The sequence below is a fragment of the Scyliorhinus torazame genome, chromosome 24 (genome assembly GCF_047496885.1).
Source record: "Scyliorhinus torazame isolate Kashiwa2021f chromosome 24, sScyTor2.1, whole genome shotgun sequence".
Classification (NCBI taxonomy): domain Eukaryota; kingdom Metazoa; phylum Chordata; class Chondrichthyes; order Carcharhiniformes; family Scyliorhinidae; genus Scyliorhinus; species Scyliorhinus torazame.
In genome coordinates, this window is record NC_092730.1 from 22959667 (window position 1) to 23029491 (window position 69825).

Here is a 69825-nt window from a genome sequence, read left to right on the forward strand (position 1 = left end):
AGCACAGTGGTTAGCACTGCTGCCTCATGGAGCCGAGGACACGGGCTCGATCCCATCCCTGGGCCACTGTCCGTGTGGAGTTTGCACCACAGCGGACCAGCTCTGCTATCGTGCTGCCTACCACAGCGGACCGGCTCTGCTATCGTGCTGTCCTCCACAGTGGACCAGCTCTGCTAGCGTGCTGCCTACCACAGTGGACCAGCTCTGCTATCATGCTGCCCGGGATAGCAGACCAGCTCTGCTAGCGTGCTGCCTACCACAGTGGACCATCTCTGCTATCGTGCTGCCTCCCACAGCGGACCAGCTCCGCTATCGTGCTGCCTACCACAGCGGACCAGCTCTGCTATCGTGCTGCCTACCGCAGCAGGCCAGCCCTGCTATCGTGCTGCCTAGCGCAGAAGACCAGCTCTGCTATCGTGCTACCCGCCAGAGCAGACCAGCTCTGCTATCGTGCTGCCCGCCAGAGCGGACCCGCTGTGCTGTCGTGCTGCCCGCCAGAGCGGACCCGCTCTGCTGTCGTGCTGCCCGCCAGAGCGGACCCGCTGTGCTGTCGTGCTGCCCGCCACAGTGGACCAGCTCTGCTATCGTGCTGCCTACCACAGCAGACCAGCTCTGCTGTCGTGCTGCATCCCACAGCGGACCAGCTCTGCTATCGTGCTGCCTACCACAGCGGACCAGCTCTGCTATTGTGCTGCCTACCACAGTGGACCAGCTCTGCTATTGTGCTGTCCTCCACAGCGGACCAGCTCTGCTATCGTGCTGCCTACCACAGTAGACCAGCTTTGCTATCGTGCTGCCGACCACAGCGGACCAGCTCTGCTATCGTGCTGCCTACCACAGCGGACCAGCTCTGCTATCGTGCTGTCCTCCACAGCGGACCGGCTCTGCTATCGTGCTGCCTACCACAGCGGACCAGCTCTGCTATCGTGCTGCCTACTACAGCAAACCAGCTCTGCTATCGTGCTGTCCTCCACAGCGGACCAGCTCTGCTATAGTGCTGCCTACCACAGTAGACCAGCTTTGCTATCCTGCTGCCCGCCACAGTGGACCAGCTCTGCTATTGTGCTGTTCTCCACAGCGGACCAGCTCTGCTATCGTGCTGCCCGCCACAGCGGACCAGCTCAGCTATCGTGCTGCCCGCCACAGTGGACCAGCTCAGCTATCGTGCTGTCCAAATTGAATCCCCGAGGACAGCACGGGTGATAACGGCACTGATCGAGTAATTTCACTGCGGGGCAGCACAGTGGTTAGCACTGCTGCCTCATGGAGCCGAGGACACGGGCTCGATCCCATCCCTGGGCCACTGTCCGTGTGGAGTTTGCACCACAGCGGACCAGCTCTGCTATCGTGCTGCCTACCACAGCGGACCGGCTCTGCTATCGTGCTGCCTACTACAGCAAACCGGCTCTGCTATCGTGCTGCCTACTACAGCAAACCAGCTCTGCTATCGTGCTGCCCGCCACAGTGGACCAGTTCTGCTAGCGTGCTGCCTACCACAGCGGACCAGCTCTGCTATCGTGCTGCCTACCACAGCGGACCAGCTCTGCTATCGTGCTGCCTACCACAGCAGACCTGCTCTGCTATCGTGCTGCCCGCCACAGTGAGCTAGCTCTGCTATCGTGCTGCCCGCCACAGCGGACCAGCTCTGCTATCGTGCTGCCCGCCACAGCGGACCAGCTCTGCTATCGTGCTGCCTGCCACAGTGGACCAGCTCTGCTATCGTGCTGCCCGCCACAGCGGACCAGCTCTGCTATCGTGCTGCCCGCCACAGTGGACCAGCTCTGCTATCGTGCTGCCTGCCACAGCGGACCAGCTCTGCTATCGTGCTGTCCTCCACAGCGGACCAGCTCTGCTATCGTGCTGCCCGCCACAGCGGACCAGCTCTGCTATCGTGCTGCCCGCCACCAGCAGACCAGTTCTGCTATCGTGCTGCCCGCCACAGTGGACCAGCTCTGCTATAGTGCTGCCTACCACAGTGGACCAGCTCTGCTAACGTGTTGCCCGCCACAGTGGACCAGCTCTGCTATTGTGCTGTTCTCCACAGCGGACCAGCTCTGCTGTCGTGCTGCCTACCACAGCAGACCAGCTCTGCTGTCGTGCTGCCTACCACAGCGGACCAGCTCTGCTATAGTGCTGCCTACCACAGTGGACCAGCTCTGCTATCGTGCTGCCCGCCACAGTGGACCAGCTCTGCTAGCGTGCTGCCTACCACAGCGGACCAGCTCTGCTATCGTGCTGCATACCACATCAGACCAGCTCTGCTATCATGCTGCCTACCACAGCAGACCAGTTCTGCTATCGTGCTGCCTACCACAGCAGACCAGCTCTGCTATCATGCTGCCCGCCACAGTGAACTAGCTCTGCTATCGTGCTGCCCGCCACCAGCGGACCAGCTCTGCTATCGTGCTGCCCGCCACAGTGGACCAGCTCTGCTATCGTGCTGCCCGCCACAGCAGACCAGTTCTCCTATCGTGCTGCCCGCCACAGCGGACCAGCTCTGCTATCGTGCTGCCTACCACAGCGGACCAGCTCTGCTATCGTGCTGCCCGCCACAGCGGACCAGCTCTGCTATCGTGCTGCCCGCCACCAGCAGACCAGTTCTGCTATCGTGCTGCCCGCCACAGTGGACCAGCTCTGCTATAGTGCTGCCTACCACAGTGGACCAGCTCTGCTAACGTGTTGCCCGCCACAGTGGACCAGCTCTGCTATTGTGCTGTTCTCCACAGCGGACCAGCTCTGCTGTCGTGCTGCCTACCACAGCAGACCAGCTCTGCTGTCGTGCTGCCTACCACAGCGGACCAGCTCTGCTATAGTGCTGCCTACCACAGTGGACCAGCTCTGCTATCGTGCTGCCCGCCACAGTGGACCAGCTCTGCTATCGTGCTGCCTACCACAGCGGACCAGCTCTGCTATCGTGCTGCATACCACATCAGACCAGCTCTGCTATCATGCTGCCTACCACAGCAGACCAGTTCTGCTATCGTGCTGCCTACCACAGCAGACCAGCTCTGCTATCATGCTGCCCGCCACAGTGAACTAGCTCTGCTATCGTGCTGCCCGCCACCAGCGGACCAGCTCTGCTATCGTGCTGCCCGCCACAGTGGACCAGCTCTGCTATCGTGCTGCCCGCCACAGCAGACCAGTTCTCCTATCGTGCTGCCCGCCACAGTGGACCAGCTCTGCTATAGTGCTGCCTACCACAGTGGACCAGCTCTGCTAACGTGCTGCCCGCCACAGTGGACCAGCTCTGCTATTGTGCTGTTCTCCACAGCGGACCAGCTCTGCTAGCCTGCTGCCTACCACAGCGGACCAGCTCTGCTATCGTGCTGCCTACCACAGCAGACCAGCTCTGCTATCGTGCTGCCCGCCACAGTGAACTAGCTCTGCTATCGTGCTGCCCGCCACAGCGGACCAGCTCTACTATCATGCTGCCCGCCACAGCGGACCAGCTCTGCTATCGTGCTGCCCGCCACAGCAGACCAGTTCTGCTATCGTGCTGCCCGCCACAGTGGACCAGCTCTGCTATAGTGCTGCCTACCACAGTGGACCAGCTCTGCTATCGTGCTGCTCGCCACAGTGGACCAGCTCTGCTAGCGTGCTGCCTACCACAGCGGACCAGCTCTGCTATCGTGCTGCCTACCACAGCAGACCAGCTCTGCTATCGTGCTGCCCGCCACAGTGAACTAGCTCTGCTATCGTGCTGCCCGCCACAGCGGACCAGCTCTGCTATTGTGCTGTCCGCCACAGCGGACCAGCTCTGCTATCGTGCTGCCCGCCACAGCAGACCAGTTCTGCTATTGTGCTGCCTGCCACAGTGGACCAGCTCTGCTATAGTGCTGCCTACCACAGTGGACCAGCTCTGCTATCGTGCTGCCCGCCACAGTGGACCAGCTCTGCTATTGTGCTGTTCTCCACAGCGGACCAGCTCTGCTATCCTGCTGCCTACCACAGCGGACCAGCTCTGCTATCGTGCTGTCCTCCACAGCGGACCAGCTCTGCTATCGTGCTGCCCGCCACAGTGGACCAGCTCTGCTATTGTGCTGTTCTCCACAGCGGACCAGCTCTGCTATCGTGCTGCCCGCCACAGTGGACCAGCTCTGCTATCGTGCTGCCCGCCACAGTGGACCAGCTCAGCTATCGTGCTGTCCAAATTGAATCCCCGAGGACAGCACGGGTGATAACGGCACTGATCGAGTAATTTCACTGCGGGGCAGCACAGTGGTTAGCACTGCTGCCTCATGGAGCCGAGGACACGGGCTCGATCCCATCCCTGGGCCACTGTCCGTGTGGAGTTTGCACATTCGCTTTGTGTCTGCGTGAGTGTCACCTCCGCAGCCCAAAGATGTGCCTGGCCGGTTGAATGGCCACGCCAGCTTGCCCCTGGATTGGGTACTCCAAATATATTCTGGAAAAAGTAATTTCACTCTCCGACCCGTCCCATCTAAATAACGGAAAAGAGACCATTCTGCCTGTTGTCTTCTCACCAGCCCTCCGCAAGAACAATCCCATCGCTTCAGCCCTGCAATGTTTTAAGTGAATGATCAGACTCCCTTTCGAAAGCCACACCGTTAGAATCTTCCGATCCTAAGCCACTTGCTGGCTTAAAAATATCCCTCCACCCCTCCATCTCTCACGTTATTCTATCGCTCACATCACCTTAAAATCGGTATCCTCTCGAGGTCTCTGCGCAAGGCACGCTGAAAATCGATGGGGCATTGGTGCTACACCCGTTACGGAAAGGAGTGCATCAGCTTGAGTGGCCTGTGGGTGAGCGAGTTCTCGGCAAGCTCCCCTTCTGACACACCGGTTTCACTTTGAACCCGCAGAAACAAAAGACAGGGGCCGAGATTTGGAACGTCCCCAGTGTGAACTAGTCGGCCGGCTCTGTGACCAGCTGGACAGGTCGAAAGTACTGAAGCCGCCCTCTGCAGCAAGGAGGTCAAAGCAGGCGACGGGCAAGGATTTGACCCCCCGCCCCTCCCCCTGCCAGCTCCCAGGAACAGTCCAACGACGTCTTGCTGTTCTGGAACAGGAGAGAGAGCTTCCCTTTACCACCGGCTGGTGGGGGTTTTCCACTTCGTAGGCACGTCACTGAAATCCCTGCTCCAATCTGCTCTCAGCAGTGACGGCACTGAGAGCTGCCCCCGCCCCATCCGGGTCGGATATCCTGACTCATCCCAGCATGCCGGCCTGATCGGGAAGTTTGAGATCGTAAAACGGATTCATGACTAAGTTCAGGGACAGGTTGCAGAGTAGGTAGCAAGCTGATGACAAAAGGGAGAGAGAGAGAGAGAGAAAAAAGGAGAGAGCAGGGTGTATTAAAGAGAGTTGCTCAGACCCAGCACAATGGTTAGCACCGCTGCCTCCGCGCCAGAGACCTGGGTTCAATTCCGGCCTCCGGTCACTGTCTGTGCAGAGTCTGCACGTTCTCCCCAGTGTCTGCGTGGGTTCCCCCCGGGTGCTCCGGTTCCCTCCCACAGTCCAAAGATGTGCAGGTTAGGTGGATTGGCCGTGCTAAATTGCCCCTTCGTGTCCAAAGATTAGGTGGGTTACGGGGATAGGGTGGGGACGTGGGCCTGGGAAGGGAGGTCTTTCAGAGGGTCAGTGCAGGCCCGATGCACTGTAGTGGTTCTATGGTTGGCAGAGGGTGGGAAATGGTGAACTGGTGCTGGAATCAGGAAACTAAGGAAATTCGGCATGTCCACATTGACTCTTACCAATGTTTACAGATGCACCATAGAAAGCATCCTTTCGGGCTGCATCACAGCCTGGTATGGCAACTGCTCGGCCCAGGACCGCAAGAAACTTCAGAGAGTCGTGAACACCGCCCAGTCCATCACACGAACCCGCCTCCCATCCATTGACTCCATCTACACCTCCCGCTGCCTGGGGAAAGCGGACAGCGTAATCAAAGACCCCTCCCACCCGGCTTACTCACTCTTCCAACTTCTTCCATCGGGCAGGAGATACAGAGGTCTGAGAACACGCACGAACAGACTCAAAAACAGCTTCTTCCCCACTGTCACCAGACTCCTAAACGACCCTCTTATGGACTGATCTGATCTCTTCACACATCTTCTCTATTGAGTCGTGCTACACCGTATGCTTCACCCGATGTCTGTGTCTATGTATTTACATTGCTTATTTATGTTCTATGTTTTTCATGTATGGAGCCATCTCAGAGTGAGGGGGGGGGGGGCTATTTCAGACAGAGATGTGGAGTAATTTCTTCTTTCAGAGGGGGGTGAATCTGTGGAATTCTTTACCGCATAGAGCTGAAGAGGCCGGGTCAGTAAGTACGTTCGAGGCCGAGCGAGTCAGATTTTTAATCAGTGAGGATTGTGGGGATAAGGTGGGAAAGTGGAGTTGAGGATTATCGCATCAGATCAGCCACGATCTCACTGAATGACGGAGCAGGCTCGATGGGCTGAACGGCCCCCTACCGCTCCCATGTCTTATGGTCTAGACTATGATGTGGAGATGCCGGCGTTGGACTGGGGTGAGCACAGTACGAAGTCTTACAACACCAGGTTAAAGTCCAACAGGTTTGTTTCGAATCACTAGCTTTCGGAGCGCTGCTCCATCCTCAGGTGAATGAAGAGGTATGTTCCTCTGTCTATATACATGTTTCTGGAACATACCTCTTCATTCACCCGAGGAAGGAGCAGCGCTCCGAAAGCTAGTGACATCGAAACAAACCTGTTGGACTTTAACCTGGTGTTGTAAGACTTCGTACTGTCTAGACAAGATTATGGGATAGATAGATGGGCCAAAAAGTATTTTTGTGCTTAAAATCAAAGCAATTTAGAAGTCGCTGTCTAAAAGTAAATGGGCGGCCATTTTAGGCAGACATGAGGAAGTGTTATTTTCCCCATCAAGAGGGTGGTGAGATTTTGGGACTCTTCCACAAAAGGTGGTGCGGGCAGAGTCTTTGAATAGTTTTATAATAATCTTTATCATAATCTTTATTAGTGTCACAAGTCAGCTTGCATTAACACTGCAATGAAGTTACTGTGAAAAGCCCCTAGTCGCCACACTCTGGCGCCTGTTCTGGTACACGGAGGGAGAATGCAGAATGTCCAATTCACCTAACCCACGGCTTTCGGGACTGGGAGGAAATCGGAGCACCCGGAAGAAACCCACGCAGACACGGGGGAGGGAGAACGTGCAGACTCCGCACAGGCAGTGACCCAAGCCGGGGAATCAAACCTTGGGCGCTGTGAAGCCACAGTGCTAACCACTGTGTTTTAAGGGGGGAGGCGATAGATTCTTGATAAACAAGGGGAGGGGGTGAAAGTTACGGTGGAGGGGGGATAAGATCAGCCCACGACCTTACTGAAGGTGGGGCAGGCTCAAGGGGCCGTACACTGGCCGCCCGTCCACTATAGATTACAGCTGCTCCATAACACTACTGCACCCAGGGGCGTGCACGCCCGGAGGAACGGGTAGACACGCACAGATGGAATTTAGTGCAGAGAAATGTGAAGTGATTCATTTTGTTCCGAGGAATGCGGACAGTCATGATGAAAACGAAAGGTACAGATCTGAAGCTGGTGCACTGGGACCAGAGGGTGTGTTTTTATAGATATATATGGAGCGATCACTGAAGCTGGTGGTGCAGGCGGAGCGTGGCGGGTTAATAAAGCATACCTGGGCTTTATGAATAGGGGAATGGCGTACAACGGCTGCTACAAAAGGTGGCCCCCTTCTGTGCCGTGACCATCGTATGAAAGTCCCGTTCGCCCATCATGCCAGTGCGCCATGATTAACACGTTGAGGGCAATACAATACTGCAGTCCGTGCTCACATATCTCCACCATGCCATCCCCTCCCCATCGCTGTAGCCTCCTCCAGCCCGACAACAATCCAAGCTGGCCGCACTCCTCGGATTCCAGCCTCTCGGACATAACCGCGGACCCCCCCCCGCCCCGATTTCCAACTCCCCACTATTGGCGGCCGTGCCTTCAGCATCCTGGGGGCTCTCAGCTCCCTAAACCTATCCGTCTGGTGGAACATGGAATCCCGACAATGCAGGAGGCCATTCGGCCCGTCGAGCCTGCACCGACCCTCCGAAAGGGCACCCTACTCGGCCCACAACACCCCCTCCCCACCCCATTCCCGTAACCCCACCTAACAGGGGCTGGTTTAGCACACGGGGCTAAATCGCTGGCTTTGAAAGCAGACCAAGGCCGGCCAGCAGCACGGTTCAATTCCTGTACCAGCCTCCCCGAACAGGCGCCGGAATGTGGCGACTAGGGGCTTTTCACAGTAACTTTGTTTGAAGCCTACTTGTGACAATAAGCGATTTTCATTTTCATTTCAAGCTGCACATCCTTAGACTGTGGGAGGAAACCCACGCAGACACGGGGGAGTACGTGCAGACTCCACACAGACAGTGACCCAGCGGGGAATCGAACCCGGGACCCTGGCGCAGTGAGTCGTTAAAACCTCAACTATTGAGGAAGTACAATAGCTGGCCCTATTCTTATTAAATGCCTGGTAAAGCTTCTGTCAAGTACTAAGTCTGTAAACGGTTGGGGAACCTCCACCTCACCTTGGTCCTTTAATCATCGAGGGTGGACATTTTGACGTTCTCTCTGCTGTCTGACAGAGTGGGCCCTGAGTTTGAGTCCCACTCCAGAGCCCATGATCTAGTGCGAGTGCCGTCTTTTGGATGAGGGGCTAAACAAAGCTCCACCTGGCCTGTCGGCCGCACTGGAAGAGAGCGAGAGCAGTGTGGCGTTCTCCATAAAGCCTAATATTTATCCCTCGACTGACGCCACTCGATTCTGTGGCCAATGATCACATTTCTGTTTGTCGCTGCTACGTAGCTGACATTCCAACAGCGGCGACGCTGTGAAGGTGCTGCGCGAGGCTGGAAAGGGGCTTTTGGGAGGTGCGGAGGCTGTGAAAGCTGCTCTAGAAATCCTTCCTGCAGACTCGCAGACATTCCTGCCATACATGGGCCAATGCCAACAACCGACCTCGGCGGGACCACAAAGGTGATCCTGTCTCAAACCAACACGAGCAAGAAACGCACGCAGTCAGACAGACCCAGGAATGCGAACACAAAAGCCTCTCTCGTGACCCAGCAACGCACAGACTGTCCGTACCGCCCACGGTTCACTAATCCAGCAGGGAGCAGGATGGGTGTCCTGCCGCAGCCAGCTGCACATCGCCGGTTATGTACTTAACCACTGAGCTGCCGGCAATCCCGCCCCTACCCGGCCACTGCAGCCAATTACTCTCGCCGGTCTCTCCCCTCCCCCTCGATCTCTCCCCCTCCCCTCCCCGTCCGTCCCCTCCCCCTCGCTCCACTCTCCCCGTCGCTCCACTCTCCCCGTCGCTCCACTCTCCCCCAGACAAACAGAGGGGGAGCAGAGAGACAGTGGGGGGGGGGGGGGGGGGAGGAGAGACAGGGGGAGGGGGGGGGGGAGCGGAGTGACGGGGGGGGGGGGGGAGGGAGCGGAGAGACGGGGGGGGGAGCGGAGAGACGGGGGGGGGGGGGGGGGGGGAGAGACCAGGGAACGCGGAGAGACGGGGGGGGGGGGGGGGGGGAGAGACCAGGGAACGCGGAGAGACGGGGGGGGGGGGGAGCAGAGAGACCGGGGGGGGGGGGGGGGGGGGCAGAGAGACCCGGGGGGGGGGGGGGAGCGGAGAGACCGGGGGGGGGGGAAGAGAGTGGAGAGACTTGGGGGGGGGGGGGGGGGGGGGGAGAGAGAGAGCGGAGAGGGGGTGGGGGGAGCGAAGAGGGGGGGAATAAACGGAGAGGCAGGCACTGAAGACAAATGCAGTGACCATAGGAACTAACCCACTGCCAAAGCCACGGACTCTGAATGATGAGATACTGACAATGGGGGGGGGGGGGTACTCTAAGTTCGGCAGGGTTTGCCTGCTACGGTTGATTAATCAAAGGCAGAAATCCAGTTGCACACACGAGAGGCAGAAACCTTCCTAACGCACCTTGGACCACTTCATTCAAAGGGGGAGGGGGTTCCATCACTCGGGCACACACGTGGTGGGCCCCAATGTCTACCGGGCGCGCTGTAACATCCCGTGAAAACGTCGGCTCGGCAAGGAGACAGAAGCTGCATTTGTGTAGCACCTTTCGCAACTTCAGGGTGCCTGGAGGGCATCGCAACCAAAATGAACCACTTTGAAGAGCAGCTGGTTTCCACTCAAAGATCCCACACACTAACAAACGAAGTCTCACAACACCAGGTTAAAGTCCAACAGGTTTGTTTCGAATCACTAGCTTTCGGAGCGCTGCTCCTTCCTCAGGTGAATGAAGAGGTCTGTTCCAGAAACACATATATAGACAAATTCAAAGATGCCAAACAATGCTAGGAATGCGAGCATTAGCAGGTGATTAAATCTTTACAGATCCAGAGATGGGGTAACCCCAGGTTAAAGAGGTGTAAATTGTACCAAGCCAGGACAGTTGGTAGGATTTCGCAGGCCAGATGGTGGGGGATGAATGTAATGCGACATGAATCCCAGGTCCCGGTTGAGGCCGCACTCATGTGTGCGGAACTTGGCTATAAGTTTCTGCTCGGCGATTCTGCATCTTGCCAAGGTCATCCCCACACCCCCACTACTTGCCTTCAAACAACCGTGCAACCTCAAACGAACCATTGTTTGCAGCAAACTACCCAGTCTTCAGAACAGTGACCACGACACCACACAACCCTGTCATGCCAATCTCTGCAAGACGTGCCAGATCATTGACATGGATACCACTATTACACGTGAGAACACCACCCACCAGGTACGCGGTACATACTCGTGCGACTCGGCCAGCGTTGTCTACCTCATACGCTGCAGGAAAGGATGTCCCGAAGCGTGGTACATTGGCGAGACCATGCAGACGCTGCGACAACAAATGAACGGACATCGCGCAACAATCACCAGGCAGGAATGTTCCCTTCCAGTCGGGGAACACTTCAGCAGTCAAGGGCATTCAGCCTCTGATCTCCGGGTAAGCGTTCTCCAAGGCGGCCTTCAGGACCCGCGACAACGCAGAATCGCCGAGCAGAAACTTATAGCCAAGTTCCGCACACGAGTGCGGCCTCAACCGGGACCTGGGATTCATGTCGCATTACATTCATCCTCCACCATCTGGCCTGCGAAATCCTACCAACTGTCCTGGCTTGATACAATTTACACCTCTTTAACCTGGGGTTACCCCATCTCTGGATCTGTAAAGATTTAATCACCTGCTAATGCTCGCATTCCTAGCATTGTTTGGCATCTTTGAATCTGTCTATATATATGTTTCTGGAACATACCTCTTCATTCACCTAGGGAAGGAGCAGCGCTCCGAAAGCTAGTGACATCGAAACAAACCTGTTGGACTTTAACCTGGTGTTGTAAGACTTCGTACTGTGCTCACCCCAGTCCAACGCCGGCATCTCCACATCATGACTAACAAACGAGACAAGGGGACAGGGTGAATATTTTTAAGGCGAAGGTGGATTGGCTCCATCGCCCAACGAGAATCTATAGGTTATCGGTGTGATATCTTTGGGTTGTGGGGGCGAAACCTACGCAGACACGGGGAGAATGTGCAAACTCCACACGGACAGTGACGCAGAGCCGGGATCGAACCTGGGACCTCGGCGCCGTGAGGCAGCAGTGCTAACCACTGCGCCACCCTGCTGCCCTTATGCAGAATTTGAAACTCTAACAGATCATCCATAATCATATATGAAATGAAATAGAATAGTAGAGATGGCTTGAGGGGCCGAATGGCCTATTTTGTGGCTTCGCATTGGAAGAACCAGGCCACTCTGTCGGCAGTGCCACAAGGCATTGCTTCCAGCTAGTATGGACAGACTAAAGACTGGGGTGAGCTGAAGGAGGGCTCAAACCTACATCTTCCTGGCCCAGAGGCATCACTAACAGTGTGAATCCAACATGGAGAGTGAGGAAGAGCGCCAGAGAGAGAGCGAGCGCCAGAGAGAGAGCGAGCGCCAGAGAGAGAGAGCGAGCGCCAGAGAGAGAGAGAGAGCGCCAGAGAGAGAGCGCGAGCGCCAGAGAGAGATAGCGCGAGCGCCAGAGAGAGAGAGAGAGAGCGCGAGCGCCAGAGAGAGCGCGGGCGCCAGAGAGAGAGAGAGCGCGAGCGCCAGAGAGAGAGCGAGCGCCAGAGAGAGAGAGAGAGCGCGAGCGCCAGAGAGAGAGAGCGCGAGCGCCAGAGAGAGAGAGAGAGCGCGAGCGCCAGAGAGAGAGATAGAGCGCGAGCGCCAGAGAGAGAGAGAGAGAGCGCGAGCGCCAGAGAGAGAGCGCGAGCGTCAGAGAGAGAGAGAGCGCGAGCGCCAGAGAGAGAGAGAGAGCGCGAGCGCCAGAGAGAGAGAGAGAGCGCGAGCGCCAGAGAGAGAGAGAGAGCGCGAGCGCCAGAGAGAGCGCGAGCGCCAGAGAGAGAGAGCGCGAGCGCCAGAGAGAGAGAGAGAGAGCGCGAGCGCCAGAGAGAGCGCGGGCGCCAGAGAGAGAGAGAGCGCGAGCGCCAGAGAGAGAGCGAGCGCCAGAGAGAGAGAGAGAGCGCGAGCGCCAGAGAGAGAGAGAGAGCGCGAGCGCCAGAGAGAGAGAGAGAGCGCGAGCGCCAGAGAGAGAGAGAGAGCGCGAGCGCCAGAGAGAGAGAGAGAGCGCGAGCGCCAGAGAGAGAGAGAGAGCGCGATCGCCAGAGAGAGAGAGAGAGCGCGAGCGCCAGAGAGAGAGCGCGAGCGTCAGAGAGAGAGAGAGCGCGAGCGCCAGAGAGAGAGAGAGAGCGCGAGCGCCAGAGAGAGAGAGAGAGCGCGAGCGCCAGAGAGAGAGAGAGAGCGCGAGCGCCAGAGAGAGAGAGAGAGCGCGAGCGCCAGAGAGAGAGAGAGCGCGAGCGCCAGAGAGAGAGAGAAAGCGCGAGCGCCAGAGAGAGAGAGAGCGCGAGCGCCAGAGAGAGAGAGAGAGCGCGAGCGCCAGAGAGAGAGAGAGCGCGAGCGCCAGAGAGAGAGAGAGAGCGCGAGCGCCAGAGAGAGAGAGAGAGAGCGCGAGCGCCAGAGAGAGAGAGAGAGAGAGCGCGAGCGCCAGAGAGAGAGAGCGCGAGCGCCAGAGAGAGAGAGAGAGCGCGAGCGCCAGAGAGAGAGAGAGCGCGAGCGCCAGAGAGAGAGAGCGCGAGCGCCAGAGAGAGAGAGCGCGAGCGCGAGAGAGAGAGCGCGCAAGAGAGAGAGAGCGCGCAAGAGAGAGAGAGAGCGCGCAAGAGAGAGAGAGAGCGCGCAAGAGAGAGAGAGAGCGCGCAAGAGAGAGAGAGCGCGCAAGAGAGAGAGAGCGCGCAAGAGAGAGAGAGCGCGCAAGAGAGAGAGAGCGCGCAAGAGAGAGAGAGCGCGCAAGAGAGAGAGAGCGCGCAAGAGAGAGAGAGCGCGCAAGAGAGAGAGAGCGCGCAAGAGAGAGAGAGCGCGCAAGAGAGAGAGAGCGCGCAAGAGAGAGAGAGCGCGCAAGAGAGAGAGAGCGCGCAAGAGAGAGAGAGCGCGCAAGAGAGAGAGAGCGCGCAAGAGAGAGAGAGCGCGCAAGAGAGAGAGAGCGCGCAAGAGAGAGAGAGCGCGCAAGAGAGAGAGAGCGCGCAAGAGAGAGAGAGCGCGCAAGAGAGAGAGAGCGCGCAAGAGAGAGAGAGCGCGCAAGAGAGAGAGAGCGCGCAAGAGAGAGAGAGCGCGCAAGAGAGAGAGAGCGCGCAAGAGAGAGAGAGCGCGCAAGAGAGAGAGAGCGCGCAAGAGAGAGAGAGCGCGCAAGAGAGAGAGAGCGCGCAAGAGAGAGAGAGCGCGCAAGAGAGAGAGAGCGCGCAAGAGAGAGAGAGCGCGCAAGAGAGAGAGAGCGCGCAAGAGAGAGAGAGCGCGCAAGAGAGAGAGAGCGCGCAAGAGAGAGAGAGCGCGCAAGAGAGAGAGAGCGCGCAAGAGAGAGAGAGCGCGCAAGAGAGAGAGAGCGCGCAAGAGAGAGAGAGCGCGCAAGAGAGAGAGAGCGCGCAAGAGAGAGAGAGCGCGCAAGAGAGAGAGAGCGCACAAGAGAGAGAGAGCGCGCAAGAGAGAGAGAGCGCGCAAGAGAGAGAGAGCGCGAGCGCAAGAGAGAGCGAGCGCAAGAGAGAGAGAGAGAGCGCGCGAGAGAGCCCGAGTCAGAGCGAGCGGGTGAGAGAAACTAGTACTTACTTACTTACTTCCCCCGAAACTGCTGTAGCCTAATCAGGCAAACCTCAGGGTAATATGCAGCACTGCTTTCACTCAACAGAAAGATCAGCAAATCTGGTGGAACTGTGATGCAATAACTGAACGATCAGAGTGCCGAATCTTCACAAAACGATAGAATGGGCTCGCACTTCAGTGGCCCTGTTTCGCAAACTTCAGGATATCCCAAAGCACTCCGATGGATCAGAACAAACTCTGGAAGAGCTGCCACCGTGGTGATGTAGGAAGCCGGCAGTCAGTTTGGACCCAGCAAGCTCCCTCGCGCAAAGAACGACCACGTGCTCTGCGCCAAAGCGGCATCAGTGAAGCGGCGTCGCTTGATCCTTTACTTCATGTGTGTGTATGGGATCCTCCTGTGCTCAAATTAGCTCTCTTCAAATTGGTTCATTTGAATGTAAACATCAACCCGCACACCATGCTCCCCTCCCATCCCCGACAAGCTTTTCCTCAAGAGAGCAACACCGCTGCATCTTTTGCATCCATCTCGCAGGGCAGATGGGGGCCTCAGTCGAATTCGAAAGACGGCACCTCTGACTGTGTAATAGGTTCGAGCCCCATGTCCATGTCAGCCATCCCGGCGTCATCACCCGGAGGGTGCAATCCAGCACTCCTCCCCCACCTCCATTGCCCCCACAATAGACAAGGATCCCACAGACAGCGTTCGAAGGAGAGCGGCAGGGTGGCACAGTGAGTTAGCACTGCTGCTTCACAGCACCAGGGACCCTGGTTCGATTCCAACCTTGGGTGACTGTGTGGAGTTTGCATGTTATCCCCATGTCTGCGTGGGTTTCCTCCCAAAGTCCAAGATATGCAGGTTAGGTGGGTTGACCATGCTAAATTGCCCCTTGGTGTCCAAAGATTAGGTGGGGTGCCGAGATAGGGTCGGTGCTGACTCGATTTCCCAAAGGCCTTCTTCTGCACTGTAGGAATTCTTTGAGCAGCGTGGCAGAAACATCCTCCCTCAGGGCGGCACAGTGGCTAGCATTGCTGCCTCACACCGCCCGAGGCCCCGGGATCGATCCCGGCCCATCGCCCGTGTGGAGTTTGCACATTCTCCCCGTGCCTGCGTGGATCTCACCCCCACAGCCCAAAGATGCGCGGGGTAGCTGGACTGGCCACACTAAATCACGCTGGGCCAACATTCCTACCCCCTTCTGCGTCACCGAGAGCAGAGTCGACAGCTGCTGGCTTCCATCACCGATGGAGCGACCTTGCAGCCCATCGGCACGTTTACTGGTGTAACCGTGAATGCGCTTCCAGAGGAAGGGCATCCCGGGATGCCCAAAGGAGTTGGGGGGGGGGGGGGGGGGGGGGACACTGGACTAAGCACCAACGCACCACCCCACACTCCCAGGAGAGGAAAGGCAACGGCCGGCGTGACATGTTGACATAGGAAATTTCCATTGTATAGGAGGGGTCCAGGAGAATTTAGAAGGGGGGGGTGGGATTTGGGGGGGGGGGGTGAAGGGAGGATGTAAAATATATTTTTAAACCTTATTGACAGACAAAAGCTTAAAAAATTGAGGGGGGGGGTCCGGCAATATCATGGTGGAGAGTGTTTAGTCCATATAATCTTAAATCCACCCTTAAACCCAGTTGCTGGTCAAGGAGTGAGCTCTCAACCTAATTTGGAGGGGACACACAGGACCCGCCTCCTCCCGACGCTGATTGGTCGCTTCAAGCGAATGCTGCTCATTGGTTGGATAATGCCACCGCCCATCACGGCTCGACAAGTTTGGTTGCGCCGGAAGCGGCTCCTTCTTTTATTTTGGACCATTTTGATCCGTTCCCTCCGTCCCCACCCCCCCCAGACTTCCCCAAAAGCGAGAAACGGACACTCACCGCAGCCGGGATCCCGATGTCCGAGCGGTCGGAAGCCTCAGGACGGCGCTGGGTCTGGCTGTCGGTGGACGGGGGAAATTTTGGTGAACAGCCTCTCCGGCCCGGCGTCTCGAGCCCGACTGGAGCCGTAGCGTCACCGGCTCCCCTTCGCCCACGTGACTGCCACGTCTCCCCACCCGGCGCAGGCGCGCTGCCGGCCGCCAGCGAGGGGGGCGGGGTTAACACGCACCCCCCCACGCAGAGCGGGCGCGCTGCTTGCCAGTCTCGGCCCCCTCCCCAACCGCCAGCCAGCGAGGGGGCGTGGCAAGATTTAAAGGGGCACTGGCAATCTGTCAATATTTAAAGGGACACTGTCAATCTGTCAATATTTAAAGGTGACATCGAAACAAACCTGTTGGACTGTAACCTGGTGTTGTAAGACTTCGTACTGTGCTCACCCCAGTCCAACGCCGGCATCTCCACATCATAATATTTAAAGGGACACTGTCCATATTTAAAGGCACACTGTCAACATTTAAAGGGACACTCAACATTTAAAGGGACACTCAATATTTAAAGGGTCACTGTCAACATTTAAAGAGGCACTGTCAATATTTAAAGGGACACTGTCAATATTTAAAGGGACACTCTCAAGATTTAAAGGGACGCTCTCAACATTTAAAGGGACATTCAACATTTGAAGGGACACTGGCAAGATTTAAAGGGGCACTGTCAACATTTAAAGGGACACTGTCAATATTTAAAGGGACACTCTCAACATTTAAAGGGATACTGGCAAAATTTAAAGGGACACAGTCAATATTTAAAGGGACACTGTCAAGATTCAAAGGGACACTGTCCATATTTAAAGGGACACTGTCAATATTTAAAGGCACACTGTCAACATTTAAAGGGACACTCAACATTTAAAGGGACACTCAATATTTAAAGGGTCACTGTCAACATTTAAAGAGGCACTGTCAATATTTAAAGGGACACTGTCAATATTTAAAGGGACACTCTCAAGATTTAAAGGGACACTCTCAACATTTAAAGGGACATTCAACATTTGAAGGGACACTGGCAAGATTTAAAGGGGCACTGTCAACATTTAAAGGGACACTGTCACAATTTAAAGGGATACTGTCAACATTTAAAGGGATACTGGCAAAATTTAAAGGGACACAGTCAATATTTAAAGGGACACTCAAGATTCAAAGGGACACTGTCAATATTTAAAGAGACACTGTCAATATTTAAAGGGGCACTGCCATCATTTAAAGGGGCACTGTCAAGATTTAAAGGGGCACTGCCATCATTTAAAGGGACCCTGACAAGATTTAAAGGGACACTGGCAATCTGTCAACATTTAAAGGGACACTGTCAAGATTTAAAGGGGCACTGCCATCATTTAAAGGGACCCTGACAAGATTTAAAGGGACACTGGCAATCTGTCAACATTTAAAGGGACACTGTCAACATTTAAAGGGACACTGTCAATATTTAAAGGGGCACTGTCAACATTTAAAGGGACAGACTTTTCCCATCCAGCCAAAACATTGGATTAATAGAACACACCGGGATATGGTTGCTGGCCCTCCGGGGACTGGCCTGGAGTCTAAAGGAATTGACGATCAATCTCCGGGACACTACTGCGTGCAACACTCCCTAACAGTGCTGTGGGTGTACCTACACCACACCTTTCATTTTAATTCGCTGACCGTCGTCGGATAACCTTTTGCATCGGGGACACTGGGTAGAACTCCCCTTGAATAAAAAACGGAAAATGTTCGGAATGTTCAGCCGGACAGGCAGCACCCGTGTTGCTTAAGATTAATTTACGGGATGTGGGCATCGCTGGTTAGGCCAGCATTTACTTGCCCATCCCTAAATGCCCCTTCAGAAGGTGGTGGTGAGCCTCCTTCTTGAACCGTTGCAGTCCTTGAGGTGTAGGTACACCCACAGTGCTGTTCGGGAGGGAGTTCCGGGATTTTGACCCCGGCCACAATGAAGGAACGGCCGATATATTTCCGAGTCGGGATGGTGAGCGGCCGGAGGGGGGAACTTGCAGGCGGGGGTGTTCCTCATGCGTCTGCTGCTGCCCTCGTCCTTCTAGACGGTAGAGGTGGCGGGTTTGGAAGGTGCTGTCGAAGGAGCCTCGGCGAGTGGCTGTGGCGCGTCTTGTAGACGGTGCACACGGCTGCCGCTGTGCGTCGGGGGTGGAGGGAGTGAATGTTTGCGGTTAGCGTGTCGATCGAGCGGGGCTGCTTTGTCCTGGATGGTGTCGAGCTTCTCGAGTGTTGTTGGGAGCCGCGCTCATCCAGGCGAGCGGAGAGTATTCCCTCACACTCCTGACTTGTGTCCTGTAGATGGTGGACAGGCTTTGGGGGGAGTCAGGAGGTGAGTTACTCTCCGCAGGATTCCCAGCCTCTGACCTGCTCTGGTAGCCACAGTATTAATGTGGCTGGGCCCAGTTCAGTTTCTGATCAATGGTAACCCCCAGGGTGTTGATTGAGGGGGTTCAGCGATGGTAACGCCCTTGAATGTCAAGGGGTGACGGTTAGATCCTCTCTTATCAGAGATGATCATTGCCTGGCACTTGTGTGGTAAAAATCTAACTTGCCACTTGTCAGCCCCGAGCCTGGATATTGTCCAGGTCTTGCTGCATTTGGACACGGACTGATTCAGTATCTGAGGAGACGCGAATGGTGCTGAACATCGTGCAGTCGTCCGCAAACATCCCCACTTCTGACCTTGTGATGGACGGAAGGTCATTGATGAAGCAGCTGAAGGTGGTTGGGGCCGAGGACACGACCCTGAGGAACTCCTGCAGTGACGTCCTGGAGCTGAGATGATTGACCTCCAACCACCACAACCATCCTCCTTTGTGCCGGGTCTGACTCCAACCAGCGGAGAGTTTCCCCCTGATTCCCACTGACTCCAGTGTAGCTCGGGCTCCTTGACGCCAGACTCGGCCAAACGCTGCCTTGATGTCAAAGGGCAGTCACTCTCGCCTCACCTCTGGCATTCAGCTCTTTTGTCCATGGTTTGAATGAGGTCAGGAGCTGAGTGACCCTGGCGGTGTAGCCAGTTAAAATGGCTAACTCCCGATTTAGAATGGCTAACTCCCGATTTAAAATGGCGAACGGCAAAGGCTGATGGGAAAGTCAGCCAACAGGACACAAAGAAGCAGCTGCGGGTTGAGTGTGTATTTACCTCTGGAAAGGCCAGACAAGATCAATACCGGCAACCATCAGCATAACAAAACACCAGCCATCTGCATATTAATGAGCAATCCCCGGGAACAATGAGCAACATTTAGACACACAAAGCCAACCCAGACTCCTCGGCACCAGCAGAAGCCGACACAATGGGAGGTGAACGACCTCCTCAGGACCGCCCATCGATCAGGGAACCGCTCCAGCATTGGAGAAAATCGAACCAAGTGATTGGGACAAAGTCCAATCACTTGGAACCAGGTACAGGGTCCGCCCCGAAAGGCGGGAAGCCCCTGGGGACGATAAGAATAGAGTCCAAGTTCTAATCGTTCTTCTTGACCGGGTCACTCAGCAACGCGAACCAACCCTTGACAGTGACCGGTCCAGCCATCGCTGAAATAGAGTAAGTCTTACTTCAACGCTCGCTACGAGATAGGCGTTCCTAGCTACCAATCTGTACCAACTTCGAATCCCACAGGCTCAGAACCCGAACGAAAGGCCATTTGTTTCCCTGACCTGGTGGGCCAGTTCCAAGTTAAGTATTGGCCTGTTAGTCATAGAAGTAGCTTAGACATAGAATTTGTGCATGAGTAGTGATTACTGTGTATAATAAATGTGCTTTGATTTAAATCTTACTAATCGGTGTATTGAGTTATTGATCATTACTCGAACTTGAACCATGTGGCGGTATCATAAAGATACCTGGCGACTCAAGAACAAAGGTGATAAAACAGAGCAATTAAACTAAGGCAAAAGTTAGCAACAGCGGAACCCAAACTGAGCGTCTGTGAGCAGGTTATTGTTGAGTAAGTGCCACTTGATAGCACTGTTGGTGACTCCTTCCATCACTTTGCTGATGATGGAGAGTAGACTGATAGGGAGTTAATTGGCCAGGTTGGATTTGTCCTGCTTCTTGTGCACCGGACACACCTGGGTGATTTTCCACATTGCCGGGTAGATGCCAGTGTTGTAGCTGGACTGGAACAGCTTGGCTAGGGGTGCAGCAAGTTCTGGAGCACACATCTTCAGTACTATTGCTGGGATATTGTCAGGGCCTAAAGCCTTTGCAGTATCCAGCGCCTTCAGCTGTTTCTCGATCTCACGCGGAGTGAATCGTATTGGCTGAGGACTGACATCTGTGATGCTGGGACCTCCGGAGGAGACCGAGACGGATCATCCACTCGGCACTTCCGGCTGAAGATTGTTGCGAATGCCTCAGCCTTGTCTTTTGCACATAGAATCATAGAAGTTTACAGCATGGAAACAGGCCCTTCGGCCCAACCAGTCCATGCCACCCAGTTTTTAACCATTAAGCTAGTCCCAGTTGCCCGCACTTGGCCCATAACCCTCTATACCCATCTTACCCATGTAACTATCTAAATGCTTTTTAAAAGACACAATTGTACCTGCCTCTACTACTACCTCTGGCAGCCCATTCCAGACACTCACTACCCTCTGAGTGAAGAAATTGCCCCTCTGGGCCCTTCTGAAACTCTCCCCTCTCACCTTAAACCTATGCCCTCTAGTTTTAGACTCCCCTACCTTTGGGAAAAGATGTTGACTATCTACTTATCTATGCCCCTCATTATTTTATAGACCTCTATAAGATCACCCCTAAGCCTCCTACGCTCCAGGGAAAAAAGTCCCAGTCTATCCAGCCTCTCCTTATAACTCAAACCATCAAGTCCCGGTAATATCCTAGTAAATCTTTTCTGCACTCTTTCTAGTTTAATAATATCCTTTCTATAATAGGGTGACCAGAACTGCACACAGTATTCCAAGTGTGGCCGTACCAATGTCTTGTACAACTTCAACAAGACGTCCCAACTCCTGTATTCAATGTTCTGACCAATGAAACCAAGCATGCCGAATGCCTTCTTCACCACCCTGTCCACCTGCGACTCCACCTTCAAGGAGCTATGAACCTGTACTCCTAGATCTCTTTGTTCTATAACTCTCCCCAACGCCATACCATTAACTGAGTAGGTCCTGGCCTGATTCGATCTGCCAAAATGCATCACCTCACATTTATCTAAATTAAACTCCATCTGCCATTCGTCGGCCCATCATCATTGAAGACGGGGATATTTGTGGAGCCTCCTCCTCCAATGAGTTGTTTAATTGTCCGCCACCATTCACGGCTGGATGTGACAGGACTGCAGAGCTTAGATCTGATGCGTTGGTTGTGGAATCGTTCAGCTGTCTATTACTTGCTGCTTATGTTGTTTGACACACACTGCTCAAGCAGAGAGCCAGCACAGATGCAATGGGCCAAATGGCCTGTGCTGAAATCATTCTGTGATCCAGAGTACAGGTAGAAACTAAGTCCCTGACATGTTGGACTGTCTGGCCTACACTCAAGGGGCCATTATGGGATCTGGAACAAACCATTACAAGGGGACATAAATTTAAGGTGAATGGTGGAAGATATAGGGGGGATGTCAGAGGTAGGTTCTTTACCCAGAGAGTAGTGGGGCATGGAATGCACTGCCTGTGGAAGTAGTTGAGTCGGAAACATTAGGGACCTTCAAGCAGCTATTGGATAGATACATGGATTACGGTAAAATGATATAGTGTAGATTTACTTGTTCTTAAGGGCAGCACGGTAGCATTGTGGATAGCACAATTGCTTCACAGCTCCAGGGTCCCAGGTTCGATTCCGGCTTGGGTCACTGTCTGTGCGGAGTCTGCACGTCCTCCCCGTGTGTGCGTGGGTTTCCTCCGGGTGCTCCGGTTTCCTCCCACAGTCCAAAGATGTGCAGGTTAGGTGGATTGGCCGTGATAAATTGCCCTTAGTGTCCAAAATTGCCCTTAGTGCTGGGTGGGGTTACTGGGTTATGGGGATAGGGTGGAGGTGTTGACCTTGGGTAGGATGCTCTTTCCAAGAGCCGGTGCAGGCTCGATGGGCCGAATGGCCTCCTTCTGCACTGTAAATTCTATGGTAATCAACAAGTAGTCCTGTGTTGTAGCTTCACCAGGTTGACACATCATTTTTAGGTATGCCTGGATTTGCTCCTGGCATGTTCTCCTGCACGCTTCACCCTTGGGGCTGGTTTAGCAAAGTGGGCTAAACAGCTGGCTTGTAATGCAGAACAAGGCCAGCGGCGCAGGTTCAATTCCCGAACCGGCCTCCCCGAACAGGCGCCGGAATGTGGCGACTAGGGGCTTTTCACAGTAACTTCATTTGAAGCCTACTTCTGACAATAAGCGATTTTCATTTCACTGAAACCAGGGTTGGTCCCCTGGTTTGACGTGCTCAGACAAAGAGAGTCAGCATCTCAGATCCCCACCCTTTCATCAGAGGCCAGGAAAAGTCCGAAATGTGATAACTATGGAGGGAGCGCAGCGAAGGTTTCCCAGGCTGATTCCTGGGATGGTGGGACTGTCATATGAGGAGAGACTAAGTCAGTTAGGATTATATTCATTGGAGTTTAGAAGAGTTAGAGGGGATCTCATAGAAAATTTTAACAGGAATAGACAGGGTAGATTCAGAAAGGATGTCCCCGATGGTGTGGGGAGTCCAGAACTAGGGGGTCATAGTTTGAGGGTCAGGGGGTAAACCTTTTAGGACTGAGGTGAGGAGAAATTTCTTCACCCAGAGAGAGCGGTGACTCTGTGGAATTCGCGACCACAGAAAGTAGTTGAGGCCAAAATGTTGTGTGATTTCAAGACAGAATTAGATACAGCTCTTGGGGGTTAAAGGGATCGAGGGATATTGGGGGGAAGGCGGGAGAGGGTAAAAGTTTTAGATCTTCGGCATCCGCGAGTAATTCTTTTAAAAATAAATTTAGAGTACCCAATTCATTTTCCCCAATTAAGGGGCAATTTAGCGCGGCCAATCCACCTACCCTGCACATCTTTGGACACTAAGGGGCAATTTAGCGCGGCCAATCCACCTACCCTGCACATCTTTGGACACTAAGGGGCAATTTAGCGCGGCCAATCCACCTACCCTGCACATCTTTGGACACTAAGGGGCAATTTAGCACGGCCAATCCACCTAACCGCACATCTTTGGACACTAAGGGGCAATTTATCGTGGTCAATCCACCTACCCTGCACATCTTTGGGTTGTGGGGGCGAAACCTACGCAGACACGGGGGAGAATGTGCAAACTCCACACGGACAGTGACCCAGAGCCGGGATCGAACCTGGGACCTCGGCGCCGTGAGGCCGCAGGGCTAACCCACTGCGCCACCGTGCTGCCCATTCTTCTTTTTGACTGGAGCTCGCCCTCAGTGGCAGCGAGTTCAGCCCAGGGGCAAGACTGGTGGCAACCTCGGTTCAAAGTGTCATCACTGTTGTGTTCTGCTTCTTCCTGTAGCATAAGCTGCTTCCTAGATGTCTGCTCTGACAAAGGAAGGTTCAGACTTGGAGATAGGTTTAAGACATTTATTGAACAATTCTCCTACTTGAATTCCACTCTCCTGTTAATCTTGCTATAGTAACTCAATCTAACTCACCAGTCTGCTCTAAGCCATGCGGTGGGTGTGATGCTTCCTGATCTGCCCCTGTCTCTCTGAGTGCCCCCTATGGAAAAGAGCACGTGTGCCCTGTCCTTTTATATGGGTTGCCCCCTTGTGGTAGTGTCACCTCTGGGTGTGTCTTGACTGCCCATTGGTCGTGTCCTATCTTACTGACCCATTGGTTGAATATCTGTGTGTCATGATGCCTCTGGTGCTCCCTCTAGTGTTTAATTAGTCCTAGTGCATCGACATTAACCCCTCGTGTATCTACAGTGATGCATAATCGCCACAATCAGAGCGGGAGAAACAAGAATCTCCGTCAGTGCAGCCCTTCGAAATTCCTTGAAAAAGGACTGCCGTGGGATCTTCCACGTGACAGAGGACGTCACAATTTTTGTAAAATCCGCAGAAATTTATTAAACATTCTAGGAATGTGTATCTCGTTCTCTCTCTCTTTCCCAGACCGGATTCCGGGATCGAAAATCCCAAGGCAGCCATTATCTCTGCCAAGGACCTGTCCCCAGCACAGGCTCAAGCAAGACATTGGTAATCCTGATTGGGATTGGGCTGGGCGGTGAGGGGGGGGGGGGGGCAGGCAGGGGGGTAGCTGATTTAATGCACCACTCGTGAAGTACTTTTCTGAACAGGGTGTCCTAGGATGCCTCGGAATGACTTGATGGGACTTCTGAGGGATATAGGAGGGATTGTCTTGAATATTAGGGGGAGCCGGTGGTGTGGTGATAACATCACTGGACTAGTAATCTCGAGACCCCCCCCCCCCCAGGCTAATGCTCTGTTGGGGGCAGGGGGTGTTGGGGTGGTGGTGGGATCGAATCCCACCACAGGAGCTGGGGGAATTTAAATTCAATTAATAAAATCTGGAATTATGAAGCTCAGTCTCAGTAACGACGACCGTGACAACGATCATCGATTGTCGTAAAAATAAAAAAACCATCTGGTTCGCTAATGTCCCCTTTAGGGAAAGGGGGAAATCTGCCGTCCTTACCCCCGGTCCGGCCTACATGTGACTCCAGATGGAAACATTCTTCAAATGGAAGAGAACTTCTTGAGGTAGACCGATGCCTTCTGTAGCCTAACACATTGGATACCAGAAGAAACTGTCCCTTCCGGCCCTCGCCCAGGAAATGACGGCGAGCGTCCTGCTTTCTCGACCAACTCAAGGAGGTGGCGCGGTGGTCAGCGCCGCTGCCCCATGGCGCCAGGGTTTGATTCCGGCCTCGGGTGACTGTGGGGAGTTTGCACGTTCTCCCCTCGTGTCGGCGTGGGTTTCCTCCGGGTGCTCCGGTTTCCTCCCACAAGTCCCAAGATGCGCAGGTTGGGTGGATTGGCCGTGATAACATCGCCCCTTAGTGTTTGGAGGAGGGAGCTGGGGCCTAGCTAGGGGGCTCTTGGGAGGGTCGGTGCAGCCAAATGGCCTCCTTCTGCCCCATGGAGATTCTGCGGAGGCCAAGGACAGAGAAGAGATGGCAAGGAGATTTCACCCTGATGCACAGAAGGTGATGATCTGACTCAGTGTCGGTCAGAGGAAGGTTTGCCCCCTTGAACTGTGTCTGGCTTGACCATTTCAAAGGGGCAGTTCAAAGTCGACCACATTGGTTGAGTGTGTGTGTGAGGTAGGTCTGGAGTCATGTGTAGGCCAGACCGGGGTAAGTCGGCAGATTTCCCCCTTTCCCTAAAGTGGGACATTAGTGAACCAGATGTTTTTTTACGGTGATCAACGATCGTCACGATCGCCGTTACTGATTTATAATTACCGTTTTATAATTCCAGATTTAAAAAAAATAAAAATCTTATTTCCACCAGCGGCTATTTTGAAAACGTTCACGGGATCTGGGAGCATTTATTTCCAACTCTAATTGTCCCCTTGAGAGGGTGAGGGCGAGATGCCTTGTTGAACCACTGCAGTCCCGTGTGGCATAGGTACACCCGCTGATGGGGGAGTCCCAGGGTGGAATCCGTGGCGGGGGGGGGGGGGGGGGGGGGGGATTTGAACCCATGTTCCCAGAGCTTGAGCCTGGGTCGCGAGATCAGTAACTAGGAAGATTACCACTGTGTCACCTTCTCCCGAGGAGGCTGCCATCATCATTCACGGAGCTCCAGAACCCTCTGCTAACACCACCCCACCCCCATTCCTTAACTCTAATCCGGAACCAGTAACCTGGAGCGGGTGAGTGTGTAGGGTTCGGTATCATACCTTTCCTGTCTATTTAGCTTGAGCACCATGTTAAAATGTGGCTTCACTTTTCACAGTGGGAGGCACGGTTAGCGCAGTGGTTAGCACTGTTGCTTCACAGCGCCAGGGTCCCGGGTTCGATTCCCGGCTTGGGTCGCTGTCTGTGCGGAGTCTGCACGTTCTCCCCCGTGTTTGCGTGGGGTTTCCTCCGGGTGCTCCGATTTCCTCCCGAAAGACGAGCTGTTGGGTGAATTGGACATTCTGAATTCTCCCTCCGTGTAACCGAACAGGCGCCGGAATGTGGCGACTAGGGGATTTTCACAGTAACTTCATTGCAGTGTTAATGTGAGCCTACTTGTGACAATAAAGATTATTATTAACTTCACTGTAGTGTTAATGAAAGCCGACATGTGAGAATAAAGACTATTAAAAAGATTATGAACGAACTTAGAAATCACTGATGACTCGTCCGTGACCAATCTTAGGTCATCCAAGCCTTAAAATCTCACCCCCTCAAGTATGCTCAATGTCCTCGGTGATGGGTTTGATTGCGGGGTCTTCGGACGACCAGACGACAGTGCTCCTCGCACCCCCCCCGCCCCCAGCCACGGCTGACACCCCGGGTTTAGCTCGCGTTTTAAGGGGGAGGGCCTCTTGTTCTGTACCACCCTCACCAGAGGGAAATTGGACCCCGTTGTAGATCAGCAGGCCACTCCTCAAACCTCTATGTTCTAGGGAAGGCCAGGCCAGGCAATGCAACGTGACCTCGTGTTTTAACCCACCGTGAACCAGCCTCAGTGGGTTGGAATCCCTGGGTTTGAAGGTTTGGGGTTCGAGACCCGCCAGTGACGTGAGCATGCCCGCGCTACGGGTAGAAAGCCCAGCCACTGGAGCCCATCCATAATTGCGCCCCTGAGGAATGAATCAGAGTGTGGTGTATGCTGGGACATAGAATAAGTTTAAGGAGGGACATGATTTTTAATTAGTAATTGGGTGAAGGGTTATGGAGAACGGGCAGGACGGTGTAGTTGAGATCAGTCATGATCGTATTGAATGGTGGGGCAGCTCGATGGGCTGAATGGCCCACTCCAGCTCCTATTTTCGACGTTCTTATATTCATGAACCCGCCGCAGTCCCATGTGGTACACCCACAGTGCTGTTAGGGAGGGAGTTCCCAGGATTTTGACCCCAGCCACAGCGAAGGAACGGCCGATATATTTCCGAGTGGGGATGGCGAGCGGCTCGGGGGGGGAGGGGAACTTGCAGGCGGGGGTGTTCCCCGTGCGTCTGCTGCTGCCCTCGTCCTTCTAGACGGTAGAGGTGGCGGGTTTGGAAGGTGCTGTCGAAGGAGCGAGTGGCTGCGGCGCGTCTTGTAGACGGCGCACACGGCTGCCGCTGTGCGTCGGGGGTGGAGGGAATAGATATCTGATTTCAGTAACCAATTAGCTTGGACGATGAGTCTCGGCATCTTTAACCACAGAAGGCATCACCATCCAGTCAGACACAGGCTTTGCACCAGGGGGGGCAGGCACTGACGATATTAATTAATTGCATTATGATGCGACTATTCAAGGGACCAGTTTACACAAATCGGGGTGTAAGGAGTGCACCACCTCCGCCACTCAATTTCATTGTAAATGGCTGACAGTTTAGGCGCTATCACTCTCTCACCCGCCCCAGCAGTGAAACAGGGCCCTGGTTTACCGTCACTTCAGACAGTGCAGCACTCCCTCAGCACCGCACTGGGCTGAAGGCCTTGATTTGTGCGCTCGGGGTCTGCGTTGGGTCTTGACCTCCGAACCCCTGTGATATCGGGGGGGGGGGGGGGTTGCATGTGCTACCAACTGAGCTGCCGTTCACACAGGGCCACGACCAACGCTCGCAACCGACCTGCCCCAGTATTTCCAACATTTCCTGCTTTTGATTCAGATCCTTTTTGCCTGACTGTATTCCCTCCCGGGGATCAATATCGAGTGTGTGGCCGCATCTTCTCAGTGCCTCCCCCCACCACGGTGATCATTTGATCTCCGCGCCATCTCAATTCCGGCCTCTTGAGCAACTTCCTCACGCCGCCGTTTCCCATCGCTCCGCCATTGGCGGACGTCCCTTCAGCTCCATTCTTTCTCTTTGACCCAGCTGACCCCTTCGAAAAGACAAGTCGCGGTCAGTCTTCAACTCCCGGCTTTTTTTTAGTCTGTGTTCCTCGTCCACAGTTTGTGCGCCTCACTCCCTTTCAAAATTATTCACGGAATCGGCTCCCGACACCTTTTCGGGGTCGAACGTCCCCGATCCTGAGAAACGCTCTCGAGCGAAGGCATTTCTCGTCGCCTCCCCTCCGCGTCGTTTACCAACGATCCCAATTCTCTGACCTCTCGGTTACTGACCCACTCCCCTCACCCCCCCCAACAGCTGAGAGAAGCGTCCCTCTCCCCTCTCGCGCCATCAAAACCTCTCAGCGTCTTGAAATCTCGTTGAACCTCCGCTGTTCCAAAGGGGACCTTTCCCGACCTCTCCTCGTCCCCGTTAAACCTCTCTGAGGCCTTTCCCCCTTCCCTGAAGTGCGGGGCCTAGAATTGTCCACAAAGCTGAGGCCTAACCAGGGATTTGGAAACTTCTGGCCATGATCTCTTTCCTTTTTATATTCTGGGCCTCTATGTAGAAGACCAAGAAACCACTACACTTCACCAACCATCTTGTTAACCTGACCTGGCACCTTTTAAGGATTGGTGTGAGGGACACCCCACCTCTGTCACCAGTTTTCAAAAGGCCGCCATTAAGATTCTACCGTCTTTCCGCTGTTAGAGGTGCGTCAAACAAAGAACAAAGAAACGTACAGCACAGGAACAGGCCCTTCGGCCCTCCAAGCCTGCGCCGACCATGCTGCCCGACTAAACTACAATCTTCTACACTTCCTGGGTCCGTATCCCTCTATTCCCATCCTATTCATGTATTTGTCAAGATGCCCCTTAAATGTCGCTATCGTCCCTGCTTCCACCACCTCCTCCGGTAGCGAGTTCCAGGCACCCACTACCCTCTGCGTAAAAAACTTGCTTCGTACATCTCCTCTAAACCTCGCCCCTCGCACCTTAAACCTATGCCCCCTAGTAATTGACCCCTCTACCCTGGGGAAAAGCCTCTGACTATCCACTCTGTCTATGCCCCTCATAATTTTGTAGACCTCTATCAGGTCGCCCCTCAACCTCCTTGTTCCAGTGAGAACAAACCGAGTTTATTCAACCGCTCCTCATAGCTAATGCCCTCCATACCAGGCAACATTCTGGTAAATCTCTTCTGCACCCTCTCTAAAGCCTCCACATCCTTCTGGTAGTGTGGCGACCAGAATTGAACACTATACTCCAAGTGTGGCCTCACTAAGGTTCTATACAGTCATTCAAACTCCTCTGCGTTGAACCCCACCTTCCAGGTTCCTGCCCATTTCCTCTGGTCACCTTGAAGCCTATAACACACATACAGGCATACATGGAAAATAGAAGGAGGCCATTCGGCCCTTCGAGCCTGCTCCGCCATTCATCATGATCATGGCTGATCATCAGGTTTAATACCCTGATCCCCCCCCCCCCCATATCCTTCGATCCCTTTATCCCCCAAGAGCTGTATCTAATTCCTTCTTGAATACGCACAACGTTTTGGCCTCAACTACTTTCTGTGGTAGTAAATTCCACAGATTCACCACTCTCTCTGGGTGAAGAAATTTCTCCTCACCTCAGTCCTAAAAGCTTTATTCCCTGACCCTCAAACTATGACCCCTAGTTCTGGATTCCCCCCACCATCGGGGACATACTTTCTGAATCTCCCCTGTCTAATCCTGTTAGAATTTTGTAAGTTTCTATGAGATCCCCTCTCACTCTTCTAAACTCCAATCAATATAATCCTAACCGACTCAATCTCTCCTCATATGACAGTCCCGCCCTCCCAGGAATCAGCCTGGTAAACCTTCGCCTCACTCCCTCCACAGCAAGAACATCCTTCCTCAGATAAGGACACCAAAACAGCTCACAGTACTCCAGGTACGGCCTCACCAATGCCCGATACAATTGGAGTAAAACATCTCTGTTCCTGTACTCAAATCCTCTCGCTACGAAGGCCAACATACCGTTTGCCTTCTTTACTGCCTGCTGTACCTGCGCGCTTACTTTCAGCGACTGATGCACGAGGACACCAAGGTCTCGCTGAGTATCCGCCTCTCTCAATTTACACCCATTCAAATAATAATCTGCCGTTCTATTTTTGCTACCGAAGCGGATAACCTCACATTTATCCACATTATACTGCATCTGCCATGCATGTGCCCACTCACTCAGCCTGTCCAAATCCCATTGAAGCATCTCTGTATCCTCCTCACAGCTCACCCTCCCACCCAACTTTGTAACATCTGCAAAGTTGGAGATAATACATTTAATTCCCTCGTCCAAATCATTAATGTATAATGTGAACAGTTGGGGTCCCAGCGGTACCCCACTAGCCACTGCCTGACAATCGGAAAAAGACCCATTTATTCCAACGTTTTGCTTCCTGTCTGCGAACCAGCTTTCTAACCATCTCGAGACACTACCCACAATCCCACGCGCTTTAACTTTACATATTAATCTGCTGTGTGAGACCTAGTCGAAAGCCTTCCGAAGGTCTAAATAAACCACATCCACCGGTTCTCCCTGGTCAACTCTACTAGTTACATCTTCATCGGAGTTGCACATCATCCACAAACATTGGAACGTGGAACGAATTAGATACTTTGTCAAAGGGCTATGATGGCTTCCTTCTGTGCTCTGTACGAAGGACGGTTCCCCCCCCCCCCCCCTTTCTCCACCTCGACTGCCCCACCCATCGAACCCAGTCCTATTTCTAAAGGCGTGGAGATGCCGGCGTTGGACTGGGGTGAGCACAGTACGAAGTCTTACAACACCAGGTTACAGTCCAACAGGTTTGTTTCGAATCACTCGCTTTCGGAGCGCTGCTCCTTCCTCAGGTGAATGAAGAGGTTCTGAGGAAGGAGCAGTGCTCCGAAAGCTAGTGTTTGAAACAAACCTGTTGGACTTTAACCTGGTGTGGTAAGGCTTCTTACCGTACTTCTAAAGGCCGCTACCACCCGGTGGCTTCTTCTTTCCTTCCGACCCAGCCCCGTCACCCTTTCCCGACGGACGCACCCGCTCGAGCGCCGGCTCCCGACCCGCGCAACACGCGGCGGCGCTTAATGCCCGACAAGAGGCCAAAGCTAGATGGGAAACCCAAGGCACAGGATTTTATTTGTCAAGTCAAAGCATTCGTCGCAAGGTCACCGGTTCGAGGGAGGCGCCGGGTGGGCAGGTGGGCGCGTCGGCGCGAGGTTTCGTGGCTGTCGAAATGGCCGCGAGGTGGGGAGGTGAGGCAGGGTGAAATGACAGAGATGGTGAAGGGGAGGTGGTGGGTGGGTGTGGGGGGGGGGGGGGGGGGGTGGGGGGGGTGGGCGGGGAGAGATGTGTCACCCACACTCAGTCCAGTTTTGGGCGGGGGGTTGCGGAGAAGGCTCTGGTCGGGGGGAATCATGGGATTCTGGAGTTAGACCTGGCCTCCAATTGCCTTGGCCCCCTGCTCTCTCTGCCTCTCCTTGGTGGCACCGGGGCAAGGAGGCTACTCTCTCTTGACTGATCTTCAACTACCGTTTGCCAGTCTGCAATAATCTCCATTTTAGTTTAGCTTCTCAATTTACTTTGGTATTTGCGTCTTTCGAGGGGCTGTGGGGTTGGGGGGGGGGGGGGCTATACCAGCTGGGGAAAGGGGGTCAAGAGGCAACTGGGGAAAGGGGTTCAGGTCCTGTCCAGGGCACACACCGAATCAATGCAGATAAGGGTGGTGGTCGCTGGTTCTTCGGGTGCTTGGGGGGCTCTCTGGAATTGGGGGTGGGGGCTTCATACTGTCGGGAGGCTGGGTTTGTTTCCGTCTTGGTTGGGGATTGAGGAGGAAGGGTACGGGGAGATACGTGTGGTGGGAAAGGAGGAAGCGCTCGGGATTTGTGGAGTCCGGATTAAGGTTCTGCTTCCTGGGGTTCAGGTGCAGGCCCTAGACGTACGGGATCAGTTGCCCCCCCCCCCCTGGACTGGGCCACCCAGACCTTCGGGGTCTGGTTCCTCTCTGGATCGAGACCCTTGGCGTCCCGTCGCTCCCGGCGGAGTGACGGACCCGGAATGTCGGCGTCCAGCTTCCCCCTCCAGATTGATGGACTCGGATTTTGGGGCCCCCGCTGCTTCCTGCGAAGTGGCGGACCCCGTTTTCGGGAGTCCCGTTCCCGGAGGTGAGACGGCTCCCCCTTGAGGGTCAACGTCCGGTTCTTGCGGCTCGGGGGCCTCCATAAGAGGGGGGAGTTCCAGGATCAGGGGTTCCTCTGCTCCGACCGGAGTGACGGCCTCGGAGGCTGGGGGGTCAGATTCGGCCGATTCCGAATCTTCCGGCTCGTAAATCTCAAGTTCCGTTTCCCGAGGTCCGTATTCCTCATCGCCCGACCCTTGGGCGTCGGTCTCCTCGTTTTCCGAGTCTCGGGGTTCGGACTCCTCGAGATCGGATTCCTCGATTTCCGACCCCTCTGGATCAGGGCTTCTCTCCGGAGGGTTGTGTTCCAATTCCTCGAGTTCCGAATCTTGGGGTTGCGTCCCTTGGGATTCAGTGTCCTGCCGTTCCGAATCCTGGGCCTCTGATTCCCCGCATTCCAATCCGTGGACTTCTGATTCCTTGGCCTCAGATTCCTGGGACCCTGAATCCTTGAGTGCAGATTCCTGGAATTCAGTTACTCCCGAGTCCTGGAGTTCTGAGTTTTGAGGCTCTGATGTTCTGGATTCAGACAACTGGGATGCAGATACCTGGATTTTAGATTCTTTGGGATCAGATTCCTTGGATTCTGAATCCTTCAACGCAGATTCCTGGGTTTCCGATTTTTGGGATTCAGATTCCTGGGGACCTGATTCCTGCAGTTCAGTTTCCTTGAATTCGGATTGCACAGTTGCAGATTCCTGGGATTCTGATTCCTGGATTTCAGATTCTTTGGGATCAGCGTTCTTAGACCCGGAATCCATAGGTGCAGATTCCTGGAATTCAAACTCCTTAAATTCGATTTTTTGGGATTGAGGTTTCAGGGGTCTAGATTCCCAGAATTGAAATAGCCAGGGTGAAAACTCCTGGGGTGGAAATTCCCGGAAATCAGATTCCTCGGTTTCAGGTTGCTTACTTGCTAGTTCCTGGGATCCAGATTCCTGGAGTTCTGATTCCCTGGATTCCCGGAATTCAAATTGCCGGGGTGAAAATTCCTTGGGTTCAGACACCTGGAGTTCAGAATGTTGGGGTACAGTTGCTCTCTCCGGAGTGATAACCTCACATTTTGGGGGTTCAATCCCGCTCACCGGAGTGACGGACTCAGACTTCGAGGGTTCAGTCACGCTCACCGGAGTGACGGACTCAGACTTCGAGGGTTCAGTCCCGCTCTGCGGAGTGACGGACTCAGATTCTGGGGGTTCAGTTGCTCTCTGCGGAGTGACGGACTCAGATTTTGGGGGTTCAGTTACTCTCTGCGGAGTGACGGGCTCAGACTTTGGGGGTTCAGTTGCTCCCTGAGGAGTGACGGACTCGGATTTTGGGGGTTCAGTCTCGTTCTGCGGAGTGACGGACTCAGACTTTGGGGGTTCAATTGCTCTCTGCGGAGTGACGGACTCGGATTTTGGGGGTTCAGTTGCTCTCTGCGGAGTGACGGACTCAGACTTTGGGGGTTCAGTCTCGCTCTGCAGAGTGACGGACTCAGACTTTGGGGGTTCAGTCTCGCTCTGCGGAGTGACGGACTCAGACTTTGGGGGTTCAGTCTCGCTCTGCAGAGTGACGGACTCAGACTTTGGGGGTTCTGTTACTCTCTGCTGAGTGACGGACTCAGACTTTGGGGGTTCAGTCTCACTCTGCGGAGTGACGGACTCAGATTTTGGGGATTCAGTCTCGCTCTGCGGAGTGACAGACTCAGACTTTGGGGGTTCAGTTGCTCTCTGCGGAGTGACGGACTCAGACTTTGGGGGTTCGGTCTCGCTCTGCGGAGTGACGGACTCAGATTTTGGGGGTTCAGTTGCTCTCTGTGGAGTGACGGACTCAGACTTTGGGGGTTCAGTTGCTCTCTGCGGAGTGACGGACTCAGACTTTGGGGGTTCCGTCTCGCTCTGCGGAGTGACGGACTCAGACTTTGGGGGTTCGGTCTCGCTCTGCGGAGTGACGGAGTCAGACTTTGGGGGTTCAGTCTCTCTCTGCGGAGTGACGGACTCAGACTTTGGGGGTTCAGTTGCTCTCTGCGGAGTGACGGACTCAGACTTTGGGAGTTCAGTTGCTCTCTGCGGAGTGACGGACTCAGATTTTGGGGGTTCAGTCTCGCTCTGCGGAGTGACGGACTCAGACTTTGGGGGTTCAGTCCCATTCTGCGGAGTGACGGACTCAGACTTTGGGGGTTCAGTTGCTCTTTGGGGAGTGACGGACTCAGATTTTGGGGGTTCAGTCACGCTCTCTGGAGTGATGGACTCAGACTTTGGGGGTTCAGTTGCTCTCGGCGGAGTGACGGACTCAGACTTTGGGGGTTCAGTTGCTCTTTGGGGAGTGACGGACTCAGACTTTGGGGGTTCAGTTGCTCTCAGCGATGTGACGGACTCAGACTTTGGGGGTTCAGTTGCTCTTTGGGGAGTGACGGACTCAGATTTTGGGGGTTCCGTCACGCTCTCTGGAGTGATGGACTCAGACTTTGGGGGTTCAGTTGCTCTCTGCGGAATGACGGACTCAGATTCTGGGGGTTCAGTTGCTCTCTGCGGAGTGACGGACTCAGATTTTGGGGGTTCAGTTACTCTCTGCGGAGTGACGGACCCAGACTTTGGGGGTTCAGTTGCTCTCTGCGGAGTGACGGACTCAGACTTTGGGGGTTCAGTTACTCTCTGCGGAGTGACGGACCCAGAATTTGGGGGTTCAGTTGCTCTCTGCGGAGTGACGGACCCAGACTTTGGGGGTTCAGTTGCTCTCTGCGGAGTGACGGACTCAGACTTTGGGGGTTCAGTTACTCTCTGCGGAGTGACGGACCCAGACTTTGGGGGTTCAGTTGCTCTCTGCGGAGTGACGGACCCAGACTTTGGGGGTTCAGTTGCTCTCTGCGGAGTGACGGACTCAGATTTTGGGGGTTCAGTTACTCTCTGCGGAGTGACTGACCCAGACTTTGGGGGTTCAGTTGCTCTCAGCGGGGTGACGGACTCAGACTTTGGGGGTTCAGTTGCTCTCTGCGGAGTGACAGACTCAGATTTTGGGGGTTCAATTGCTCTCTGCGGAGTGACGGACTGAGATTTTGGTGGTTCAGTTGCTCTCTGCTGAGTGATGGACTCAGACTTTGGGGGTTCAGTTGCTCCCTGAGGAGTGACGGACTCAGATTTTGGGGGTTCAGTTGCTCTCTGTGGAGTGACGGACTCAGACTTTGGGGGTTCAGTTGCTCTCTGCGGAGTGACGGACTCAGACTTTGGGGGTTCAGTCTCGGTCTGTGGAGTGACGGACTCAGACTTTGGGGGTTCAGTAACTCTCTGCGGAGTGACGGACTCAGACTTTGGGGGTTCGGTCTCGCTCTGCGGAGTGACGGGCTCAGATTTTGGGGGTTCAGTTGCTCTCTGCGGAGTGACGGACTCAGACTTTGGGGGTTCAGTCTCGCTCTGTGGAGTGACGGACTCAGACTTTGGGGGTTCAGTCTCGCTCTGCGGAGTGACGGACTCAGACTTTGGGGGTTCAGTCTCGCTCTGCGGGGTGACGGACTCAGATTTTGGGGGTTCAGTGGCTCTCTGCGGAGTGACGGACTCAGACTTTGGGGGTTCAGTCTCGGTCTGTGGAGTGACGGACTCAGACTTTGGGGGTTCAGTCTCTCTCTGCGGAGTGACGGACTCAGACTTTGGGGGTTCAGTTGCTCTCAGCGGAGTGACGGACTCAGACTTTGGGGGTTCAGTTGCTCTCTGCGGAGTGACAGACTCAGATTTTGGGGGTTCAATTGCTCTCTGCGGAGTGACGGACTGAGATTTTGGGGGTTCAGTTGCTCTCTGCGGAGTGACGGACTCAGATTTTGGGGGTTCAATTGCTCCCTGCGGAGTGACGGACTGAGATTTTGGGGGTTCAGTTGCTCCCTGAGGAATGACGGACTCAGACTTTGGGGGCTCAGCTGCTCTCTGCGGAGTGACGGACTCAGATTTTGGGGGTTCAGTTGCTCTCTGCGGAGTGACGGACTCAGACTTTGGGGGTTCAGTTGCTCTCTGCGGAGTGACGGACTCAGACTTTGGGGGTTCAGTTGCTCTCTGTGGAGTGACGGACTCAGACTTTGGGGGTTCAGTCTCGCTCTGCAGGGTGACGGACTCAGATTTTGGGGGTTCAGTTGCTCTCTGCGGAGTGACGGACTCAGACTTTGGGGGTTCAGTCTCGGTCTGTGGAGTGACGGACTCAGACTTTGGGGGTTCAGTAACTCTCTGCGGAGTGACGGACTCAGACTTTGGGGGTTTAGTGTCTCTCTGCGGAGTGACGGACTCAGACTTTGGGGGTTCAGTTACTCTCTGCGGAGTGACGGACTCAGACTTTGGGGATTCAGTCTCGCTCTGCGGAGTGACGGACTCAGACTTTGGGGGTTCAGTCTCGCTCTGCGGAGTGACAAACTCAGATTTTGGGGGTTCAGTTGCTCTCTGCGGAGTGACGGACTCAGACTTTGGGGGTTCAGTTGCTCCCTGAGGAGTGACGGACTCGGATTGTGGGGGTTCAGTCCCACTCTGCGGAGTGACGGACTCAGACTTTGGGGGTTCAGTTGCTCCCTGAGGAGTGACGGACTCGAATTGTGGGGGTTCAGTCCCATTCTGTGGAGTGACGGACTCAGACTTTGGGGGTTCAGTCTCGCTCTGTGGAGTGACGGACTCAGACTTTGGGGGTTCAGTCTCGCTCTGCGGGGTGACGGACTCAGATTTTGGGGGTTCAGTTGCTCTCTGCGGAGTGACGGACTCAGACTTTGGGGGTTCAGTCTCGCTCTGTGGAGTGACGGACTCAGACTTTGGGGGTTCAGTTGCTCCCTGAGGAGTGACGGGCTCGGATTGTTCGGGTTCAGTTGCTCTCTGCGGAGTGACGGGTTGAGGACTCATCGAAGGGACGGTTTCCGGTCCTTGGGGTGCGGATGTGGCTGGTGTAGAGGGAGCAAGCACTGCTGCCTGGCGGTTCACTGACGTCCCCTGCTGCTTTGTTAGCACCTTTGGGGTGATGAGAAGCTGGCCACTGCTGCTCCCCAAGACGCCCCAGTGGTCCGCCCCAGCTGGATGGATGGTGCTGAAGGCCATGGTGAGCGTGCTTTTACCCGCTAGTCTCTTGTACTTGCGGGGACGTCTCGGGGACGTTTCCTGGTGCAGGGGGGCGACACACATGACCTGGGGGGGCACCTCCAGGACACTGAATTCCAGTAGCTTTCCGAATACTTTGTACTGGCGTTTGGGCTTAATGTATTTGCGTGGGGCCTTCGCCAGGGATTCGGGGTGCTCAGGCCTCGCGTCAAGGGGCACAGCCTCTACGACCTCTTGCGGTTCAGCCTTGGCTTCTGGGAGTTTGACCTCCTGACCTCGTGGTTCTAGCAGGGTGCGAAGGTCAACTGGAGGTTGTGTCTCGTCCACCTCGGCATAATCAGCGATCTCTGCATAGGGCGGGGGCGAGGTGGGGATTGGTGGAGGGGTGGGGGGTGGGGAGAATGGCAGGGGGGGGGGGGAGCAGGGTGGGAATGAAAGCATTACTGATTAGAACATATAGGCTTCAATCTTTCACCCAATCATCACACAGCTTGTCCGTCCCCGTCCCCCAAGCTGCCGCTGACCCAAATTTCTATCACGCAACCAGAAGGATGTGGAGGCTTTGGAGAGGGTGCAGAGGAGGTTTACCAGGAGGTTGGCTGGTCTGGAGGGTGTTAGCGATGTGGAGGGGCTGAATAGACTCGGACTGTTTTCATTAGAAAGACGGAGGTTGAGGGGCGACCTGACAAAGGTCTACAAGATTATGAGGGGCATGGATAGAGTGGATGGGCAGGCACTCTTTCCCAGGGCGGAGGGGTCAGTCACCAGGGGGCAGAGGTTTAAGGTCCGTGGGGCACAGTTTAGAGGAGATGTGCGAGGCAGGTTTTTTACACAGAGGGTGGTGAGTGCCTGGAACGCGTTGCCAGGGGAGGCTGTGGAAGCAGATACATTAACGGCGTTCAAAAGGCATCTCGACAAACACATGGATAGGACGGGGATAGAGGGACATGGCACAAGGAAGTGCTGAGGGATTTGGCCAAGGTTGGTATTAAGACCAGTACAGGTTTGGAGGGCTGAAGGGCCTGGTCCTGTGCTGTATTGTTCTTTGCTCTTTATCACCGGCTATTCGATTACCCTGACTCCTGTCGTATTCAGGCCGGTGAGGTTTTGTGTGTGGGGCTACATCGGTAGCACTCCTTCAAAGAAGATTAAATGCCAGGCTCGTTAAAGCGGTGGCAAAACTGCACGACGTGGTAAGACACGGCAGCTTTTAACGCGAAGCGGGTTTCGACAGCTTCACAAGAGAGCCAAGTCTAGTTTGGGGCCCCTCAGGGTCAGTGACCCCAGTGAGAGACAGAACAGCGCACGATTGCTTCAAATGCCGAAAGGGAAAGTTTAAACATCGGACAAACCACCGAAAAGCTTATAGAAAAGCCTTGGATCCTAAAATTACGCAACCCAGGAGCTTTGGACACGTGGGAGGAGCCAAACTAAACACCAACCTGAACACTTTTGGAGAAAAAAAAGATTCTTGAGGCTCCAAGTTGATTCCGAACTGGACAACATGTCTGACGCGGAATTGGTCAGCACGTCACTTTACTTTGTCGGAACGGTGGCAGATGACGTTATTCCAAGGTGGGCATGGATGGCACCTCTGACAAATTTGAAGTAGTCTTAAAAAGCCTTCGACGGGCAGCACGGTGGCGCAGTGGTTAGCATTGCTGCCTCACGGCGCCGAGGTCCCAGGTTCGAATCCCGGCCCTGGGTCACTGTCCGTGTGGAGTTTCCACATTCTCTGCATGTTTGCGTGGGTTTCACCCCCACAACCCAAAGATGTGCAGGTTAGGTGGATTGGCCACGGTAAATTGCCCCTTAACTGGAAAAAATGAATTGGGTACTCTAAATTAAAAAAAACACACTTTTGTGTGTGGAAGTGTTTCCTGATATCAAGGTAGTCAAGAAGGCATACGGCATGCTTGCTTTCATTGGCCGGGACATTGAGTATAAGAATTGGCAAGTCATGTTGCAGCTGTATAGAACCTTAGTTAGGCCACACTTGGAGTATAGAGTTCAATTCTGGTCGCCACACTACCAGAAGGATGTGGAGGCTTTAGAGAGGGTGCAGAAGAGATTTACCAGAATGTTGCCTGGTATGGAGGGCATTAGCTATGAGGAGCGGTTGAATAAACTCGGTTTGTTCTCACTGGAACGAAGGAGGTTGAGGGGAGACCTGATAGAGGTCTATAAAATTATGAGGGGCATAGACAGAGTGGATAGTCGGAGGCTTTTCCCCAGGGTAGAGGGGTCAATTACTAGGGGGCATAGGTTTAAGGTGCGAGGGGCAAGGTTTAGAGTAGATGGACGAGGCAAGTTTTTTTACAGAGGGTAGTGGGTGCCTGGAATTCGCTGCCGGAGGAGGTGGTGGAAGCAGGGACGTTAGTGACATTTAAGAGGCATCTTGACAAATACATGAATATGAAAATCACTTATTGTCACGAGTAGGCTTCAATGAAGTTACTGTGAAAAGCCCCTAGTCGCCACATTCCGGCGCCTGTTCGGGGAGGCTGGTACGGGAATCGAACCGTGCTGCTGGCCTGCCTTGGTCTGCTTTAAAAGCCAGCGATTTAGCCCAGTGTGCTAAACCAGAATAGGATGGGAATAGAGGGATACGGACCCAGGAAGTGTAGAAGATCGTAGTTTAGTCGGGCAGTATGGTCGGCACGGGCTTGGAGGGCCGAAGGGCCTGTTCCTATGCTGTACTTATCTTTGTTCTTTGTATTACTCCTTGAAACGCTGTCAAAAGCGGAGCGGATGATTTGTTTAAAAGAGTCATTTGTACGACCTGGACTGGATTTTGGGACACAGACCACAAAGGGAAAGCGTTATTAAGAGAGAAGATTTTGAAGCATGTTTTTAGGAATAGAGTTTGGAAGCTCTCATGTGGTCATCATCTGGGGTGTCATGAGAATGTCACTTTAAGACATGTTTGGCTGCTCATGTTACTGCAGTGATGTCAGAGTGTGGGTGGAGCTGAGCTCTAGCTCTGCTTTTTAGATTCACTTTGAGAAAAGCTTGGGTGTGTCTGTTTTTTTTGTTTTTGTTTTTTCAGTGTTGGAGCTGAAGCCAGCCAAAGCAGGCGTACTGTTGATCTCTCTGCCATGAAAAGACTATCTCTTGACCATTTGGTGAATTCAGAATTATAAATGTTCTCAGTAGTGAATGTAAACCTGATGTGCTTCTGTTAAAAGGTGTTTCTTTTGTCTTCTGGATGTTGTTTGGGAAGTTATTCAGGATTACTTAGTGTTGTATTCTTTGGGGGTTGTATTTGAAATTATGGTTGCTGAGATGTTCACTGTATGTTTTAAAAAGGTTAACTTGAGTACATAGAATAAACATTGTTTTGCTATAAAAAATACTTTTCCATTTCTGCTGTCCCACACCTGTAGAGTGGGCCGTGTACTCCCCACACCACAATCTATTAAAAGTTGTGGGTCAGGTGAACTCCATGATACATATTGGGGTTCTCTAAACCCTGACCCATAACAGGGGGGGACACTGAAAATTGCCACAGACACTAACCTGGGTTCAGGGTGGAGTGCATGTGTTTGACCACTGTCTACCTGTGTGCTTAAAAGGGACTTTTTGTGTTAGTGAGACCATTGTAGCTTACGATGCACAGTGTAATCCATATTCATCTTTAAACCTTTGTGTATGTGTTAAGATAAGGGGGGGGGGGGGGAGTAAAGAAGTATTATCTAATAATCCAACTTTTCACATCTAATGAACATTTTTTCTCGTTGCGGAAACTAATTGGCGGTCTAGTGACTCTGTTCCTCCTTGTTTCCAAAAAGGAAAAATTAACGCTTTTGTGCCAGGGTTCCGTTCTGGGATCTTCCCATCCAAGCACAACATCAACTGGGATCGTGGCACAATCCGGAGGGTAGCGGCGTGGTGCCATAACATCCTGCCGGTGCCCGGGCGCCAAAACGGCTCGAGGCGCGAACGGTGTCACGCAAACATGGCAGTTCGCTTTGTCTGCAGGCAAGCCGGAGATGTCCCCAAGTACAACCTCCAGCTTCACAGGTTTCAAAGAAAAATGTCTTCCCGCGTCCGGTCATTAATGATGTTGAAGTAGTTTTAACAGACAAACCGCAATATTTCTTAATGACGCCCCCGCCCAACTCGCACAGATATATGTGTCAATGGACGTATCCGCAACTTTATACAGGACACTGGAGCATGTGTCAATGGACGTATCCGCAACTCTGTACAGGACACTGGAGCATGTGTCAATGGACGTATCCGCAACGCTGTACAGGACACTGGAGAATGTGTCAATGGACGTAGCCGCAACTTTGTACAGGACACTGGAGCATGTGTCAATGGACGTATCCGCAACTCTGTACAGGACACTGGAGCATGTGTCAATGGACGTATCCGCAACTCTGTACAGGACACTGGAGAATGTGTCAATGGACGTATCCGCAACTCTGTACAGGACACTGGAGAATGTGTCAATGGACATATCCGCAACGCTGTACAGGACACTGGAGAATGTGTCAATGGACGTATCCGCAACGCTGTACAGGACACTGGAGAATGTGTCAATGGACGTATCCGCAACTCTGTACAGGACACTGGAGCATGTGTCAATGGACGTATCCGCAACTTTATACAGGACACTGGAGAATGTGTCAATGGACGTATCCACAACTTTATACAGGACACTGGAGAATGTGTCAATGGACGTATCCGCAACTTTATACAGGACACTGGAGAATGTGTCAATGGACGTATTCACAACTTTATACAGGACACTGGAGAATGTGTCAATGGACGTATCCGCAACTTTATACAGGACACTGGAAAATGTGTCAATGGACGTATCCGCAACTCTGTACAGGACACTGGAGCATGTGTCAATGGACGTATCCGCAACTCTGTACAGGACACTGGAGAATGTGTCAATGGACGTATCCGCAACTCTGTACAGGACACTGGAGCATGTGTCAATGGACGTATCCGCAACTCTGTACAGGACACTGGAGCATGTGTCAATGGACATATCCGCAACTCTGTACAGGCACTGGAGAATGTGTCAATGGACGTAGCCGCAACGCTGTACAGGACACTGGAGCATGTGTCAATGGACGTAGCCGCAACTTTGTACAGGACACTGGAGCATGTGTCAATGGACGTATCCGCAACTCTGTACAGGACACTGGAGCATGTGTCAATGGACGTATCCGCAACTCTGTACAGGACACTGGAGAATGTGTCAATGGACGTATCCGCAACTCTGTACAGGACACTGGAGAATGTGTCAATGGACATATCCGCAACGCTGTACAGGACACTGGAGAATGTGTCAATGGACGTATCCGCAACGCTGTACAGGACACTGGAGAATGTGTCAATGGACGTATCCGCAACGCTGTACAGGACACTGGACCATGTGTCAATGGACGTATCCGCAACGCTGTACAGGACACTGGAGAATGTGTCAATGGACGTATCCGCAACTTTATACAGGACACTGGAGAATGTGTCAATGGACATATCCGCAACTTTATACAGGACACTGGAGAATGTGTCAATGGACGTATCCGCAACTCTGTACAGGACACTGGAGAATGTGTCAATGGACGTATCCGCAACTCTGTACAGGACACTGGAGCATGTGTCAATGGACGTATCCGCAACTCTGTACAGGACACTGGAGCATGTGTCAATGGACGTATCCGCAACTCTGTACAGGACACTGGAGAATGTGTCAATGGACGTATCCGCAACTCTGTACAGGACACTGGAGCATGTGTCAATGGACGTATCCGCAACTCTGTACAGGACACTGGAGCATGTGTCAATGGACATATCCGCAACTCTGTACAGGCACTGGAGAATGTGTCAATGGACGTAGCCGCAACGCTGTACAGGACACTGGAGCATGTGTCAATGGACGTAGCCGCAACTTTATACAGGACACTGGAGAATGTGTCAATGGACGTAGCCGCAACGCTGTACAGGACACTGGAGAATGTGTCAATGGACGTATCCGCAACTCTGTACAGGACACTGGAGCATGTGTCAATGGACGTATCCGCAACTTTGTACAGGACACTGGAGAATGTGTCAATGGACGTATCCGCAACTCTGTACAGGACACTGGAGCATGTGTCAATGGACGTATCCGCAACTTTGTACAGGACACTGGAGAATGTGTCAATGGACGTATCCGCAACGCTGTACAGGGCACTGGAGAATGTGTCAATGGACGTATCCGCAACGCTGTACAGGACACTGGAGCATGTGTCAATGGACGTAGCCGCAACTCTGTACAGGACACTGGAGAATGTGTCAATGGACGTATCCGCAACTCTGTACAGGACACTGGAGCATGTGTCAATGGACGTATCCGCAACGCTGTACAGGGCACTGGAGAATGTGTCAATGGACGTATCCGCAACTTTATACAGGACACTGGAGCATGTGTCAATGGACGTATCCGCAACTCTGTACAGGACACTGGAGAATGTGTCAATGGACATATCCGCAACGCTGTACAGGACACTGGAGAATGTGTCAATGGACGTATCCGCAACGCTGTACAGGACACTGGAGAATGTGTCAATGGACATATCCGCAACGCTGTACAGGACACTGGAGCATGTGTCAATGGACGTATCCGCAACTCTGTACAGGACACTGGAGAATGTGTCAATGGACGTATCCGAAACTCTGTACAGGACTCTGGAGAATGTGTCAATGGACGTATCCGCAACTCTGTACAGGACACTGGAGCATGTGTCAATGGACGTATCCGCAACTCTGTACAGGACACTGGAGAATGTGTCAATGGACGTATCCGCAACGCTGTACAGGACTCTGGAGAATGTGTCAATGGACGTATCCGCAACTCTGTACAGGACACTGGAGCATAAAAACACTTGTCTTTGCAGGAGCAGGCCAGTCGATTTCAGCGGGAGCAGAGCAGGTTAGTCAATTTCAGCGGGAGCAGTGCGCAAGTGATTTCTGGGAGGTAAGTTTCTCCTTTAAAAACACTTGTCTTTGCAGGAGCAGGCCAGTCGATTTCAGCGGGAGCGGTGCGTTAGTGATTTCTGGGAGACCTTCACAGGAGCAGGCTAGTCAATCTCAGCGGTAAACACTTACCTGGTCCCGTTTTTCGGTCCCTCTTTGCTGTTTTTTAAAACATTTTTTAGTGTTTAAGGCGGGAACAGGAAGTTCGACCCGCGGACTTCTGGGAAGACCCTCACCAATAAATTCTGGTGGAGAGGAAACCCGAGACACTACACGTGTAGTGTCTCCCACCCGCCCTCTTCCTCTAACCTAATAATAAAACCCATTGGTCTGAGGTAAGTACCATATTTTATTATTATTATTATTTTTTTAAAATTTAATTTAGTTGTTAGCCAGATCTTGGTAGAAAGTTAGAGGGATGGCAGGGAAGGGAGTGCAATGTTCCTCCTGCAGGATGTTTGAGGTGAGGGATGCCGTTAGTGTCCCTGCTGATTTTACCTGCAGGAAGTGCTGCCATCTCCAGCTCCTCCAAGACCGAGTTAGGGAACTGGAGCTGGAAGAACTTCGGATCATTCGGGAGGCATAGATAGCAGCTTCAGGGAATTAGTTACACCAAAGATTGGAGATAGATGGGTAACTGTAAGAGGGACTGGGAAGAAGCAGTCAGTGCAGGGATCCCCTGCGGTCGTTCCCCTGAGAAACAAGTATACCGCTTTGGATACTTGTGGGGGGGGGGGGGGGGGGGGGGAGAGACTTACCAGGGGTAAGCCATGGGGTACGGGCCTCTGGCACGGTGTCTGTCCCTGTTGCTCAGAAGGGAAGGGGGGAGAGGAGCAGAGCATTAGTAATTGGGGACTCGATAGTCAGGGGCACAGATAGGAGATTTTGTGGGAGCGTGAGAGACTCACGTTTGGTATGTTGCCTCCCAGGTGCAAGGGTACGTGATGTCTCGGATCGTGTTTTCCACGTCCTTAGGGGGGAGGGGGAGCAGCCCCAAGTCGTGGTCCACATTGACACGAACAACATAGGTAGGAAAGGGGACAAGGATGTCAGGCAGGCTTTCAGGGAGCTAGGATGGAAGCTCAGAACTAGAACAAACAGAGTTGTTACCTCTGGGTTGTTGCCTGTGCCACGTGATAGTGAGATGAGGAATAGGGAGAGAGAGCAATCAAACACGTGGCTACAGGGATGGTGCAGGCGGGAAGGATTCAGATTTCTGGATAACAGGGGCTCTTTCTGGGGAAGGTGGGACCTCTACAGACAGGATGGTCTACATCTGAACCTGAGGGGCACAAATATCCTGGGGGGGAGATTTGTTAGTGCTCTTTGGGGGGGTTTAAACTAATGCAGCAGGGGCATGGGAACCTGGATTGTAGTTTTAGGGTAAGGGAGAATGAGAGTATAGAGGTCAGGAGCACAGATTTGACGTCGCAGGAGGGGGCCAGTGTTCAGGTAGGTGGTTTGAAGTGTGTCTACTTCAATGCCAGGAGTATACGAAATAAGGTAGGGGAACTGGCAGCATGGGTTGGTACCTGGGACTTCGATGTTGTGGCCATTTCGGAGACATGGATAGAGCAGGGACAGGAATGGATGTTGCAGGTTCCGGGGTTTAGGTGTTTTAGTGAGCTCAGAGAAGGAGGCAAAAGAGGGGGAGGTGTGGCGCTGCTAGTCAAGAGCAGTATTACGGTGGCGGAGAGGATGCTAGATGGGGACTCATCTTCCGAGGTAGTATGGGCTGAGGTTAGAAACATGAAAGGAGAGGTCACCCTGTTGGGAGTCTTCTATAGGCCTCCAAATAGTTCTAGGGATGTAGAGGAAAGATTGGCGAGGATGATCCTGGATAAGAGCGAAAGTAACAGGGTAGTTATTATGGGAGACTTTAACTTTCCAAATATTGACTGGAAAAGATATAGTTCGAGTACAGTGTGTGCAGGAGGGTTTCCTGACGCAATATGTTGACAGGCCAACAAGAGGCGAGGCCACGTTGGATTTGGTTTTGGGTAATGAACCAGGCCAGGTGTTGGATTTGGAGGTAGGAGAGCACTTTGGGGACAGTGACCACAATTCGGTGACGTTTACGTTAATGATGGAAAGGGATAAGTATACACCGCAGGGCAAGAGTTATAGCTGGGGGAAGGGCAATTATGATGCCATTAGACGTGACTTGGGGGGGATAAGGTGGAGAAGTAGGCTGCAAGTGTTGGGCACACTGGATAAGTGGAGCTTGTTCAAGGATCAGCTACTGCGTGTTCTTGATAAGTATGTACCGGTCAGGCAGGGAGGAAGGCGTCGAGCGAGGGAACCGTGGTTTACCAAAGAAGTGGAATCTCTTGTTAAGAGGAAGAAGGAGGCCTATGTGAAGATGAGGTGTGAAGTTTCAGTTGGGGCGATGGATAGTTACAAGGTAGCGAGGAAGGATCTAAAGAGAGAGCTAAGACGAGCAAGGAGGGGACATGAGAAGTATTTGGCAGGTAGGATCAAGGAAACCCCAAAAGCTTTCTATAGGTATGTCAGGAATAAGCGAATGACTAGGGAAAGAGTAGGACCAGTCAAGGACAGGGATGGGAAGTTGTGTGTGGAGTCTGAAGAGATACTAAATGAATATTTTTCGTCAGTATTCACTCAGGAAAAAGATAATGTTGTGGAGGAGAATGCTGAGACCCAGGCTAATAGAATAGATGGCATTGAGGTACGTAGGGAAGAGGTGTTGGCAATTCTGGACAGGCTGAAAATAGATAAGTCCCCGGGACCTGATGGGATTTATCCTAGGATTCTCTGGGAGGCCAGGGAAGAGATTGCTGGACCTTTGGCTTTGATTTTTATGTCATCATTGGCTACAGGAATAGTGCCAGAGGACTGGAGGATAGCAAATGTGGTCCCTTTGTTCAAAAAGGGGAGCAGAGACAACCCCGGCAACTATAGACCGGTGAGCCTCACGTCTGTAGTGGGTAAAGTCTTGGAGGGGATTATAAGAGACAAGATTTATAATCATCTAGATAGGAATAATATGATCAGGGATAGTCAGCATGGCTTTGTGAAGGGTAGGTCATGCCTCACAAACCTTATCGAGTTCTTTGAGAAGGTGACTGAACAGGTAGACGAGGGTAGAGCAGTTGATGTGGTGTATATGGATTTCAGCAAAGCGTTTGATAAGGTTCCCCACGGTAGGCTATTGCAGAAAATACGGAGGCTGGGGATTGAGGGTGATTTAGAGATGTGGATCAGAAATTGGCTCGCTGAAAGAAGACAGAGGATGGTGGTTGATGGGAAATGTTCAGAATGGAGTTCAGTTACAAGTGGAGTACCACAAGGATCTGTTCTGGGGCCGTTGCTGTTTGTCATTTTTATCAATGACCTAGAGGAAGGCGCAGAAGGGTGGGTGAGTAAATTTGGAGACGATACTAAAGTCGGTGGTGTTGTCGATAGTGTGGAAGGATGTAGCAGGTTACAGAGGGATATAGATAAGCTGCAGAGCTGGGCTGAGAGGTGGCAAATGGAGTTTAATGTAGAGAAGTGTGAGGTGATTCACTTTGGAAGGAATAACAGGAATGTGGAATATTTGGCTAATGGTAAAGTTCTTGGAAGTGTGGATGAGCAGAGGGATCTAGGTGTACATGTACATAGATCCCTGAAAGTTGCCACCCAGGTTGATAGGGTTGTGAAGAAGGCCTTTGGAGTGTTGGCCTTTATTGGTAGAGGGATTGAGTTCCGGAGTCAGGAGGTCATGTTGCAGCTGTACAGAACTCTGGTACGGCCGCATTTGGAGTATTGCGTACAGTTCTGGTCACCGCATTATAGGAAGGACGTGGAGGCTTTGGAGCGGGTGCAGAGGAGATTTACCAGGATGTTGCCTGGTATGGAGGGAAAATCTTATGAGGAAAGGCTGATGGACTTGAGGTTGTTTTCATTGGAGAGAAGAAAGTTAAGAGGAGACTTAATAGAGGCATACAAAATGATCAGGGGGTTAGATAGGGTGGACAGTGAGAGCCTTCTCCCGCGGATGGAAATGGCTAGCACGAGGGGACATAGCTTTAAACTGAGGGGTAATAGATATAGGACAGAGGTCAGAGGTAGGTTCTTTACGCAAAGAGTAGTGAGGCCGTGGAATGCCCTACCTGCTACAGTAGTGAACTCGCCAACATTGAGGGCATTTAAAAGTTTATTGGATAAACATATGGATGATAATGGTATAGTGTAGGTTAGATGGCTTTTGTTTTGGTGCAACATCGTGGGTCGAAGGGCCTGTACTGCGCTGTATTGTTCTATGTTCTATGTGTCAATGGACGTATCAGAAACGTTATACAGGACAAGGGCAGCACGGTGGCACAGTTGGTTAGCCCTGCTGCCTCACAGCGCCGACGTACCAGGTTCGATCCCGGCTCTGGGTTACTGTCCGTGTGGAGTTTGAATCGAACCCGGGTCTCTGGCACCGTGAGGCGGCCGTGCTAACCACTGTGCTACCAGATCCAGAGAGATGGCGACCAAGAGGGATCATATTTAGACTGTACTTCAGAAGATACTGCACGCAGAAACTGGAAGGAACCTTACTTCTATTCGCCAAAGACTACAATCTGTCACACATTTGGAGAAACCAGACATCGAGTTGGACACTGAGAAAAGATTCAGATACTACAACTCTTGTCGAAGACCATTGAGGCAAAGAGACAGACCTTCCAAGTCTGACAAATACACGTTCAGGGAGACTGTGAGGTGTCCAAGTCATGGATAGCCGGGCATTGGTTCAGTGCGTAACAAACCAGTTGTTGGTTGAACATACCAACGTGTCAGGAACCCTTCCGAAGCTAGACTAACCAACGTACATTGGCCACACTCTAAACTGTTCCAGGGTCTGGACCGCTCGACCTGCTCCCTGATGCAGGGACTGGCCGTGACTCTCATTTCCCTCATGTTCCCTCCACTTCCAATATAAGGGGTTCAGCAAGAGTGGAGGGGGTACGAGGTGGGGTGAGGTGTAACGTCAATCGAGTGGGTCATTGCAGGAGGCTCCCAGCCTGTGCGGTATTGACGGGTGCAGTAATTGGATGGGAGGTTTGGAGTCCAGTTTGGGGGTTCAGTGTCCAGACTGGGGTTCAGTGTCCTTCCAGACTGGGGTCAGTGTCGTTTGGGGGATCAGTCTGGACCGGGTTCAGTGTCCAGTTTGGGGGTTCAGTCTAGGCTGGGGTCAGTGTCCAGTTTGGGGGTTCAGTCCGGACTGGGGTCAGTGTCCAGTTTGGGGGTTCAGTCTGGACTGGGGTCAGTGTCCAGTTTGGGGGTTCAGTCTGGACTGGGGTCAGTGCTCAGTTTGGGGGTTCAGTCTGGACTAGGGTCAGTGCTCAGTTTGGGGGTTCAGTCTGGACTGGGGTCAGTGTCCAGTTTGGGGGTCGTCTGGACTAGGGTCAGTGTCCAGTTTAAAGGATCAGTCCGGACTGGGGTCAGTGCTCAGTTTGGGGGTTCAGTCTGGACTGGGGTCAGTGTCCAGTTTGGGGGCTCAGTCCAGACTGGGGTCAGTGTCCAGTTTGGGGGTCGTCTGGACTGGGGTCAGTGTCCAGTTTGGGGGTTCAGTCTGGACTGGGGTTGTGTCGTTTGGGGGGTTCAGTCCGGACTGGGGTCAGTGCCCAGTTTGGGGGTTCAGTCTAGGCTGGGGTCAGTGTCCAGTTTGGGGGTTCAATCCGGACTGGGGTCAGTGTCCAGTTTGGGGGTTCAGTCTGGACTGGGGTCAGTGTCCAGTTTGGGGGTTCAGTCTGGACTGGGGTCAGTGTCCAGTTTGGGGGTTCAGTCTGGACTGGGGTCAGTGTCCAGTTTGGGGGTCCAGTCCGGACTGGGGTCAGTGTCCAGTTTGGGGTCCAGTCTAGGCTGGGGTCAGTGTCCAGTTTGGGGGTTGAGTCTGGACTGGGGTTGTGTCCAGTTTGGGGGTTCAGTCCGGACTGGGGTCAGTGTCCAGTTTGGGGGTTCAGTCTGGACTGGGGTCAGTGTCCAGTTTGGGGGTTCAGTCTGGACTGGGGTCAGTGTCCAGTTTGGGGGTTCAGTCCGGACTGGGGTCAGTGTCCAGTTTGGGGGTTCAGTCTGGACTGGGGTCAGTGTCCAGTTTGGGGGTTCAGTCCGGACTGGGGTCACTGTCCCGTTTGGGGGTCCAGTCTGGACTGGGGTCAGTGTCCAGTTTGGGGGTTCAGTCTGGACTGGGGTCAGTGTCCAGTTTGGGGGTTCAGTCTGGACTGGGGTCAGTGTCCAGTTTGGGGTCCAGTCTAGACTGGGGTCAGAGTCCAGTTTGGGGGTTCAGTCTAGACTGGGGTCAGTGTCCAGTTTGGGGGTTCAGTCCAGACTGGGGTCAGTGTCCAGTTTGGGGGTTGAGTCTGGACTAGGGTCAGTGTCCAGTTTGGGGGTTCAGACCAGACTGGGGTCAATGTCCAGTTTGGGGGTTCAGTCTGGACTGGGGTCAGTGTCCAGTTTGGGGGTTCAGTCTGGACTGGGGTCAGTGTCCAGTTTGGGGGTTCAGTCCAGACTGGGGTCAGTGTCCAGTTTGGGGGTTCAGTCTAGGCTGGGGTCAGTGTCCAGTTTGGGGGTTCAGTCTAGACTGGGGTCAGTGTCCAGTTTGGGGGTTCAGTCTGGGGTCAGTGTCCAGTTTGGGGGTTCAGTCCGGGCTGGGGTCAGTGTCCAGTTTGGGGGTTCAGTCCAGGCTGGGGTCAGTGTCCAGTTTGGGGGTTCAGTCTAGACTAGGGTCAGTGTCCAGTTTGGGGGTTCAGTCTGGGCTGGGGTCAGTGTCCAGTTTGGGGGTTCAGTCCGGGCTGGGGTCAGTGTCCAGTCCGGGCTGGGGTCAGTGTCCAGTTTGGGGGTTCAAAGAACAAAGAACAAAGAAATGTACAGCACAGGAACAGGCCCTTCGGCCCTCCAAGCCCGTGCCGACCATACTGCCCGACTAAACTACAATCTTCTACACTTCCTGGGTCCGTATCCTTCTATTCCCATCCTATTCATATATTTGTCAAGATGCCCCTTAAATGTCCCTATCGTCCCTGCTTCCACTACCTCCTCCGGTAGTGAGTTCCAGGCACCCACTACCCTCTGCGTAAAAAACTTGCCTCGTACATCTACTCTAAACCTTGCCCCTCTCACCTTAAACCTATGCCCCCTAGTAATTGACCCCTCTACCCTGGGGAAAAGCCTCTGACTATCCACTCTGTCTATGCCCCTCATAATTTTGTATACCTCTATCAGGTCGCCCCTCAACCTCCTTCGTTCCAGTGAGAACAAACCGAGTTTATTCAATCGCTCCTCATAGCTTATGCCCTCCATACCAGGCAACATTCTGGTAAATCTCTTCTGCACCCTCTCTAAAGCCTCCACATCCTTCTGGTAGTGTGGCGACCAGAATTGAACACTATACTCCAAGTGTGGCCTAACTAAGGTTCTATACAGCTGCAACATGACTTGCCAATTCTTATACTCAATGCCCCGGCCAATGAAGGCAAGCATGCCGTATGCCTTCATGACTACCTTCTCCACCTGTGTTGCCCCTTTCAATGACCTGTGGACCTGTACTCCTAGATCTCCAGTTTGGGGGTTCAGTCCAGACTGGGGTCAGTGTCCAGTTTGGGGGTTCAGTCTGGACTGGGGTCAGTGTCCAGTTTTGGGGTTGTCTAGACTGGGGTCAGTGCCCAGTTTGGGGGTTCAGTCTGGGCTGGGGTCAGTGTCCAGTTTGGGGTTCAGTCTGGACTGGGGTCAGTGTCCAGTTTGGGGGTTCAGTCCGGACTGGGGTCAGTGTCCAGTTTGGGGGTTCAGTCTAGACTAGGGTCAATGTCCAGTTTGGGGGTTGAGTCTGGGCTGGGGTGTGTCCAGTTTGGGGTTTCAGTCCGGGCTGGGGTCAGTGTCCAGTCCGGGCTGGGGTCAGTGTCCAGTTTGGGGGTTCAGTCTGGACTGGGGTCAGTGTCCAGTTTGGGGGTTCAGTCTGGACTGGGGTCAGTGTCCAGTTTGGGGGTTCAGTCTGGACTGGGGTCAGTGTCCAGTTTGGGGGTTCAGTCCGGACACAGGTCAGTGTCCAGTTTGGGGGTTCAGTCCAGACTGGGGTCAGTGTCCAGTTTGGGGGTTCAGTCTGGACTGGGGTCAGTGTCCAGTTTGGGGGTTCAGTCTAGACTGGGGTCAGTGTCCAGTTTGGGGGTTCAGTCCGGACACAGGTCAGTGTCCAGTTTGGGGGTTCAGTCTGGACTGGGGTCCGTGTCCAGTTTGGGGGTTCAGTCTGGACTGGGGTCCGTGTCCAGTTTGGGGGTTCAGTCTGGACTGGGGCCAGTGTCCAGTTTGGGGGTTCAGTCTGGACTAGGGTCGGTGTCCAGTTTGGGGGTTCAGTCTGGACTGGGGTCAGTGTCCAGTTTGGGGGTTCAGTCCGGACACAGGTCAGTGTCCAGTTTGGGGGTTCAGTCCGGACTGGGGTCAGTGTCCAGTTTGGGGGTTCAGTCCAGACGGGGGTCAGTGTCCAGTTTGGGGGTTCAGTCTAGACTGGGGCCAGTGCCCAGTTGGGGGTTCAGTCTAGACTGGGGTCAGTGCCCAGTTTGGGGGTTCAGTCTGGGCTGGGGTCAGTATCCAGTTTGGGGGTTCAGTCTGGGCTGGGGTCAGTGTCCAGTTTGGGGGTTCAGTCCGGGCTGGGGTCAATGTCCAGTTTGGGGGTTCAGTCCAGGCTGGGGTCAGTGTCCAGTTTGGGGGTTCAGTCTAGACTAGGGTCAGTGTCCAGTTTGGGGGTTCAGTCTGGGCTGGGGTCAGTGTCCAGTTTGGGGGTTCAGTCCGGGCTGGGGTCAGTGTCCAGTTTGGGGTCCAGTCCGGGCTGGGGTCAGTGTCCAGTTTGGGGGTTCAGTCTGGACTGGGGTCAGTGTCCAGTTTGGGGGTTCAGTCTGGACTGGGGTCCGTGTCCAGTTTGGGGGTTCAGTCTGGACTCGGGTCAGTGTCCAGTTTGGGGGTTCAGTCCGGACTGGGGTCAGTGTCCAGTTTGGGGGTTCAGTCTAGGCTGGGGTCAGTGTCCAGTTTGGGGGTTCAGTCTGGACTGGGGTCAGTGTCCAGTTTGGGGGTTCAGTCTGGACTGGGGTCAGTGTCCAGTTTGGGGGTTCAGTCTGGACTGGGGCCAGTGTCCAGTTTGGGGGTTCAGTCTGGACTAGGGTCAGTGTCCAGTTTAGGGGTTCAGTCCGGACTGGGGTCAGTGTCCAGTTTGGGGGTTCAGTCCGGACTGGGGTCAGTGTCCAGTTTGGGGGTTCAGTCCGGACTGGGGTCAGTGTCCAGTTTGGGGGTTCAGTCTGGACTGGGGTCAGTGTCCAGTTTGTGGGTTCAGTCTAGACTGGGGTCAGTGTCCAGTTTGGGGGTTCAGTCCGGACTGGGGTCAGTGTCCAGTTTGGGGGTTCAGTGTCCAGTTTGGGGGTTCAGTCTAGACTGGGGCCAGTGCCCAGTTTGGGGGTTCAGTCTAGACTGGGGTCAGTGCCCAGTTTGGGGGTTCAGTCTGGGCTGGGGTCAGTGTCCAGTTTGGGGGTTCAGTCCGGACTCAGGTCAGTGTCCAGTTTGGGGGTTCAGTCCGGACACAGGTCAGTGTCCAGTTTGGGGATGCAGTCCGGACTGGGGTCAGTGTCCAGTTTGGGGGTTCAGTCTGGACTGGGGTCAGTGTCCAGTTTGGGGGTTCAGTCCAGGCTGGGGTCAGTTTCCAGTTTGGGGGTTCAGTCTGGACTGGGGTCATTGTCCAGTTTGGGAATTCAGTCTGGACTGGGGTCAGTGTCCAGTTTGGGGGTTCAGTCTGGACTGGGGCCAGTGTCCAGTTTGGGGGTTCAGTCCAGGCTGGGGTCCGTGTCCAGTTTGGGGGTTCAGTCCAGGCTGGGGTCAGTGTCCAGTTTGGGGGTTCAGTCTAGGCTGGGGTCAGTGTCCAGTTTGGGGGTTCAGTCTGGACTGGGGTCAGTGTCCAGTTTGGGGGTTCAGTCCAGACTGGGGTCAGTGTCCAGTTTGGGGGTTCAGTCCAGACTGGGGTCAGTGCCCAGTTTGGGGGTTCAGTCCAGACTGGGGTCAGTGTCCAGTCTGGACTGGGCCAGTGTCCAGTTTGGGGGTTCAGTACGGCCTGGGGTCAGTGTCCAGTTTGGGGGTTCAGTCTAGGCTGGGGTCAGTGTCGTTTGGGGGTTCAGTCTAGGCGGGGGTCAGTGTCCAGTTTGGGGGTTCAGTCCGGACTGGGGCCAGTGTCCAGTTTGGGGGTTCAGTCTGGACTGGGGTCAGTGTCCAGTTTGGGGGTTCAGTCTAGGCTGGGGTCAGTGTCCAGTTTGGGGGTTCAGTCTAGGCTGGGGTCAGTGTCGTTTGGGGGTTCAGTCTAGGCGGGGGTCAGTGTCCAGTTTGGGGGTTCAGTCTGGACTGGGGTCCATGTCCAGTTTGGGGGTTCAGTCTGGACTAGGGTCAGTGTCCAGTTTGGGGGTTCAGTCTGGACTGGGGTCAGTGTCCAGTTTGGGGGTTGAGTCTGGACTGGGGTCAGTGTCCAGTTTGGGGGTTGAGTCTAGGCTGGAGTCAGTGTCCAGTTTGGGGGTTCATTCTAGGCTGGGGTCAGTGCCCAGTTTGGGGGTTCAGTCTGGACTGGGGTCAGTGTCCAGTTTGGGGGTTCAGTCTAGGCTGGGGTCAGTGTCCAGTTTGGGGGTTGAGTCTGGACTGGGGTCAGCGTCCAGTTTGGGGGTTCAGTCCAGACTGGGGTCAGTGTCCAGCTTGGGGGTTCAGTCCGGACTGGGGTCAGTGTCCAGTTTTGGGGTTCAGTCTGGACTGGGGTCAGTGTCCAGTTTGGGGGTTCAGTCTGGACTGGGGTCAGTGTCCAGTTTGGGGGTTCAGTCTGGACAGGGGTCAGTGTCCAGTTTGGGGGTTCAGTATGGACTGGGGTCAGTGTCCAGTTTGGGGGTTCAGTCCAGACTGGGGGTCAGTGTCCAGTTTGGGGGTTCAGTCTGGACTAGGGTCAGTGTCCAGTTTGGGGGTTCAGTCTGGACTGGGGTCATTGTCCAGTTTGGGGATTCAGTCTGGACTGGGGTCAGTGTCCAGTTTGGGGGTTCAGTCCAGGCTGGGGTCCGTGTCCAGTTTGGGGGTTCAGTCCAGGCTGGGGTCAGTGTCCAGTTTGGGGGTTCAGTCTAGGCTGGGGTGTGTCCAGTTTGGGGGTTGTCTGGACTGGGGTCAGTGTCCAGTTTGGGGGTTCAGTCTGGACTGGGGTCAGTGTCCAGTTTGGGGGTTCAGTCCGGACTGGGGTCAGTGTCCAGTTTGGGGGTTCAGTCCGGACTGGGTTCAGTGTCCAGTTTGGGGGTTCAGTCTGGACTGGGTTCAGTGTCCAGTTTGGGGGTTCAGTCCGGACTGGGTTCAGTGTCCAGTTTGGGGGTTCAGTCTGGACTGGGGTCCGTGTCCAGTTTGGGGGTTCAGCCTGGGCTGGGGTCAGTGTCCAGTTTGGGGGTTCAGTCCAGACTGGGGTCAGTGTCCAGTTTGGGGGTTCAGTCCAGACTGGGGGGTTCAGTCTAGACTGGGGTCAGTGTCCAGTTTGGGGGTTCAGTGTAGACTGGGGCCAATGCCCAGTTTGGGGGTTCAGTCTAGGCTGGGGTCAGTGTCCAGTTTGGGGGTTCAGTCCAGGCTGGGGTCAGTGTCGTTTGGGGGTTCAGTGTAGGCGGGGGTCAGTGTCCAGTTTGGGGGTTCAGTCTGGACTGGGGTCCGTGTCCAGTTTGGGGGTTCAGTCTGGACTAGGGTCAGTGTCCAGTTTGGGGGTTCAGTCTGGACTGGGGTCAGTGTCCAGTTTGGGGGTTGAGTCTGGACTGGGGCCAGTGTCCAGTTTGGGGGTTCAGTCCAGGCTGGGGTCCGTGTCCAGTTTGGGGGTTCAGTCCAGGCTGGGGTCAGTGTCCAGTTTGGGGGTTCAGTCTAGGCTGGGGTCAGTGTCCAGTTTGGGGGTTCAGTCTGGACTGGGGTCAGTGTCCAGTTTGGGGGTTCAGTCCAGACTGGGGTCAGTGTCCAGTTTGGGGGTTCAGTCCAGACTGGGGTCAGTGCCCAGTTTGGGGGTTCAGTCCAGACTGGGGTCAGTGTCCAGTCTGGACTGGGCCAGTGTCCAGTTTGGGGGTTCAGTACGGCCTGGGGTCAGTGTCCAGTTTGGGGGTTCAGTCTAGGCTGGGGTCAGTGTCGTTTGGGGGTTCAGTCTAGGCGGGGGTCAGTGTCCAGTTTGGGGGTTCAGTCCGGACTGGGGCCAGTGTCCAGTTTGGGGGTTCAGTCTGGACTGGGGTCAGTGTCCAGTTTGGGGGTTCAGTCTAGGCTGGGGTCAGTGTCCAGTTTGGGGGTTCAGTCTAGGCTGGGGTCAGTGTCGTTTGGGGGTTCAGTCTAGGCGGGGGTCAGTGTCCAGTTTGGGGGTTCAGTCTGGACTGGGGTCCATGTCCAGTTTGGGGGTTCAGTCTGGACTAGGGTCAGTGTCCAGTTTGGGGGTTCAGTCTGGACTGGGGTCAGTGTCCAGTTTGGGGGTTGAGTCTGGACTGGGGTCAGTGTCCAGTTTGGGGGTTGAGTCTAGGCTGGAGTCAGTGTCCAGTTTGGGGGTTCATTCTAGGCTGGGGTCAGTGCCCAGTTTGGGGGTTCAGTCTGGACTGGGGTCAGTGTCCAGTTTGGGGGTTCAGTCTAGGCTGGGGTCAGTGTCCAGTTTGGGGGTTGAGTCTGGACTGGGGTCAGTGTCCAGTTTGGGGGTTCAGTCCAGACTGGGGTCAGTGTCCAGCTTGGGGGTTCAGTCCGGACTGGGGTCAGTGTCCAGTTTTGGGGTTCAGTCTGGACTGGGGTCAGTGTCCAGTTTGGGGGTTCAGTCTGGACTGGGGTCAGTGTCCAGTTTGGGGGTTCAGTCTGGACAGGGGTCAGTGTCCAGTTTGGGGGTTCAGTATGGACTGGGGTCAGTGTCCAGTTTGGGGGTTCAGTCCAGACTGGGGGTCAGTGTCCAGTTTGGGGGTTCAGTCTGGACTAGGGTCAGTGTCCAGTTTGGGGGTTCAGTCTGGACTGGGGTCATTGTCCAGTTTGGGGATTCAGTCTGGACTGGGGTCAGTGTCCAGTTTGGGGGTTCAGTCCAGGCTGGGGTCCGTGTCCAGTTTGGGGGTTCAGTCCAGGCTGGGGTCAGTGTCCAGTTTGGGGGTTCAGTCTAGGCTGGGGTGTGTCCAGTTTGGGGGTTGTCTGGACTGGGGTCAGTGTCCAGTTTGGGGGTTCAGTCCAGGCTGGGGTCAGTGTCCAGTTTGGGGGTTCAGTCTGGACTGGGGTCAGTGTCCAGTTTGGGGGTTCAGTCCGGACTGGGGTCAGTGTCCAGTTTGGGGGTTCAGTCCGGACTGGGTTCAGTGTCCAGTTTGGGGGTTCAGTCTGGACTGGGTTCAGTGTCCAGTTTGGGGGTTCAGTCCGGACTGGGTTCAGTGTCCAGTTTGGGGGTTCAGTCTGGACTGGGGTCCGTGTCCAGTTTGGGGGTTCAGCCTGGGGTCAGTGTCCAGTTTGGGGGTTCAGTCCAGACTGGGGTCAGTGTCCAGTTTGGGGGTTCAGTCCAGACTGGGGGGTTCAGTCTAGACTGGGGTCAGTGTCCAGTTTGGGGGTTCAGTGTAGACTGGGGCCAATGCCCAGTTTGGGGGTTCAGTCTAGGCTGGGGTCAGTGTCCAGTTTGGGGGTTCAGTCTAGGCTGGGGTCAGTGTCGTTTGGGGGTTCAGTCTAGGCGGGGGTCAGTGTCCAGTTTGGGGGTTCAGTCTGGACTGGGGTCCGTGTCCAGTTTGGGGGTTCAGTCTGGACTAGGGTCAGTGTCCAGTTTGGGGGTTCAGTCTGGACTGGGGTCAGTGTCCAGTTTGGGGGTTGAGTCTGGACTGGGGTCAGTGTCCAGTTTGGGGGTTGAGTCTAGGCTGGAGTCAGTGTCCAGTTTGGGGGTTCATTCTAGGCTGGGGTCAGTGCCCAGTTTGGGGGTTCAGTCTGGACTGGGGTCAGTGTCCAGTTTGGGGGTTCAGTCTAGGCTGGGGTCAGTGTCCAGTTTGGGGGTTGAGTCTGGACTGGGGTCAGTGTCCAGTTTGGGGGTTCAGTCTGGACTGGGGTCAGTGTCCAGTTTGGGGGTTCAGTCTGGACTGGGGTCAGTGTCCAGTTTGGGGGTTCAGTCCGGACTGGGGTCAGTGTCCAGTTTGGGGGTTCAGCCTGGGCTGGGGTCAGTGTCCAGTTTGGGGGTTCAGTCCAGACTGGGGTCAGTGTCCAGTCTGGACAGGGGTCAGTGTCCAGTTTGGGGGTTCAGTCCAGGCTGGGGTCAGTGTCCAGTCTGGACTGGGGTCAGTGTCCAGAGGGTTATTTTTGTTGCAGTTTGGGGGGTGAGGTACGGTTTGTGTTTTTTGGGGGGTGGGTGGCGGATTCGGGGTTCAGAGCGGCCGCACCCACCTGAATCCTCGACCTGGACGTCCTGCTTCGACACTCCGCAGCCCATCCTGGGTCCGGCCGGAGCGGCTGCTGAGCCGCTGCTTGTGAAAGGCGGACCCGGGAGCCGCTCTTGTGACGGGGCAGCACCGGGAAACGTAACAAGGGAGAGGCGGCAGGACCGGGGGGAGAGCGGGGAGGAAGGGAAAGAGTGAGACAGGGAAAGAGAGAGGGAGAGAGGAAGGGGAAGAGAGAGAGAGAGGGAGAGGGGAAGAGAGAGAGAGGGAGAGAAAGAGGAAGAGAGAGAGGGAGTGAGAAAGGGAGCGAGAAGGGGAGAGAGGAAGGGGAAGAGAGAGGGAGCGAGAAGGGGGGCGGGCGAGGGAGAAAGGGGGGGGAAGAGAGAGATGGGGGAGAGAGAGATGGGGGAGAGAAAGGGAGGAAGGAGGGAGAGAGAGAGAAAGGGGCAGAGAGAGGGAGGAAGGGGGAGAGAGGGAGAAAGGGGTGAGGGAGAAATAACAGGAAAGAGGGAGAGAGAGAATGGAAGGTAGAGAGGGAGGGAGAGAGAAAGGAGAGAAAAGAAAGGGTAAAGGAGGGGCAGAGTGATAGGGAAGGAAGAGGGTAGGAATGAGAGAAAGAGGGATGGGGAAGAAAGAGAGAATGGGAAAAGGGAGAGAGAGAGAGAGAGGAGCACGGGAAAGAGGGGAGGAGAGCGAAGGAAAGGGGCGGGGAAAAGAGAAGGAAAGAGGGTAGGAGTGGAGGAGAGAAGGAAAGAGGGGCAGGGAAAGGAGAGAGAAAGGATCAGAGTGAAAGAGGAAAAGAAGGAAAGAGAGGGAAGGAGAAAAGAGAGCAAGAGATGGAAAGATATGAGGGGGAAGTACGAGGGGGCAGAAAGTGGAAGCTATGAGTGAGTAAAGGAGGGAGAAGAGGGAATGGAAGGGAGAGAGCATGGGAGTTAAGGGAAATTAATTAGAGGGCCTTGAAAATGGGATAGAGCAGAGGGAGGAGACAGGTAGACAATGGGGAGAAGGAACAGGGATGATTGGAATGGAGGATGTGGTTCAAAAAGGGCAAGGACTGGAGGATGTAGGTAAGTGGATCAGGAGGGGGATTGGAGGCCGAGGACCTGGGATCTGTCTGTGTGGAGTTTGCACATTCTCCCCGTGGGTCTCATAAAACCATAATAGCAGAACTGGCCACTCGGCCCATCGAGTCTGCTCCGCTGTTCGATCATGGCTGATATTTTCTCATCCCCATTCTCCTGCCTTCTCCCCATAACCCCTGATCCCCTCATTAATCAAGAACCTATCTATCTCTGTCTTAAAGACACTCAGTGATTTGGCCTCCACAGCCTTCTGCGGCAAAGAGTTCCACAGATTCACCACCCTCTGGCTGAAGAAATTCCTCATCTCTGTTTCAAAGGATCGTCACGTTAGTCTGAGATTGTGTCCTCTCTGCTTCTAGCTTTTACTACAAGTGGAAACATCCTCTCCACGTCCACTCAATCCAGGCCTCGCAGTATCATGTAAGTTTCAATAAGACCCCCCCCCCCCCCCCCCCCCCAATCCTTCCAAACTCCAACGAGTAGAGACCCAGAGTCCTCAACCGTTCCTCATACGACAAGTTCTTCATTCCAGGGATCATTCTTGTGAACCTCCTCTGGACCCTTTCCAAGCCCAGCACATCCTTCCTTAGATACGGGGCCCAAAACTGCTCACAATACTCCAAATGGGGTCTGACCAGAGCCTTATACAGCCTCAGAAGTACATCCCTGCTCTTGTATTCTAGGCCTCTCGACATGAATGCTAACATTGCATTTGCCTTCCTAACTGCCGACTGAACCTGCACGTTAACCTTAAGAGAATCGTGAACAAGGACTCCCAAGTCCCTTTGTGCTTCTGATTTCTGAAGCCTTTCCCCATTTGGAAAATAGTCTATGCCTCCATTCCTCCTTCCAAAGTGCATAACCTCACTTTCCCCACATTGTGTTCCATCTGCCACTTCTTTGCCCACTCTCCTCGCCTGACCAAGTCCTTCTGCAGTCAGGAAGGCAAATGCAATGTTAGCGTTCATGTCGAGAGGGCTAGAATACAAGCGAGGGGATGTATTTTTCAGGCTGTATAAGGCTCTGGTCAGACCCCCATTTGGAGTATTGAGAGCAGTTTTGGGCCCCGTATCTAAGGATGGATGTGCTGGCCTTGAAAAGGGTCCAGAGGAGGTTCACAAGAATGATCCCTGGAATGATGAGCTTGTCATATGAGGAGTGGTAAAAACATTTTTTAAGAGTATCCGATTCTATTCTCTCCCCCCCCCCCCCCCCCCCCCAATTAAGGGGCAATTTAGCGTGGCCAATCCACCTACCCTGTACATCTTTCTGGATTGTGGGGGCGAGACCCATGCAGACACGGGGAAAATGTGCAAACTCCACACGGACAATGACCCAGAGCTGGGTTCGAACTTGGGTCATTGGCGCTGTGAGGCAGTAGTGTTAACCACTGCGCCACCCCTTACATGAGGAGTGGTTGAGGACTCTGGGTTTGTATTTGTTGGGAGTATAGAAGGATGGGGGGGGGGGGGATCTTATTGAAGCTTACTTGACACTGCGAGGTCTGGATAGAGTGGAGAGGATGTTTCCACTAGTGGGAAGAACTAGAACCAGAGGACAGAGTCTCAGACTGAAGGGACGATCCTTTAAAACAGAGATGAAGGGCAGCACGGTGGCGCAGTGGTTAGCACTGCTGCCTCACGGCGCCGAGGTCCCAGGTTCAATCCTGGCTCTGTGTCACGGCCCGTGTGGAGTTTGCACATTCTCCCCGTGTTTGCATGAGTTTCGCCCCCCACAACCCAAAGTTGTGCAGGGTAGGTGGATTGGCCACGCTAAATTGCCCCTTAATTGGAAAAAAAAATGAATTGGGCACTCTTAAGTTTAAAAAAAATGATGAGGAGGAGGAATTTCTTCAGCCAGAGGGTGGTGAATCTGTGGAACTCTTTGCCGCAGAAGGCTGTGGAGGCCAAATCACTGAGCGTATTTAAGACAGAGATAGGTTCTTGATCAATGAGTGGATCAGGGGTTATGGGGAGTAGGCAGGAGAATGGGGATGAGAAACTTATCAGCCATGATTGAATGGCGGAGCAGACTCGATGGGCCGAGTGGCCTAATTCTGCTCCTATGTCTTATGGACACGGTGTTAGATCACACTTGGAAACCACACCTTCGAAATGATGCCCTTGGAGAGGAGTATGTTATAAAGGGCTCCAAGCCCTAAGCGATACTTTAAACTTTATTTTAAAAAATTTATTTACGGGATGTGGGCATCGCTGGCGAGGTCCAGCATTTATTGCCCATCCCCAAATGCCCCTTGAGCCGCCATCTTGAACCCGCTGCAGTCCTGTGTGGTGTAGGTACACCCACAGTGCTGTTAGGGACGGAGTCCCAGGATTTCGACCCCAGCCACAGTGAAGGAACGGCCGATATATTTCCAAGTCGGGGTGGCGAGCGGCTCGGAGGGGGGGAACTTGCAGGCGGTGGTGTTCCCCGTGCGTCTAAGTGGGAGAGGTGGCGGGTTTGGAAGGTGCGTCGAAGGAACCTTGGATGGTTGCTGCTGTACTCCACTGATGGCCTAGCGATTGAATGTTTCAGGTGGTGGATGGGGCGCCGATCAAGCGGGGCTGCTTTTTTCCTGGATGGTGTCGAGCTTCTCGAGTGTTGTTGGGAGCCGCGCTCATCCAGGCAAGTGGAGTATTCCCTCACACTCCTGACTTGTGTATTGTAGACGGGCTTTGGGGGGAGTCAGGAGGTGAGTTACTCTCCGCAGGATTCCCAGCCTCTGACCTGCCGTGGTCGCCACAGTATTTATATGGCTGGGTCCAATTCAGTTTCTGATCGATGGTGACCCCCAGGATGTTGAGTGGGGGGATTCGGCGATGGCAATTCCATTGAATGACAAGGAGTGATGATTAGATTCTCTCTTGTTGGAGGTGTTCATTGCCTGGCACTTGTGTGGTGCAAATGTAACTTGCCACGTGGTCAGCCCAAGCATGCCAGCACGGATTGCTTCAGGAATTGTAAACGGATTGAAATACACCAAGTATTCCCACTTCTGACCGTACGAAGATGGTTGCGCCGAGGGCACTACCCTGAGGAACTCCTGCAGCGATGTCACTGGAGAGATGATTGACCCCCACCATCTTAATCATCTTCCTTTCAGCTGGATAGGTGCAGAGTTCTCCCCCATCACCGTTGTTCCCCATTGTCATCTATAACGCCCGGCCTCCTCTTTTAAAATTTTTTTTAAGAGTACCCAATTCACTTTTTCCAATTAAGGGGCATTTTAGCGCGGCCAATCCACCTACCCTGCACATCTTTGGGTTGTGGGGGTGAAACCCACGCAGACACGGGGAGAATGTGCAAACTCCACACGGACAGTGACCCAGAGCCGGGATCGAACCTGGGACCTCGTGCAGTGCTAACCACTGCGCCATCTTGCTGCCCCCTCTTAACACCACATTTGATCAAATGCCACCCCGACGACCCGGATGGAGACCCTTTGCCTCCGGAATTGCGACTCCTGGAAGTCCAAGGCTGTAATCGGACCCAAGCCAGCGGTCAAATGAACCAGGCTTATAATCCCCAGAAGGCAGGAGAATTGTTCGACTGAAGCTTTGGGGAATATCGAAAGGGAAGTGGCGAGCGAGGTACGAGGACGTCATTTCGAAAGGAAACGTTTCCTACGGGCAATGTGGGGGAGATGCGAGCCTCGTTTCAGCCTGGTGCAAGGCAAGAGAGATAACGGAGTCAAAAGAGGAGGGTGGTGTTCGGCTCCGAATCAAGCATGGATTTGGCTGACGGTGCGCTGAAGGTGGCAGGAGGGCGGCACGGTGGTTAGCACTGCTGCCTCACGGCGACGAGGAACCCGGGTTCCACCCCGGCCCCGGGTCACCCTCCGCGTGGAGTTTGCACATTCTCCCCATGTCTGCGTGGATGGGGTACAAGAGCAAGGACAGCTTAAACCCGTATAAAACGCCAGTTTGGCCTCAAATGTTGTACCGAGTCCCGTTCTCAGAAGGCATGAGAGAGTGCGGGGAAGATTCACGGGGAAGATTCACGGGAACGTTTCCTGGGATGAGGGACTTCAGTGACAAGGATAGACCGGAGGGTTCGGGTCTGTTCCCCTTGGAGAAGGTTGAGAGGAGATTTGATCGAGCTGGACAAAACCACGAGGGTCGGGGAAAGGGGGGTGGTTCTGGACAGAGTAGACGGGGAGAAACTTGATCCCACCCGTGGAAGGATCGCGAATAAGCGGGACGCAGGTTTGAGGTGACTGACGAAGGAGGAGAAGGTTCCTCACGCGGCGAGCGGTCCGGACGTGGAACGGGCTGCCCGAGAGCCCGGCGGAGGCAGGTTCGATCGAGGCTTTCCAGGGGGAGTTAGATCATCCGAGAAGGCAGGAGGTGCGGCAGGGTGACGGGGAGAAGGCGCTGTGGGTGTGTTTGCTCGTTCGGAAACCCGGCGCAGGCGCGAAGGGCCGAACGGCTTCCCTTCGCGCACTGAAGCAACCGAGATTTAATCGAATCGCGGAACAGGATGGATGGGGCCAATTCCCGGGGAGGGGAGGGAGCGACGGAAATGAATAGAAGGATGACGGAAAGGAGGCCAAGGGGAGACAGAAGAGACGGTGAGGGAGGAACCTGAAGACATGGACCATCAGCCAATGGGGAAGAGCTTTTCTTCCCCCACCGTAGCCAAACCCGTCATCATCTTGTCCACCTCGATTAAATCGCGCTCTCCACCACCCCCCGCCCTCCTTCACTCCGGGGGAGCAACACCTCATCCCCAGAACCGTCGTGGGTGGATCCTCCTGAAAGTGTGGACACCAAGAACTGGACCTCATACTCTAGTTGCTGCCCGATGAGTTTTATAAAGGGTTCAGCCAAACATCTCTGTTTGTGTACTCAATACCTCCATTTGCAAAGTCCAAGTTGCCTTCCGCTTTATAGAATCATAGAATACTTAGAGCAGGAGGAGGCCGTTTGGCCCATCGAGTCTGCACCGACCCTTTGAATGAGCACCCTACATAGACCCACTTCCCCATTCACCCCGCCCTATCCCCTAAAGCCCATAACCTAACCTGCACATCTTTGGACACTAAGGGGCAATTAAGCACGGCCAATCCACCTAACCTGCACATCTTTGGACACTAAGGGTCAATTTAGCACGGCCAATCCACCCAACCTGCACATCTTTGGACACTAAGGGGCAATTTAGCATGGCCAATCCACCTAACCTGCACATCTTTGGACACTAAGGGGCAATTTAGCACGGCCAATCCACCTAACCTGCACATCTTTGGACACTAAGGGGCAATTTAGCACGGCCAATCCACCCAACCTGCACATCTTTGGACACTAAGGGGCAATTTAGCACGGCCAATCCACCTAACCTGCACATCTTTGGACACTAAGGGGCAATTTAGCACGGCCAATCCACCCAACCTGCACATCTTTGGACACTAAGGGGCAATTTAGCACGGCCAATCCACCTAACCTGCACATCTTTGGACACTAAGGGGCAATTTAGCTCGGCCGATCCACCTAACCTGCACATCTTTGGACTGTGGGAGGAAACCGGAGCACCCGGAAGAAACCCACGCAGACACGGGGAGGACGTGCAGACTCCGCACAGACAGTCACCCGAGGCCGGAATCGAACCCGGGTCCCTGGCGGCGGAAGAGACAGCGGTGCTAATCGCCGTGCCGCCCTTCCCCACTCTCTCAACATGTCCCGTCACCTCCAAAGATCGAGCAAGTACCTCCAATCCCTCGACACCTATTTACAACTGCACAGTTCTGAATTCTCGGTGTGTACCCGAACAGGTGCCGGAATGTGGCGACTAGGGTTTTTTTCCCCCACAGTAACTTCATTGCAGCGTCAATGTAAGCCCACTTGAGACAATAATAAAGATTATCATCGCAATTAAGTCTACATTGCCTCTCCCTAACACAGGGGGTCAACCGGGAGCTGAAAGGTGAGGAGGCCCTGCCGGGGGCGGGTGATTGAGATGGATCGGGACTCAGAGAACTCCACAGGGATCAGAGAAGGAGACACACGGGGGGGCTCAGTGGGACAGTAAATCGATTTACAGAGAGAGAGAGAGAGAGACAGAGTTACAGCATTTCCTTCTGGCTAAACCTCGGGATCATTGCTCATTTCCTTTTGCCTCTTCTTCCTCTTGGGAGTTTCCTGTTGGTGGGGTTTCCTCTTCGCCTCGGTCCTGTCAGTGACTCTGGTCATCGAGTCCCAGATTTCGTCATCTTCCTCCTCTTTCACGCCCTCCGCGCCTCTGCATTCGGTCTCCTCCTCCTTTGTAAAGGACAAGGGCACATTAGTGGCTGAAAGGGTTCCATGACCAATATCGTTTCTGTTCAGCGCGTGGACGATTACATTGTGCGCGCGGCCCATTCTACCTTCTTTCGCAGGGTGCCGCTGGCGTGCTAGGGTCTGGCTTGTGCGAGGGCTGCACAGGGGCCTTTGGGGGGGGGGGGGTTCACTGCCTGGCCACATGGCCAGCACAGCTGAGAGGAAACAATGTTGACATGTAGAGGGCCCAGATTTAAGATGATTCGCAAAAGAACCAACAAGCAACTTGAGGAAAGACTTACTCATGCAACACTGTCAGAGGGTCAGTACTGAGGGAGTGCTGCACTGTCAGAGAGTCAGTGCTGAGGGAGTGTCGCACTGTCGGAGGGTCAGTACTGAGGGAGTACGCACTGTCAGAGGGTCAGTACTGAGGGAGTGCTGCACTGTCAGAGGGTCAGTACTGAGGGAGTGCCGCACTGTCAGAGGGTCAGTACTGAGGGAGTGCCGCACTGTCAGAGGGTCAGTACTGAGGGAGTGCTGCACTGTCAGAGGGTCAGTACTGAGGGAGTGCCGCACTGTCAGACGGTCAGTACTGAGGGAGTGCTGCACTGTTAGAGGGTCAGTACTGAGGGAGTGCTGCACTGTCAGAGGGTCAGTACTGAGGGAGTGCTGCACTGTCAGAGGGTCAGTACTGAGGGAGTGCCGCACTGTCAGAGGGTCAGTACTGAGGGAGTGCTGCACTGTCAGAGAGTCAGTACTGAGGGAGTACGCACTGTCAGAGGGTCAGTACTGAGGGAGTGCTGCACTGTCAGAGGGTCAGTACTGAGGGAGTGCTGCACTGTCAGAGGGTCAGTACTGAGGGAGTGCCGCACTGTCAGAGGGTCAGTACTGAGGGAGTGCCGCACTGTCAGAGGGTCAGTACTGAGGGAGTGCTGCACTGTCAGAGGGTCAGTACTGAGGGAGTGCCGCACTGTCAGACGGTCAGTACTGAGGGAGTGCTGCACTGTCAGAGGGTCAGTACTGGGGGAGTGCCGCACTGTCAGAGGGTCAGTACTGAGGGAGTGCTGCACTGTCAGAGGGTCAGTACTGAGGGAGTGCTGCACTGTCAGAGGTTCAGTACTGAGGGAGTGCCGCACTGTCAGAGGGTCAGTACTGAGGGAGTGCTGCACTGTCGGAGGGTCAGTACTGAGGGAGTGCTGCACTGTCAGAGGGTCAGTACTGAGGGAGTGCTGCACTGTCAGAGGGTCAGTACTGAGGGAGTGCCGCACTGTCAGAGGGTCAGTACTGAGGGAGTGCTGCACTGTTGGGATGGGACAATAAATCCTGTCTGTTCTGAAAGGCGATATCTCCAGGAGTGCTGCACTCCCTCAGTATTTGCACTGGGACTGTTAGACTGGAGTACGGACCGAGTCTCTGATCGCTCATTCCCGTCTCCCATTCCCACCGTGGAAATGTCACTTTTCACCGGCCACTCACCTCCCAGTTATTCCGACTTGTAAACAGGACACAGTTCAGGTGCGACTTCAGGTAAACCTGGAAATGTAAACCAAGCATGTCATACTTCAACTGGGTTAGATCCATTGCACACTGACACAAGAGGGAGGGGCCGGAATCCCAGCGGGCGGTGGGAGGGGCCGGGATCCCGGTGGGCGGTGGGAGGGGCCGGGATCCCGGTGGGCGGTGGGAGGGGCCGGGATCCTGGTGGGCGGTGGGAGGGGCCGGGATCCCGGTGGGCGGTGGGAGGGGCCGGGATCCCGGTGGGCAGTGGGAGGGGGCGGGATCCCGGTGGGCAGAGGGAGGGGCCAGGATCCCGGTGGGCAGAGGGAGGGGCCAGGATCCCGGCGGGCGGAAGGAGGGGCCGGGATCCCAGTGGGAGGGGCCGGGATCCCGGTGGGCAGAGGGAGGGGCCGGGATCCCGGCGGGCGGAAGGAGGGGCCGGGATCCCAGTGGGAGGGGCCGGGATCCCGGTGGGCGGTGGGAGGGGCCGGGATCCTGGTGGGCGGTGGGAGGGGGCGGGATCCCGGTGGGTAGAGGGAGGGGCCGGGATCCCGGTGGGCAGAGGGAGGGGCCAGGATCCCGGTGGGCAGAGGGAGGGGGCCGGGATCCCGGCGGGCGGAAGGAGGGGCCGGGATCCCAGTGGGAGGGGCCGGGATCCCGGTGGGCAGAGGGAGGGGGCCGGGATCCCAGTGGGCGGTGGGAGGGGCCGGGATCCCGCTGGGCAGAGGGAGGGGCCGGGATCCCGGTGGGAGGGGCCGGGATCCCGGTGGGCCGAGGGAGGGGCCGGGATCCCAGTGGGCCGAGGGAGGGGCCGGGGTGCCGGGATCCCGGTGGGCCGAGGGAGGGGCCGGGATCCCAGTGGGCCGAGGGAGGGGCCGGGATCCCGGTAGGCAGAGGGAGGGGCCGGGATCCCGGTGGGCCGAGGGAGGGGCCGGGATCCCAGTGGGCCGAGGGAGGGGCCGGGATCCCAGTGGGCCGAGGGAGGGGCCGGGATCCCGGTGGGCAGAGGGAGGGGCCGGGATCCCGGTGGGCGGTGGGAGGGGCTGGGATCCCGGTGGGCGGTGGGAGGGGCCGGGATCCCGGTGGGCGGGACTGGGATCCCGGTGGGCGGTGGGAGGGGCCGGGATCCCGGTGGGCGGTGGGAGGGGCCGGGATCCCGGTGGGCGGTGGGAGGGGCCGGGATCCCGGTGGGCGGTGGGAGGGGCCGGGATCCCGGTGGGCGGTGGGAGGGGCCGGGATCCCGGTGGGCGGTGGGAGGGGCCGGGATCCCGGTGGGCGGTGGGAGGGGCCGGGATCCCGGTGGGCGGTGGGAGGGGCCGGGATCCCGGTGGGCGGTGGGAGGGGCCGGGATCCCGGTGGGCGGTGGGAGGGGCCGGGATCCCGGTGGGCGGGACTGGGATCCCGGTGGGCGGGGCCGGGATCCCGGTGGGCGGTGGGAGGAGCCGGGATCCCGGTGGGCAGAGGGGGGGCCGGGATCCCGGTAGGCCGAGGGAGGGGTCGGGATCCCGGTGGGCCGAGGGAGGGGTCGGGATCCCGGTGGGCCGAGGGAGGGGCCGGGATCCCGGTGGGCAGAGGGAGGGGCCGGGATCCTGGTGGGCGGTGGGAGGGGCCGGGATCCCGGTGGGCAGAGGGAGGGGCCGGGATACCGGTGGGCAGAGGGGGGGCCGGGATCCCGGTGGGCCGAGGGAGGGGCCGGGATCCCGGTGGGCAGAGGGAGGGGCCGGGATCCCGGTGGGAGGGGCCGGGATCCCGGTGGGCGGTGGGAGGGGTCGGGATGCCGGTGGGCCGAGGGAGGGGCCGGGATCCCGGTGGGCAGAGGGAGGGGCCGGGATCCCGGTGGGCAGAGGGGGGGCCGGGATCCCGGTGGGCCGAGGGAGGGGCCGGGATCCCGGTGGGCAGAGGGAGGGGCCGGGATCCCGGTGGGAGGGGCCGGGATCCCGGTGGGCGGTGGGAGGGGTCGGGATGCCGGTGGGCGGTGGGAGGGGCCGGGATCCCGGTGGGCGGTGGGAGGGGCCGGGATCCCGGTGGGCGGTGGGAGGGGCCGGGATCCCGGTGGGCAGAGGGAGGGGCCGGGATCCCGGTGGGCGGTGGGAGGGGCCGGGATCCCGGTGGGCGGTGGGAGGGGCCGGGATCCCGGTGGGCAGAGGGAGGGGCCGGGATCCCGGTGGGCAGAGGTCCTGGTGGGCAGAGGGAGGGGCCGGGATCCCGGTGGGCAGAGGGAGGGGCCGGGATCCCGGTGGGCAGAGGTCCTGGTGGGCAGAGGGAGGGGCCGGGATCCCAGTGGGCGGTGGGAGGGGCCGGGATCCCAGTGGGCGGTGGGAGGGGCCGGGATCCCAGTGGGCGGGACCGGGATCCCGGTGGGCAGAGGGAGGGACCGGGATCCCAGCAGGCAGAGGGAGGGAC

At 54.8% G+C, this 69825-nt stretch overlaps 3 protein-coding genes across 5 annotated transcripts in view; all 3 read right to left on the minus strand.

Annotated features, from left to right (window-relative positions):
• Positions 1 to 16223, minus strand: part of LOC140399968 (syntaxin-5-like) — a 65708-nt gene extending 49485 nt beyond the window's left edge. The window contains exon 1 of one of the 3 annotated variants that reach the window (XM_072489461.1): positions 16047 to 16223. The gene's annotated coding sequence lies outside the window, so the exon portion shown is untranslated. Of the gene's footprint in view, positions 1 to 4656; positions 4939 to 8554; positions 8694 to 16046 lie in introns of those variants that run through there. The other 2 variants (XM_072489463.1, XM_072489462.1) reach the window with 2 other exon arrangements.
• Positions 16224 to 31355: 15132 nt separating this feature from the next.
• LOC140399966 (uncharacterized) lies at positions 31356 to 59990 on the minus strand. Its single transcript, XM_072489459.1, has 2 exons — positions 58597 to 59990; positions 31356 to 37592 (listed from the first exon to the last, which is right to left on the minus strand). The coding sequence occupies exons 1-2, from the start codon at positions 58640 to 58642 to the stop codon at positions 31975 to 31977; spliced, it is 5664 nt and encodes a 1887-aa protein (XP_072345560.1). The 5' UTR covers positions 58643 to 59990; the 3' UTR covers positions 31356 to 31974.
• Positions 59991 to 64467: 4477 nt separating this feature from the next.
• The window catches only part of wdr74 (WD repeat domain 74), a 19098-nt gene continuing 13740 nt past the window's right edge, over positions 64468 to 69825 (minus strand). Inside the window, 2 exon segments of the mRNA XM_072489460.1 lie at positions 64468 to 65928; positions 67402 to 67458. Of these exon segments, the coding sequence (XP_072345561.1) occupies positions 65752 to 65928; positions 67402 to 67458 (234 nt within the window). The 3' untranslated portion in view covers positions 64468 to 65751.

Excerpts from the sequence above, each read along its gene's own strand:
- LOC140399966 (XM_072489459.1), bottom strand. The coding sequence starts at position 58,642 with ATGGGCTGCGGAGTGTCGAAGCAGGACGTCCAGGTCGAGGATTCAG. Across the intron at positions 37,593-58,596 it reads CGTCCAGGTCGAGGATTCAG|AGATCGCTGATTATGCCGAG; the intron begins GTGGGTGCGGCC and ends CGCCCTATGCAG.